The sequence below is a fragment of the Lonchura striata genome, chromosome 6, assembly GCF_046129695.1.
Source record: "Lonchura striata isolate bLonStr1 chromosome 6, bLonStr1.mat, whole genome shotgun sequence".
Taxonomy (NCBI): domain Eukaryota; kingdom Metazoa; phylum Chordata; class Aves; order Passeriformes; family Estrildidae; genus Lonchura; species Lonchura striata.
In genome coordinates, this window is record NC_134608.1 from 13,677,382 (window position 1) to 13,749,470 (window position 72,089).

At 36.3% G+C, this 72,089-nt stretch overlaps 1 long non-coding RNA gene across 1 annotated transcript; it reads right to left on the minus strand.

The window, feature by feature from the left end:
* Positions 1 to 15,389: 15,389 nt before the first annotated feature.
* LOC116183706 (uncharacterized) lies at positions 15,390 to 24,949 on the minus strand. The gene is made up of 3 exons (XR_013340091.1): positions 24,911 to 24,949; positions 20,280 to 20,338; positions 15,390 to 15,761 (listed from the first exon to the last, which is right to left on the minus strand). It is a non-coding gene; the product is annotated as an uncharacterized LOC116183706 (long non-coding RNA).
* Positions 24,950 to 72,089: the final 47,140 nt, after the last annotated feature.

Sequence of the window (72,089 nt, forward strand, 5' to 3'; positions counted from 1 at the left end):
CTGCTGGGATGATGGGAGCTGGACAAATGCTGCTGCTATAGAGGCATTCATATGTGAGTTCAGATGAAAACTGCAGATTGGCTCAAAGGATATTTGCGGGCATTTTTGCCATTTTTCACAAAGAGTGCAACAAGGTTACAAAAGAGCACGCTAAATGGAATGTCTGTAGGGGCTGGACCTGCTAGACCAGTCTGTCACTTGGGCATTGGAAACCACGGATGTTAGCCCTCAGGGAGTTCATAGGGCCTGATTTTGCTAACAGAAAAACTGTTCAGAAAATATTTGCCCTTTGAATTAAGTGCTGGACCAAGGTTTCAAATACCCAGCATACCAGTGCTGTTTTCCAGATTTAGTTCTTACTTATTACTGTATTTTTTTCTGATCTTCAGATTATTGATTCAGTTGCAAACAGTAAAAAATGTGTAAGAAAACCAAACACTTAGGTTAAATAAGAATAATTTTCACCCTAGAAATCAGTAAATAGTGCTATCCCAGGGTCAGCTTTGGGAAGCCTGGGACTTGCAAAAATACTATTTCAATATTTATTGTCACTCACTATATCATACCTATAGAATCAAATGTTCTCAGAATATTTTCCAAATACATATTTTTGATATTTTCTTTTTGTGTGAATAAAAATTGCAAATATGCATAGGCAAAATGGTTTGCCCCTCTAGCTCCCATTTCTAAGTTTATGTGAATATTATGGGTTCATACAAGAAATTATAATTCTTTGCTGCTGCTCTCCTTTTCCTACTTTTTCCAGCAGTGGAGTCAGTACCCATGTAGGATGGTCGGCCATCACAGGACACAGATGCCAAGTGCTGGCAGATATTATTTCAGTGTCAGAATCTTTTTCCTTGTCAAACTCCCTAGGCAGTTGTGTTAATGGCTCTGGAGCTGCCTCTGGGTCTGTCACGTGGGGTAGCAGCTGATGGGTTTTCTGCAGTTTGCTCCTGCATGGCATCTTCCTTTATCTGGTCTTTGGTTCTGACAAATTTGTACATTATTACCTACTTAGAAATAAGATCCTATAAATTTTGCATCAGGGCTATGATTTCTTCACAGATTTGCGTACTTCCCTCAGAGCTCACAGGCGTGCATGTAGCACATCCTCTCAACAGCTTTGAATGTCATGCAGTTAAATTACATCCTGGCAACAAAGAAATATTGGAGCAAATTAAACTATTTACTAATGATTTGTTTCTCCTTGCCCTCATCAACATCCTGTCCTCTCTTGCCCCCAATTTTTTTATGATTAGTGGATCATTCTTTGTTAAGTGAAGCAAATCTCCTCTCTTCCCTACACTCATAAGCCAGAATTCAGCTTTCAGCCTGTAGGTTGTTTACAGACTGGTTATATGGATTATTGGCTGTTCATGCTGCATAAGTTTGCCATTTGAATTTCAGGATCTTAATCCTGAAAAGATTAACTTGAACTCGGATGGGTTGTTCAGAGCACTTGTAAATCACTGCTGCACTGCAGGCTTTGAGGACCAGCTCCTATAAAGTCTTTCAGATAAGGAGCCCCAGACCCGGTCATCTGTGCTCCTATCCATCAGAGAACCCCAAGTGTGAGCGAGCTCTGCTGTAAGAACCAGAGCAGGACGAAAGCACTCAGCAGTTTGCACTGGCGGCAGTGAATAGAGATGAGTCCCTGAGGAGAGCTGCTACGCTTGGCTGCAGTATAAATACTAAATGTAAACAAATTTGTAAAGCTAACCCACGTCATACTATCATTGCTGTTGCTCAACTGAAATATTTTAAGAAGGAAAATAACTATTAGCAAGAGGCAAATTACACACTTTCATGCAAATTTTGAGAAACATCTATTGCAAACTCTGTGAATCTTTCCATCTTTGCAGGCACTTTCAGAAACACAAGGCAGTTGTCCTACACATTCACTGCTAGCAAATCGTATCTCCAACAAAAAAAAAAAAAAATTCAAGTTGCTGCACCATAAACGAAACTTTGGAGACAGATCCAGTGTAAGTGTTGAAGAAAAGGATCTGCCCTGAGGATTTCAGTTGCACCCTGCCCTTTAAAAGAAGTAAGCCTCTTTATATAACTTGTGCAATACAAGCAGGAGATAACCACAACTAACAGACTCAAACCAAAGAAAGGAAAACTATGTTTAGTTACTTTTCGGACTGCTTTAGAGATCTTCCTTGTTGATAGCAGATTCCTATAAACTTTTCAGGCTCCACTTGCCCTTTTAGCTGCATATTCATTCTTCATCTCCTAAAAAGAAATTCTTGCTAAGTTAACGTTTTAAAACACTGCAATGCTCTGGATGAAAAAACACCTGCAGTACAGAGGAAAGACCTGATAAGTCCCCACAAATGAAAGCAACCAGGAAACAGCAGCTCTCACCTCCTAAATGCTACCTGCCTTCAGCAATACAACTCTTCAAACTCATGCATAAAAAGCCAGCTACTCAATTTTCTTTCTTAAGCCACATAGAAAAAGAATGTTTTGAGGAAATATCTACAAAGTCAGCTAAAAAGGCTGAAGGGTCGAGGCCATTCTGCCCTGAGTTCTCTCACTTTTTGTATTTCTATCCCTCCATCCTGATTGAGCTCTGGAGAGTTACATACATCATAGGGTCACTAAGACAAAATTCACATTCAATATGATTTAAAGTCAAAATGCAAGCAATTATAGTACAATATAGATTTATAAATAGATTAAGTGGGTTTTTTTTTATTTTGTATTTGAAATTTTCCTCATACTAAATCAGAAAATTTGGGGTTTTGGGGGTTTTTTTTAAGTTTTATTTCATAACTCAATCTTCCTTGCTATCTTTTGTAATCTGGGAGCAGAGAGACTTGAGCTATGTGTAAGTGGCTAATAAATTTCTCTCCTACACAGGCCAGAGACAGGCTCAGCAGCATCTACTCTCCTGTGCCAAAGCCACTCCTTGATGCAACAAAATAGTCTGTCCTTGAAGGGGTACTTGAGCAGCTTCACCTCCAAATTCTCAGAAAGTTTGGATTTTCCCACACACCTCCCGCAGGCTTAACTGCATATTTTATTCTTATTATATTCTTAACCTAAAAGTATTTGGGCCTGATTCTCATGTATACTCAGGCATGCACAAAGGTGCAACAGCACAGACTTCAGTGGAAGCACTTCTGCTGCGCATCTGCACAAGCAGCAGCACAAGCAGGGCCACTGTCGGCTTTGAGTTTACCTGGCTTTCCTTCATACTGATGAGTCAGTACAGAGTCACAGCTATCTCTTATCCTCCCAGAGTATGGCTCTGTTTCAAAAACCCAAAATAGCAAAGTCTGCTGCACTGCCAAACAGGAGACCCAGATTAAAGAATTTCAGACAGCAGTCTATCACAAGCCCATCAAAACCATGTATATCATGCAAAATAGTGATCGGAGAGACAGATCAGGTGACTGAACCAATATAGCAGCGCAATATGTTCGCTACCTTAATTATCTCAACTTTTTTTTTTTTTTTTTTTTTTTTTTTTTTTTTTTGGTAAGAAACCAAAACTATTTTCTTCTTCCCTCCTTATCAAGATATTTAGTGTTACTATGCCTATGGTTATGGAAATATTTTTTAACATAGGATTAGAAAAGGGGAATGGTTTTTGAAATAGGTCTTTTGTTTAAAAATGTCTGGTGTCATTGAGTTGGTACTCCAAAGTAGACTTTTATGCAAAAATACCCTCTCTCCACTGTTCCTTTTGCTTTACCCTTTCCTTGGAAGCTCATGAGGCTGTCTCCTCATGAGATTCTTTTATTGAAGAATCAGCAACCAAGACAAAGTAGCACACACAAGGGGAAAAACAGCAGAAAGGAAAAAATCTATTATTCTTTGAAAAATTGTCCCAGCACTATTTTTAATCTGGGCACAAACAGAAATTTGTAGGTGAGTGCTGCTTTAGTTTGCTTCAGTTTATAACATGGTCATTAAATCCATATCAAACATTTGTGTTTTAGAGTCAAATCCTCTAAGACAAAGAGATGAAATAAGTAATCATTTGATAGAAGTACTTATAATGAATTAGATTTGAAAATGTTGGAAAGTCATTCAAGGAAAATCCTTCTTTTACCTTACACTGAAAACATATCATTAGCTTTAATTTAAGTCAAGGTGAGGAGAGGAAGGGGGGTGAGAGGAAGGGAGCAGGCATCACAGGAAACCCTTGAGTGAGTATTGTTTAATCCCATTTAGGGACACTTTGAACAATGACATATATATAATGAGATATTTAAAATTCTTTGGTCAATCTCTAGCTAAAGGCTTTTACTGTGGAAAAAAATGAGCAATTCAATACAGACTACACAGTCTTTCACATGCTTTTATTCTTGATTTGTTGGACATGTATAACATAAATTTCAAAACCAATCTATTAATGACTTAAATTGGAAACTGGTTTCCTTTGCTTTACATACAGCGTTTCAGTAACAAGCATAATAACAGGTGGATCAATAGATGCTATTTGGTATAGTATTTGAAGCATGTTAGCATTAGTCCTGTATCTCTATTATTGAACATTGTGTCAACAAATTCCTGTTTCAAGGAGGATGGCAAAAATATTTTCCAGTGTCAAGGTTATTTAACCACATGAAATGGTAAGAGTTTTTTGTTTCCTCCTAACCTTGCCTCTTCCATCTTATTCTTTTAAATAATCCATGTTTTGATCAAATCAGTGGATAAAAACAATTTTTTTGCATCAAATCTGTGTGCTGTCAACTAAGATTATGTTCTTTAGAATGGATAGTGGTTCTGGGAAGAAAATCAATTTTTTTTCTCTTAGAGAAACATAAAAAAAAGAAAGTCACTAATGTAAATACAAATTTAGAAAGCAACAGAAACAAAGTGAGAGAGAACAAAAACAGTTGAATTTACCATTTGAAGAATTTAGCTAGGGAATTATTTCCGACCTATAGTTCTCAAACACAGCATGAAAAGACAGGAAAATGAAATTTTAGTCATTAGAATTTGACAGCTCACAGTCATAATATGCTGACATGTGTAACAGGAATTAAGGAGTTCTGCAGGCAGAATCAGCACTAATATTTTTTTAGGCAAATAGTTTCTTTCAGCTCCATGAATCACACAGCATTGGAGAATTGCTGGACACTTACAAGTGACAGATATAATATAAATGTACTCATCTTTAGATCCTTTATTAAGCAGCTTTAATCCAGAGGTATTCATTACCATCTAACTGGAACAAAGTTTGCATGCCACAAATAAAAAAGGGCTCTATGTGGTGACCACAGCCACAGCAGGGAGCAGCTTGATGGCTGCAGCCAAAACAAATTCTGCAACTTCTTGACACTCACCTGCAAACTGTGAAAAAAAAACCAAAACCACTTCAGTAGTCCACAATGGCTGTGCCATGTTTGACAAAGGCTTGACCTCCAGGGTGTGCCTGCACCAGAATTTCTCATACTTTGAAGGTGTAGCATTGTTGGTTCACCTGATCTTTAAGAAATCCATCAAACATACAGTAGGTTTGCACTCTTAAAATGTCGGGTTTGTGAGGAAAGCAAACACATTTTATCTACTTAGTACTACAGACAAGCCCACTTCAAAAGACTACGAAAATTATTTCCCTTCTTAAAATACTTTTTATAGATGCCAACATGTTTTCTGGATACTTTACAATCCTTTCAGAAGAACTCTTGGCGGTTCTAACCCACAGACTCGTAACTCAAAGACCAATCCCAAACACATATGGCATTTGCGTTAGTTGTATGTTGGACAACTCTATGGATCACATTTATAGGGCCCAGGCAGCTGATGAGAGCTGGCTCCAAGTGGGAAGGTGAGCTCAGTTGGCTGGAGCTGTGTGGTATGGCAGCAGCTGAGCAGCGGGTAACAACGGCAGAGACACAGCATTGCTTTCACACTTCAGCATATGACTCATGCAGAATATGAGTGACTCACATGCAGAATGTCATACCCAACAAAACTGAGCATACTCAGGGAAAACCTGAATATAATATAAGCATCATGCTCATGCCCTAATCACCTTGTAGAATTAGCTGGGATAAATCCCTACTGCCCCCTGCTTTATCATTCTTAGCTACAAAGAATCAAGAATGAACTCAACATGCTGATTTCAGAACATTTCTCTAGTAGAATCACTGGCATTTTATGAGCACTTCATCATAAGGCTTGTTTCCAGCAGGTGTAACTTTATAACATCCAGGTCAGGTGTATTAAGCAACAGGGGATGCATTTCTTTGGCAGTAATCTGCCACTGTGGCACAAACAATCAGGGATGAGTATCTGACTCAACAAACAGCTGTTGAAATTCTCCCTTGCTTTTTGTTTCTAAGCAGATGGCACAACCCACCCAGCCTGTACCCTATGTGCTGTGCAAGTTCAACAAGCTCTTCAGCCGGTGCAGAACCAGTTCCTAACTCAATACCATAAATCTGCCAACTTCTCTTTGCATATCCTTGAATCCTGCAGAGAAGATAAAAATATCTTTGGAGCTGACAGTCTTTATGTTTTTACAGTTCTTTGTTGCATAAACCCTGTGAAGGCAAAAACCTTGGTAGCCAAATGTTTCCAGGTAGTAAGGGATGGGCCAAGGGCAAGCAGTACTACTGGAAATCTTTTTGACAGAGTGAGTGTTATTTGCTGTTGGGGGCTTAGGGACTGTCTTTTAGGGCAACAAGGAGGATTAGTCATACTCTTCCATCATTTTGCTTCTCTCTATATATTCATCTCTGTTGACCATAAATAAAATCCTTTGTCAAGTCCATGAAAATTTCAAAAGGTGACAACAGAAGTAGTTCAGAGAAATTAAATTAAATAGCATACATCTTGCATCCTGAATCAGTTACTCTTGCTTCAACCCTCTGAACTCTCTATGCTTTTCTGAAGCTTTTAGTATTTATCAAGAATTTTTCCTTCTGTCTTTCCTCTTCATTTGTATCCCAGCATTTTTTCTTCCAGTTTGAATTTTTCCTTCTAAAAACCCATCCCCTTCGTCAGAGGAGAATTTGATTTCTCTGCCAAGACCTGAGGAATTGCTGTGCTCCCTTCTAAAACTTTTGTTTCTATTTCCATGAATTCAGTACTAACTCTAGATATGTGAACTTTTGATGTGCTAAATTATCATCTAATGTGTTAAATTATCTGATGTGTTAAATTATCATCTTCTCTCTTTTGCCATGCCCTGTACGCCTTCCTTTCGATTTGCACTTGAAGATGCACTCACCTGAAAACATACTCCAGATTCTGCAGTGAAAGAATGAAAAGAATGAATAAATGAATTCTGCTTGAAGTGACAGTATGTATTATGAAAGAAGTTTTAATTTCAGATAATAAAGACTGAACCCTACTCTCCAGAGGCCTGTGATAATGAGTAGACTAATGGTGGCAAACCCCACCTCTCAGAGATACTGCACTGTGTGCATGGGCTCAGCACTGAACCAGCAGTGCCCTTTATTTCTTCCTCTTTGGATCTGGCATGTGTCAGTTGAGGTATCCAGAGACAGCACAGATGCCCAAACGTGGGCAGAAAGCCAGGTTGCAGGGCTTACAGTATAAATATATATTTTTTTAACTTCATGCATATCCTTTTTCCCAGTAAGTGTGTTTTTTGGGCTTAGAAACTCTGTGTTCTTAGCTATTTTAAGAAACCTGAAGGGTGAGAGATGGAGAAGCAGCAGACATGTTGGCAACAAAGATTGCTCCATGAACAGAATGCCAAGATTAAAAACAGCCAGGGGAAAAAAGAAAAAAAAAAGAAAAAAAAAAAAAAAAGAAAAAAAAAAAAAGGAAAAAGGAGGGATACCTTTGACTTTTTCTTGCTCTTTCATCTCAAAAAATTGGCTCATCTGAAACTGTTGGTTTCTGGCAAAGATTTGATATCAAATGAGAGAAATAGCATGTTCCTGAAGCAAGGTGATTTCCAAAGTGAGGCTAGATGTGCATTCCGCTTCTTTTACTTGGCAGCTATCATGAAGGGCAAAAAGATTTACCATTTCTTCAGAGGGTATATAACAGGGTTGCCCAAATCTGTCAGGAAGTGTTAGAACTCAGTAAGACTTGAAGTGGGATTTAAAAGTTACTGAAGCTCATTTGTTCACAATGTCAGGTGTGGATCCACCCCAATCAAAATAAAAGATAGGAAGAAGGAAATATTACAGGGAATCCTAAAGGGAAGTTCTTCACACAACCAAGTTTGGTGAGAACAGTAAATAAAGAGGGAAAATGCAGAAGTCCTTGCAGCTACTAGTATCAGCTGATCTCTTGGACCATAGGTGCATGAATTCTGTTTGTCCATACCAAACTTAAAAAGGGAGTTATGTATTTTATATATACAGTGTATGTGTGTGAGAGAAAGAGAGAAAGAGAGAGAAGAAAGAAAGACAGAAAGAGAGTGAGAGAGAAAGGAAAGAAAGGAAAGAAAGGAAAGAAAGAAAGGAAAGAAAGGAAAGAAAGAAAGGAAAGAAAGGAAAGAAAGGAAAGAAAGGAAAGAAAGGAAAGAAAGAAAGGAAGAAAGAAAAGAAAAGAAAGGAAGAAAGGAAGAAAGGAAGAAAGAAAGAAAGAAAGAAAGAATATGAAAGAAAGAAAGGAAAGAAAAAAATGAAAAAAAAAGAAAGAAAGAAAATTAGAATGTTATTCATAATGTCAAACTGATTATTGATTATTTTTGGACACTGCCTTACAGTTTGTATGAGGACATAAGGATGGGGTATTAACTAAGGCATAGTGTTTTTTCATTTGTAAGAAAAAGAAAGCTAAAAAATAGCACTGCATAACCTCTACAAAATGGGTCACAACTGGACTAGAAGTAATTGCAGAAGTCTCATTTTGTCTAACAACATTTCTCCAATGGTCTGTCCAGATTTCTGTCTAATCTAATCTATCCATATGCCTATCACTTTGAAAATGACTTGCCATTTTTCACATTTTATTAATCCACCTTTGAAAATTCAAAATATGATTCAGAAGCAGGAAATGGTCTTGTGAAACAGAAATAAGTAAAAGCACATGCTCAAATCTGCACACTGTCTTACTATAGAGAATTAAAATGCATACTGCATCTCAAAGATCTTTTTTATTCTTTCAAAGCAAAAACTAATGGAATAAGGGAAAGAAAAGTTTCCACGGCCCAGATATGTCTTTGCTGAATCACTTTGTAAGGTGTGGACAATTGAGTCATAAACTTTCACACTACAGATGGCTGTGTTTCTTTCATAGTGAATCAAGCTCTAAAAGATCTGTGACACTTTATGTTATATGTTAACTAGAGAGGCATATTATGTAAAAAGCACATAGGGTTTCACATGCACTAGTGCTCTCTGCACAAGAGAGCATCATTTTCAATATTCACTCATAAAACCAGCTTCCATTTTTATTTACTAAATTTCTTGTGCAATTGCTTGAAGTACATGCATAGTGCTATTAGACTTGCTGGAGGTCCTGCTTTGTAGAGCTTCACAAATTCTTTAAACGCATTGTTTTATATACCATCATTTTATTTTTTTTATTTTGAAATAAAAAATTCAACACGTAATATCTTTCTAGATTGGCACTCAAACTAATGCTACTTTAAGAAGTGAAAGAAAAGACAAGCAACTATATGTCTTTTCCCACATGGTAAAAGTGTCCAAATATTTTAGACACATTTTAGAATTTTAGAGTTAATATGACAACGCAAAAATACTTGTTGTCTATCTTAAACCAAATCTCTCTTCATTACAAAGCCTTACAACAGAAATGCTGATACCTGTAACTACAGGTGCACATTGTGCAGTTACAGTGACACGGTAAGGGTTTAAGAGCTCCAGTAAAAATTTCTATTTACATTTTGACTGCAAGTACACTCCTTATAAACATTAATTTTAAAACCTGTAAAAAAAGCTTAAAATCATGCCTCCCCAGCTGACAGGTGGTTCTGTGGTCATGAATTGAAGGGCAGTCACTGAGGAGAATCAATAGATAGAAAAAAAGATTAACACTTTGAGCAAAGAACATTTTGTTCTCATTTTTCTGAACCAATAGAAGATTGTTACACACTGTACAAATTGTTTCTAAGGCAATTGAATAACTGTGTATTTAAAGCAAAGGAAAATGATAGGCAAAAAAAGATTACTACAGTCCACCTCTCAAGATATATACTCTTCTTTGGGCACTACTGCTTCACACAAATCTATAATTTGTTATTGAAGAGGACATAATCTTAATTAGAAAGAGGACTGTATTCTTTACTATGCTACCAGCCAGAAAGGGGCTGATCCTGGGGATTAATCCCTGTATTTTTAAAACTTTTTCTTCAAAAACTGTGTCATCTGAGCTATTCTGGAGATGTAAAAATGTGTCAGGCTGAATTAAAAACTATGCTTTAGATCCAGCTAGATAAACAGCTTGACCCAGCAGATAAAAAGTCCTTGGAGCAACTGAAAGATCACATTTCTGTCACAGGGTATATAAACTAAAGGAAAGAGTAAAAAAAAGTAGTGGATAAAAAGACAGACACAATGAAAACAGAAGTTTTCAACTCTCTTTCACTATCTTCTGAGAAAAAGATTACTTCAAACACACTAAATATTCCACACAGATGATTGGTTTGTTCACTAATCTAAGGTCTTAGGATTCGAAGTTTGTTATTAACACTTTTTATCTTGAGGCAAGAATTATATTTCCTAATATATAACCTATATAAGCACTAATATACTTAATTTGATTTTTTACAGCTTCTATCGTATACCCTCAACCATGTTGTCTGTGCTGTAAGGGTCCCTGCTAAGTCTGTTTCACAGACATCATTATTCCCGTTCATCTGAAATTTCTGACAAAATTCAAACTTGCTGCCACTTGGTTCCCAACTGAAGGCTAAAATTGCAGGTATGGTCTCTGTTTTAGCTTCTCTCAGATCTTAATTCCGTTGTGGTCTTTAAATACCTAGAAGTATTTAGACATAGTAGATGAGTCATCTAAGCCATGGAAAATGTGTTTTATTATGACAATAGAGAATCTGTGGATTGCTCTTGCTCAAACTGTGGCTGTATAATGTTTGCTACCAGTCTTCAAAGACATTTGAGCCCATTTTGCCCAAACGAGTCACTGTGAGCTCTTTCCTTTTTTCTTATCTCCCTTACGTCACTTTGCTGTTTCAGGTGTGCATTAAAACCTCCTGCAGTTTTCTGTTTATTGCACATAAGCTCTTTTACATGTGGCACAACTGGAGTTTCAGACACTCTCTCAAAATAACCTGCTTGTTAACTTACTTCTACACCCACATCTTTAGACAGATTATGAAGGTCTTGAAGACTAATTTGTCCCACATAATTAGGTCCTGAGAGCTTTACAATATACTTTACTATGCTTTAAATTCCAAAAAAAACCTCTTTGGAGGTAATTTGACACATAAAATGTATGCAGTCCTCAGTGTGTTTGCCACATGTTCTGCTGTTTCCTGCTATGTTAATATGCCCTTTCATCATTTCCTCTCACCACATCCTCTTGACTGTGCTTCTTTCACCCCCCCTCCATACACTTTCACTGACTTATCACTACTCCTCAGAGAGTTTCACTTACACTGGGAAATAGCATCTGTAATAGAACCAGTTGGTTACAATTTAGAGAAGAAATTATGGCAAATAATCAACATTTTGAGTTTTAGATCAGAATATTTTCAGGGCAACTTTCAAGTCCTGTTTCTACTCTTTTTGTTCCAGCCACAGCTAATTATCTTCTTGTCTGTGTTCATACCACATTGAACAAGCCCATTGAAGTGTATTTTACTGGCAAGTTCAGAAAGATTGAAAATGAGTGCTAACAAAATGATGCTTTCCTGAGCAAGGGTGGGTTTTGATAGACTTACTCAAGTAGGAAACAATATGATCTCCCAAGGAATAGAGTACCAAAGAGTGGATGTTAAAAATGCTCCCAATAGAATCCTTAACTCCCTTGCCAAAAGACATTTAATGTGCAACCATCTCTACTGTAAAACAAATGCTGAAGAGGTGCAGTCAGTGATATTTGCACAGGTTCATTCTCATTAAAGGCTTTTATAATAGCATTCACTCTGGTGTAAACTTTTTAAAATTGACTTCTAGATCTATTAATCCCCTTCATCTCCTTCTCAGGAGCTTAATGTATGACATTGTAGCTAAAAGGACTAGCTTGGTCCTTAGACGAATGAACGGGAATACAGAGTAAAGGCAGAAAAGTTATGTGTGTTTTTAATGGTAATGGGACCAATCCTAGAAGGGCTGGAAAGACTTTGGAGTAAGAAAGATTTCAGAGATGGAATTGGAGGAGGACTAAGAGTGAAGATGTAAACAACTCTAGTTATTTAGAGTAATGCAAAGGATAACTTGATTATGGTTTAAGCACAAGTCTAGAGATATATAAGGATTTAATACTAGGGGAATCTTGATTCAGAAGGAAAAAAAATTAAATTTTTACAAAATTGCAAATATCAACAGCTAAAGACTAAAGTTGTATTCCAGATGCTAAGTGTTAACAGCATTGAAACCTCTAGGTGAAACCTCTAAGTGAGGTTTAAGGTGGATTATCCCCAATGCAACTATCAAATATATTACTGGATAGTTGAAAAAGGTAATACTTATCTAATGGCAGCTGTTAGATTTGAAACAAGAATCCAGAGAAGGTCTATAGCCTGAGATATGCCTGAGATAATTTTTTAATTTTATCTACTTTGTTTCTAAAAAGAATTGTTAAAGTTCTTCTCACACTTGTGAGAAGTGCCCTTTGGCTGTGACACTCCCAGCCTGGTCACTGCACAGTCAACACCCCCAACAACAGCTTTCTACCTCTCATTAAGTGAAAGAAAGGGAGGGACTCTCAGGAAAGTGTAATTGTTGAATGCCTATGCAGTAAGACCCAGTGTTATCTCTCTTCTGGCAGTGTCAACAATGTCTGTCTCTGGAGTCAGAAAAGCACTGAGTTATAATTCAAAACAGCAGCATTAAAAACCTGTGTCTTTCTGTTGACTATACATGAAGTTTGGGATCCTGATTATACGTAGTGGGATGGCAGGACAGCCATCCAAAACCATTCTCTCTTTGCAGCTCCTACTCCTTCCCTATAACTAGAATGGAGGTTGTATGTGCAAGAATGAGAGCACTGCTGCTTCTCTGTTTTCTCCTCAAAGTCACACATTCTGCTGTGACCTTCCTTTTATGTGTTGTTTCATTTGCCTTGTTTATTTCTATCTCTTCACCTTGTTTGCAGAGTGGAAAGCCAGGCTGTGAGAGGAATTGCTGGGATCCCTGCCTAGTGCAGAGAATTCTGCTCCTGGGGCTATTTTCTACCCTGATGGATCTGCCCACAGCTCTGCCTCTGCAGTGGATGTTTCCCAGGGTCTGCATTGGCTCTGTTTGTTCAGGCTTCATCACTAAACATCATGTTATACGTTGGGAAAATGCTTCTGTGCTGAGTGTATGCATTTGCCTAGCTGTGTGGGCACAACAGGCAGGATTAAAAGTGTTTTCCAAGGTTCAGCACTGAGCATATAATGACTGTCACAGGGGAGAGCCACTTCCCTAAATGATGAAAGAGCAACACGCCATTACACATTATTTAAACACTCTCTGACATCTCCTGCAAATGCGTAGCCACAGTGGAGTGGCAAAGTGTGTCTTGCTGCACAGCTAGAAAAAAATCCAATGTTTACTGCACTGAGGACAAGCATCCTCAGACCATGTCAGGCAGAGCATTACAGAGATTAGGGTCTACGTCCTCATTCACCATGAAACTTGTCTTCCTCACTTCACCGTTAGAGGCCAGAGCAAAACCTGTACTCCAATACTAAAGAGTTGGAAAGATCATCCTTTTCCTCTTTCCTTATCCCTCATCCATGGTTAGCACAGGAGACAGCATTAGTTCAGCACTAAAGGGTATATTTTCACCAAGGGTGGATTAACTTGTGTTTGCCAAAAGCAGAAGACCTGTTGGTGAGTGCTGCAAGAGTCTGATGAAGTGGGATGCACCCTGGCACTGTGATCTAGCACTGAGATATAATTTCAGGACTTTCCTGACCTGGCTGTCACAAAATTATCCTAAGTGAAGATGGAAAATATGAATAAAAATGTATGAGGCTGAAGATACCCTTTTGAATGAAGTTTTTTTCATGATATTATGGAAGTAGGATTTAAGTATGTGCCCCTGATCTGTCTTGTGCATGTATATAAAGAATCACTATGCAAATCCTAGTTTAGAAGAAAAGTGTATCTTGACTCATGCAACAAAACATCCCTGAAAACAGCAGGTACCACAAACAATACCTATTTAACAATAGAAACACTTTGTATTTCACTTCACAGTTACCTCCGAAAATAACTGGGATTTCAGGCTGAACAGGAAGGTTATACCAGCCATATATGAATTGATGTTTAGTCTTAAAAATAATAATTAATCTTTCTAAATATCAATCTATTTATATACAACAGAAATGAGTCACTCTTATTTCACATTAATGAGGAGCCATCTTCTTAATGGTTTATGCTGACACAAATATGCTGCTTTCTTGAAGAACACGGCAATATAGAAAGAAACACTTCTGTTAAAATTCATGCATAATCAAAACAAATTGAATATCCACTTTTATTTCCATAGGGAACAGAGCTATAAAGATTAATGTTAGACAATGATATTTAATTAAAGGTTATTTACTTTATAAGTACTTCCATGTTTTCAAGACTAGTCTCCTCATTTAAGACAGGAAGGTATAATGGATTTCTGAGCCATCTAACAGTCATAGGTGGGGGAGACCAGTTCTGATCACAGCAGAGTGCTTACAGCAATACTGACAAACTGTCTAGAAAAGTTTTTCACATTAAAGAATTCTGGTATTAAAGAATTTAAATGCATTTTAATTGACTTTTCAAAATTCCATTTTTTATTCACAAACACACCTGAAAACAATAACAGGAATTCATTTTTATATGCATTATTCTCTCTGATGGCATCTTGTTATACTGTACATATACTCCTCTATTCATTTTTGAGAAACAAAATAAAAGGTTATCCTCTTCCAAGTAATAACCAAATAAGTTTCTTTTCCTTGGGTACTAGACTGTTGATGTTTTCTGGACTATTTCTTTTTTAATAAATTGTTAACTACTTCAGTGAAATTAGGGGAACTAGTTTGTGTATGAGTGCAGATACTGACATGAGGAATTAAAGGGAGTACAGAAGAAAATTGCACAGTATGTCACTTTCATTTGATTTTGAAGCTAAAATTTACAATTAGACTTTGGAACACCAATTTCTAAGAGAAGATTTATTTTTAGAATGCAAAGATTTTTGGGATATATGTATTTGATGGTTGTTTTTCATCAGCATGAACACACAACCCCCAAAGACAACACTTTCAATAGCAGTTGTATTAGCCATCTACAGCTACAAGACTGTTTAAAATACACAAATAAAATGGCTTTATTTGGATTGTAATTAACATGGAAAATATTGCAATATTCTACAGAAAACAAACATTCCCAATCTATGTATTTTATTTCTTCTGACAACTGGCAAAGTATATTTTACTGCAGAATGCTTTATTGCTTCTTAACTATTCACCCTACACAGTATACATAAAAGCTTAATGAGTATAGCTGCGTAAAAACTAATTTTAATGCTTTTAAAATCAATGGTGAACAAAATGTTGTTTAGATTGTTTTTCAAACAACTATATCACATCTGATCCTTTGAGGAAAAGCAATTACTTCTTCTTGTCATAGCCAATACATTTCTTCATTCTCCCATTTCAGTTGTACCATTCTTAGGGACCTTTACACCAGCTACAATGTAAACAGTTAAACATTTCAGCAAATATAAAAGAATATTGTTATTAAATGTCTAATCAATAAAATGCCACTTCCACTAATAGGCTAGCAGTGAGGAGGGCAAGAGGAGAAAAAATAAAAATATTTTTTTTCCAAACTAACATATCGCATATTTAAGTTTGACTAATTAAATATACCTTTAAGGAAAACTTGCAGAAAAAAATTATATAAAAGGTATTCAAAAATCTCTATAAAACAGATTCTATAATCTAGATTTAGCTCCTGCTTCTTTTAACCACTCTGTGAATAAACATCAGCTTTTTTGTATTTTATAAAGAAACATCAAATGTAATAATTTTTTGTAAGTTTCAACTACTATAAAGCATTGGGAACTTAATGCACACCTAATTTATGCAACTGCATTGGTAGCAAGGAAATCACCATTGTTTAGTGTTTTGTATCTCTGTCATTCTCTCACAGAGAATTTTATTATAGTAGACACCACAATTGTTGAGAGTTTCTTAGCATTTATATTAACAAGATCAATTTTTAAAGTATATAATTCAGTCATAAAAACTGAGATCATAGCCTGAAAGTGTTAGTTTGTGAATTTCCAAACATGCGTGCACATACACACACACACACGCTCACAATGACACACATACACATTTTCTGATTTAAATGCTTCTTTCTCTTTCCCTTAACTGGCACTCCTGAAGTCTAAAAAATATATTCCTCCTTTTTATCAATTTTTGCAAGCCATCAGGTGAGAATACTGACTATTTCTGTGCTACAGTCAAAAAAGCAAATAACAATAACAACAACCAACCAAATGGCTGAGGAATTGAGGTTTAGAAAGAATTCTTAACACACGCATGAAAGTCACTTTTCATATGCAGTTGCCATGCATCCAGTACTATATTTCAGAAATAGAAAAGCATACATGTTATTAAATGTGCACTATTGTTCATAGGTTTTTTTAGACACATACATGAAGTGTGTATTGAATCCATAGTAAGACTTGTGCAGAAACATTACTAAACATGCTTGTGCATAGCCCACATTCTCCTGTCATTGCAACACAGCCTCTGTTGGCAACATTACAAATAGGTGTTTCTTTAGAAAGTCATGTTTCAGAAGTTTTTTGCATGCAAAGGCTGCTGTTTCAAGCTCTGCCTTTACCACAATACTTAAACTGGGTTTTGGGCAAGTTGCTCTTATAACTGTAATTAATTCAGCCATTTGGAAAGAGGGTTTTGGGGAACATTTGCTTAACCTCCTTCTATAGCTGCCTGTCTCAGTAAAAATCTTCTACATCATAGGTTTTGTAATTTCTAAGCAGAGTTATGTAAGTGCTTCTTCTGTAATTATTTTGTTTCTTCCTTCAGAATACAAATAGTTAGACAGCAATATACACAACAAAACAAAAGTACAGGCCCAGCCATTTCAGTAAAAATTGGGGGAAAAAAAAAGTAGAGAGATTAAATTTCAACTTTAAGGTAATAAAAGATGGAGATGGAGGTGCCAATGAAATCTACCGAAACTAAATTTCAGAAGCACGGCTTTCTCATCTTGAAATGTTACACCCATAAAAGCAGCCTATAAAATTAATCTACCTGGAGATTTTCCATGTTAAATCAGCTCAGAAATAACTTTTGAGCACTTATGGCATAATATCTAAAATACATATTCTCCTGTTGTCCATATATCAAAATCCTGTATATTTTGAAAAATAAGCTCTGAGATGCACTGAAATGTTTGTATTATAAGAAAGAACAGTAATAAAGTATATCACTTTCAGAGAGATTTGACATTTGTAAGCGTTCTCTAAAAATTTGCATCGGGTAGCAGTATTGGGTGAGTATGCTGCTTAAAGCTTCCTAAATTCACTTTTTTGAAGAGAAGTATATGGAACAGTGAAAGGCAACCAAAAAAAGGCAAAAAGCATATATTTTCAACCTACATCTGAAAATGAAATTCCTAAAATGCTATTGTTACCCATTAACCAGAGTGAAGTGTAGTCCATTCATATAAACTCTTTCATTCTGTTTGCTCAAGGGAAGGGGACATTCAGTATGAGAAAGTATATCAGTGGAGTAATTTCCAAAGAAAATAAACATTTACTTCTCATAGGAAAATAATGTGCCTTTTCAATTTGTCAGAACTGAAAATAAAGAGCAGTTAGATAACAATGTTCCTATGCTAATCAATTTGCCCAAATTAGGTTCTTGTAAAAATTAACATGAGGTATGTAATAATTTGTGCAAATTCAAATTTGTGCATTTTTTTTCCTGCCTAGGAAGCTGTAATAGGCAAAGTGGCTGATACAAGTAGAGAAGGAAAAAAAAGATGAGAAAAAGATTCCATACATTTGGGTCCTTTCCAAGAACTTTACCACATTTTGCAGATTCTCAGTTTTCAAATAAAGGTGTCTTAGCCCTTTGAATTGTGGAGATATTCCTGCTTCTGTAAATCAATGTGTTGTTTCTAGCCAGCCTTGCAGAAATCTGTCTACAACCAGTCAGACAGAAACAATAGGAGTGGCAATTATATGTACTCTTTTCTCTCCCTCCAAAATTATTTTGGTTTTACCTTAAAATTGCAAGGCAATTTTATTAAAGGATGTGTTAGTGTTCAAAACACTAAGTTAGAATTGAGCAGAGGTTGCTCTGTAAAAGCACATATAACTAAAGTTTACAGCCTCCTTTTTTGCTTGTACAATGTCAGTTTGTGTTACTTTTATCAACTGAGCATTGCAGATTAGGCAAGGAGACGAACTCTGTAAGGAAATAAATTGGGGATGAGCATTTGGATTTTATCTGGTCTGGATGTTTAGTCAATTATGATGTTTCAGGCAAAGTTATTGAAAAAGGGGAGAAAAAAGCCAGTTGAAGACTGAATTGTACCAGATTGAACCACTGTTAAAGCACTGCATTCCATGCAGGAAGCAGCTTCAGAAAATCTTGATTAATGTGATAAAAAATGTATTGGTGAAATATATCAGCATTTTAAGTGACATGGCTGAGTTCAGCACTTGGTCCAATCTGTTTTTTTCACTTGCTCACCTGAAACTCCCATTAAAATCTATTTTGCCTTCCTGTTCCAGCTGTTTATAAATTACCTTAATTTACTTCTCCAAAAATCCACCTGAACTTCAGTGAAACATTTGGTTTCACAATTTATCAAGAGTACAAAGGTGGTGTGGTACAGCATGTTGTTAATGTGCTTTATATTTCTGAATCTGGAAGCTCTCAGTGAGTTAAACATGTTCTCTCACGTTTCTGACACATTTATCCGCAGAACGGGTTCAGAGGTGGACATTCTTTGATGTGAAATCAAGGTGCTACAGAATTCTGCAGAATCTATAGAAATACCTCCACAGATTTTGCCAAAAAACCTCAGCAGATTTATATTGGCCCTGCCAATGACTTTCTGTTTAACTTGTAATCAAAACAACTCAAACCCAGTTACTGTTTGCATATCTGCCAAGCCTCTCAATTTCAGCAGTAGGCAGCAGACTCTCAGTATGACAGCCTGTCTTTCAGATTCAAGCTGAATCTGCCAAGGCTCCACTACAGAGGCAACTGGTAAATTAAATGCCAACAAGCAAGGACATTCATGTACCTTTACACTCTGCACATGAAGAGACATCACAGGCCTCTTCATTCTAATGGGTGCTTTGTGTGTTTTGGGCTGCAAAGTAAAGAGTGCCTGCTCTTATGCATAATGAAACCATTGCATATATATTAGTTTAGCTGTATTGCACTAATTCTATGGTCACAAATTACCTAAGAGGTTTTCTTGTTACAGAAAACCAGAAAATCCTTTTGTTAGTGAAATTAACCCACTGAAATCGAGCAGAGAAAGAAAAAATCAACTTTTAAGCCCTCTTCTACCTAAAGACAGCAGATAACATTATGTAGCCAGGTTACAGAAGAGTCATTATCAAGGGTAACCAAAAAAATAAACAGTCAAAATCATGCTGTCAAATCTTTAATTCTCTTGTTCGTAATATGGGCACTCTCTCTGATTCTGAAGAAGAGGATCTTTTCAAAACCATCAGTACTACTGATTATTCTTTATAGCAAGCAGAAGATGTTAATTACATTTATGTAATATTGACTCTTATTAATATCTACAACTTGCATGAGACTTTTTGATTATTGATAGCTGATGCAGTCTCTATTGCGAAGCTTAGATTGTATTAGAGATTTTGAGTGCACAACCATAATACAACCAGAGATATTAATACCACTGAGCATAAATAACAGCACTTGACAGACTCAAGTAGGGGGAAAAGCACTAACACTGGTTACTCTAATGGATAGAATAAATGATAGAATCATATAATGAGTTTACAGCAGCCAGGTTCAGTGAAATCTATTTCTGAAGTAGGAAGCGGGGCGGGGTGGGGGGGAAGGTAGCAGTTTTGGTAACAGAATGAGGGTATGAACACATTAAAAATTAACAGGGTGTCTTCAGATAATTGAAAGAAAAAGCACCAGCATGGGAAATTTAGCTGTTGTAACTCACATGGCTCTACAGTGAGCATTATCACTGTTTCCTGTCATGGATTTAATCTGCCATCAGACCTGTAAATGAAAGAAAGAAGTATGAGCTTCCCAAGAGTTCCTACAATAACATGAGAGAATTTTCTTTTTCTTTTTCTTTTCCTTTTTTTTTTTTTCATAGAGTGGGGGAGAGAAATCTTCAGTTACTGTTGTGCAAGTGTCTTTTTTATTTACTGTAATTTGGCAGATGCATCTCTGCAAGACTTCAGAGCTAAGAAAGTGGAAAACTTTGACGTTTCTTTGACTTGAGCTGGTGGAGATGCATCTTCTTAGCAATTGTAGAGAAATATTATATTGTTGCAGCTGCCTGGTGATAGCAGTGAACTATGCTTCATTTTACAGTGCCAGTTCTTTCTTTCTCCACTTCCATCCAGCATCTGCAGTACTTACCTTTGTCACACCAAGATTTACTTTAACTGGAACTTTGTCAGATATCTCCAGAAAAATGACAAACTAAAATTAACCTATAATTCGAATATGAGCCTGAAAGCATGCACTTGTTGGAAAATAATTCACCTTCTATGGACACACACACGGGGGAATATTACAGGGATATTTGCAATTCCAGACGCACAACTTCATTAATGAAAGAGTAAATCTGTTAGCACCCAGTCATGCTCTCTTGCTGTGTGACCTATTCTTTAGCTTGAACTCATAATTTCCTGATTTTATGTAAGTTCTAGGTCCTTATGGAGTGGTCTCAAGCAAAACTCTTGTGAATCATAGGGGCTGCAGCATCAGGTGCCTGAATCAGTCCTTCTCCTTCCATTTATAACAGTATTTTGTAATTATGTAAGTGAAACCTGTCAATAATAATATGTACTTAACAGTAGAAATTATGGCATGTGTCCTTCAAGATTAAAAAAACAGAGCTCCAGAAATCCTTGTGGTTCTAAAGTTCCCTTTTTCTCTACTCCTTTATTTCAGCCACCTGTCTGTAGGCTGGAAGTTAGCTGCTGGCAAGCCTGAGACAGGGATGGTGCAGCCAGTAGGACCAGCAGCTAAAAATCTCATGTATCTCTGGTATATAAAGACACACTATCCCCTCCCTGAGGCCTACCTAAGTTAGAACATAAAGTGCAAGTTAAAAATAATGAAACTTCTCCAGTCTCCAGGAGCTACTGAATTTGACTTCTGTGAACAGATATTTTGATGTAAATATTCTCCCAAACCTAAATTTAAACAATCCAGTTCTGTCTATCTCTGCTAAATGTGTTTTGTTAATGCCTATTTTTTTTTTTTTTTTGCAGTAAAAAATTCTCATTGAAAAAATGATTAATAGATGCAGTTTATGGAACAAAAAAAAATCAATACTAAAAAAACTAAAACCAACAAAAAAAACCCAAAACAGAACAAAACACACACATACATAGGTTTCACTAATAATAGGGTAATCATTTCCTAGTTTCCATTCTGACCCACCCGAGGGCCACTGGCTTGGGGCTGGGGGAGGGGAGCAGAGCTGGGTGATTAAAGGGTTAATATTCAAATGAGAAATTTGCAAGGCCTGCATAATGGAACTGCCACCCTGATAACAATAGGAATTTTTAACAATATCGAGCCTTGTTAGCAAGAGAGTTACAAGCATTGAGGGCAATCAGTGTGTCTTGTCAGTTTCTTTTTATCTACCATCTCCAACCGCCAAGGAACCGAAATGAAGCACTTTGGAATTATCAATTTCAGCCACATTTGCATAACAAAGCCCCCGAGGAAGAGGCATGATAAATGTGAAGGACCCCTCTTGGAAAAGGAACTGTCAACCGCGCCCCGAAAGATTCTCCGACCGAGCGCATTCTCGGGGATTGTAGTCAGCGAAAATAAAATGAAAGCATTAAAGAAAGTCATTCTCTCAGAGAGAAAAATCTCCCCCTCTGCACAGAGAGAACTGGATGAAATGACATTATGCATATGAAAATGTCCAGAAAGATGTTTGATTTATGTATGCATTAGATGCAAATTCCATTACCGCACGCGCGCTGTTGTGTGATTTGGCTCTGAACACATCACTGCCCTGATCAAATCTGATCTCATTAATTCCGACAAGGAGAGAGAGAGGGAATTGAGAAGAATTTATGGCCTGGACACTTGAAAGAAGTAAATTGTAATTCTGTTTAAAGCTGAAGTGAACCTTTTAAACACCTTTTATTATAGAAAAAAGCACTTACTTTTATAACACTGTTAGAACTTACTTAATCTTGTACTTGGAACTTCTAGTCCTCATTTAAAAAAATCTATGACCTTGTTTGGTGGGGGGGTGGGAGGGGAGAGAGAGATAGACAGAGAGAGAGAGAGCAAAAAATATGCCTGTCTTAGACTGAAATCCAGCAGAAGCATCATAATAATATGATCAAAGAGGACCTATTGACTATCTGAATAATCGTGTGAAAATTTTGCTCTGCTGGTGTATGTTTATTTTTAAACAATCTTTTAATATCCTCAAATCAAATGTCAAATACTTTACAAGTGTTTCTATGAGAGATAGACATTGCATGCTTAAAAATGTTATTAATTGTGATCTAGATAAAAAAATGAGTCATGTTTTATAACAATATTCTCAAGCACTGCAATGGTGTCAGCTAAAACTGATATGTGTTCCATTCTGAGATATAGACAATTTAAAGACAAAAAAATTCCATATCTTTGCTAAAAAGGAAGTATATTACTGTAGGGGGAAAAAAATGTTTCTTACATTAATAAAGATTCTTATCCTTGTTTTGCTCCTGAGAAAGACCTTAATAACTCATTTCCTCCCTTCATGAAAGATAATCACCCTTCATGGGTGAGATATCCTGTATTTACTTGATACCAAGTGTAAAACTGAAATAGTGTCTCAATATGTTATTGCATTGTATAATCAGTGTTCCTCCCCCAACATTCATGAACCCCTAGGGTGCTTCATAGCCTAGAATAGTTTCATTTCTGTTATGCATCTTCCGTTTTAGTGAGATATGATGAAGTACCTCCCCAGCAAAGGAGAGGAAGATAGTGAAAGAAAAAAAAAAACAAGTGCCCCTTGATTCCGAAATTCTTAGTTGCCTATTACAATTCATTTAAAAATAAATGAATGATTTCTGCAGTCTCCCCAATGAAGCCTGAATCTTTCTTTGATAATCTGATCCAATTGAAGTAACTGTTGTGCAAATGTTACCCAGAGAGAGACGGAAAACTTATAATTTATTGTATATATAAACACAAAACAATAACTTGTAAGTAAACCACGTGAACACAAAACTTGCAGGTAAACCATGAGAATGTCTTTTAAGCATCATTCATATTTTCAATGGTTAATATTGATTTCTTGCAGAGGTTTGTTTTTTTTTTTTTCAGTCTTTCCACATGCAGAAACTATGTGTTTACATATCCAAACGCAGAAAAATATTACCCTTTGAAATGTTATTTTAGTATTTTTGGCTACCAAATTCAATCATTAGCTTATAAAAAAGGGAACACAGACCTGATTTATGTAGAAATTTCAATGGAATCCTAAGTATGCATTCAAAAACCACTTTGCAGAAACATGCAGACATTATAATATATAAATGAGTACAGATATATCCTGTCATTTTATTATTGTGTCCTCACTATGTACACATTTCTGTAGAAGTATTTGAAAGTGCTTGTGTACACATGAAAAATAGCAGAGAAATATATTTTGTAAGCTTATAATAAAGTGGGCATTTGTTAAGGTGAATATGAATGCTGCTTTTCGACTGTACTAAATCGAGTACACTGAAACATGCAGTGTGCATTGTGCTGAGAGCATGAAACAACTTAGCAATTTGTATATCTAAAATATAATTATGTACAATGCAATATTTATCTGACTGAGAATTCTAAAGAATTATTTCTCCTAAATAAGCACTCTTTCCATTATTAACTGGAGTGTGGATTACTTTACGTTATGTTTAAGGGAAAAAAAAAATCACTCAGAATATTCCTTGAGTGTTGACTTTCAGAAAATTATAACAGTGTGAGAGAAACTGTAATTGCAAAATTTGGTTTGGTGTTTTACATAAGGTTATCTCGCTCCTCCTGCATACCCTTTAGCATATCACTGAATGCATTTTATTAAAATATTCAAGCCACCTGTCCATTTGAAGCTGTTTCAGTTATCATCCAAAAATAAAAGCAATTTGTACTTCAGAACACAGGAACCCAGAAATAAGTTTCCACTACTGGCGGCTAATTAAGCAGACTGGGCTTGCTGTCCCTTTAAAAAAAAAAGAAGTAGTAAAAAAAAAGCCCAAGCCAAACCACAACAACAACAAAAGAAACCACATCCTTTTTGCCGCCCTAACCCCTCCTCCTGGTCCCCCCAAATACACACAGAGACACACAGACTACCCTTCAATGAGTGGTTCAGGCTCCCTGATTAAGGTCATGCCGTTTGTTCATTACTGGCCTGGCTAATGTGATTGAATTGGAACAATACCTTTGAACTCCTTGGCTCTGATCTGCATACTAATTGACTCTCTTGTCCTTGGTAGTGACCTTGACAGGCTTTCCACCACTCTCAGAATGGCTGACCAGTTTCTTATCAAAAGTTCCTAGTAAAAAAAAGCCCCAACCCCAAAATACGAATTAGTCACTTACACTACTTCTCTCTGTATTCATATTTCCTTATATACCATTAGAAAAGCAAATTTTTTACTCCCTAGCTCCCCCTGGATGCTTATTAATACTTGAAAATCACAGTGTCACTTTAAAGTACTGAAACAGTGACAGCATTGTTTTGAAAGAGTTCATTGTTGCAGCTCAAAACACATTTTGCACATATTTTCAGGTGGCTTTTTTCCTTATTACACAAAGAGTTGCAGTTTAACTCATGGACCTTAACATCATCGAAATTTTTTTTTTTTTTTTTAATACAAAAAAAATCTTGGTTGTAGCCTAAGAAAACAGTACAAATTAGTTTCCTTTTGAGAATTTACATTAGCATGCTAACAGTCTGCATTTCAACAGGTTCTATAGTAATAGAAATACTATGGTTTCAAACAAAACAAAATCAAGCCATGCAGAACACTGCATCTAGAAAATGCCAGGTTTAAGGTAGTGAGCTAAGGATTTTACTTTTCTATCTCTGAGGCTCTTAAAGCAATGTATTTCTCCAGAGAGACAGGATTTCTATACAGAAGACATTATTAAGCACTGCACCAATATTTATGAAAGAAGCAGTACAGGAGAATATTCTTCTGACTGAAAAGGAGGGGTTTACTTCACTTTTACTAGAGTGGAAGTCTACCTTGTGAGGCAAGTGTCAGCCTCAGTGAACTTTTATTCTTAAGGTAACGAAGTAATAGTTAAATCAAACTAAAATTACATATCACTAAGAAAAACAGATAGAAAGCATGCCAATGAATGTTCTTTGTCAGGTGGCCCATGAAGATTCACTTTAGGAAAATCTATATGTTTTCTTTAATATTCATTCTTTCTTAAGATGAAATCTATTGCAGGAAAACAGCTGGAATTTTAAAGTCATTTAATAACACTTTGCACTTCTCTAGGTTCTCAAAGGGCTTTAGAAATATGAAGGAATTAATATGTATTATTACCAGGTGAAGTATTGTTATGGAAGTTTAACTATAAACTGCAAATATACAAATAATAAACCAAACTCCAAAAATTTTAGCACACATTTTTCATGTAATTTCCATTTTTATTCTGCTTGGGTAACCAGATCAGCTGTTTTGACAAAGGCTCAAAACAGAGACTTTCACTACTGAGAAATTCTTTTTTTTTTTAGTTTTTAAGGGAATAATATCCAAGTACTTAGATAGGGAGCTCACAGATTTGGCATCCAGTTCAAAACCATTATAGAAATAAGCCATAAAATTCAGACCTTGGTCCAAACTTTCCTAAAAAAATTCAAGAATGGCCTGAATCAAAAATTCCGGTATGAACCTCAGAATGTTGCTACAAAGGAACGCGTGGGGCTTGGTTTGGTCCCTATGACTGCTTCTGCTGAGCACGGAGGAGACAGGCTTCTCATCGCCCCACTGGAGTCTGCACACGTTATCTGCAATGTCCCTGCACTGCTGGGCAAAGCCTCGGGGCTGTCAGGACCCCAGAAGTGCTGAGACAGGAAAGGCAGAGAGGGAGAGGTGCAGAGTCCAGCATCTGCAGACACCTGCAGCAGCAGCAGCAGCAGCAGCAGCAGCAGCAGTGCAGGGAAAACCTGCCAGCAGGACCCTGCCACATCACCAGGGCTGAGGAGAGAGGCACGTGCAGGTAGCTGGATCTGTGAGCAAATTAAATCTCCCCAGCACCACACAAGTGGCACAGGACAGAAGAACATATTTTTGAAGGTATTTTTGTGCCTAAAACACATACAGACATTTATAGGTGCTTTCAAATGCATTTGGGCCAAATTCTTATTGACTTCAATTTGCCTTGAGACCCTAAAAACAGCAGCTGAACAGGTATATAAATTTATATATATTTATATAAATTACCAATCAATTTTTGTCACCAAAAATAGCACTGATTATACAAAAATTTAGCATTTCTGGTATTCTGAGACCTTCCTAAAGTATACTGTACACTAAAATATACCTGGTGTCCCTGAAGCAAGAAAGCATGCAGAGGAGTTTTTTTTAGCAAGAGTACTTAAAAGTGAAACTGCAAAGGAAAGGTTAGCTAGAAAGGATGCACCCTATGAAACAAGGCTCTGCTCTCTCATTGATTTTACTTTTTTTTCTCCTCACAATTTGTCCATCCTTGGTTTTAGGATACAACAAAAAACTGGCATGGCCATCACTGTCACTATTTAATTTTATTTAAGCAGTGAGCACCACCTACTGCAGGGGAAGATTGCAACCTATTTAGTCACTACATCAATCACTTCCTATAATAATTTGTTTTCCTAAAGCTGTTACTGCTGAAGTTCTGACCAGACTTATTTATAGATTTCATATGAGATAGGAGCTGATCACTGCTCAAAATGGAGTTTTTGTGAGCTATCTGTAACACATCTAGGCCTAGATACTAACCAGCTAGTGGTAAATGAAAAAGATCTAATAAATTAACCTAGTATATAAAGCCAGATTTCAAACAAAGGCAGCTAGCAGGAGAAATTACTTTGTTCTACTCTCAATACTTGATCTGTGACTAAAACATTATGGAAACTGCTCACTGACTGAGGTTCAACTTCTTAAAATAATAAATAAGTAAGTTTTAGCACTGAGTTTGTTATGCTTTTATATGACAGATAGACTTGGTTTAGGAAAAAGGCAGGAAGGGCACAAAAAGTATCTCCCCTTTCCCATATCAGAAGACAGGCAGGGATTCTGACATCACTTATGTGGTGCTCAGGCACCCTCTTCTCATTGCAGATGAAACCCCCTCACCTGCTCACCTCTTATCCATTTTCTCACAGCTGCCACTTCCTGCTCACCTAGTTGCTCCCTAACCTGATTCAATAAAAGCTATTTCTTTAACCTGCATCAGTTTGGCTGCTTTGGACTGGAAGGCCATTCTGTGACTCTTGCCAGTAGCCCTGAGGAGGCAGTAACTTTCAGCAGGAGCCTGGGTGTGAGCTGAGGGGATGCTTAAGCAGGAGAAATCAGGGTACCATCTGCAGCCAGAACAGGCTGTCTGACTGCAGCACAGAGCTGTTGCCAAGCTGTGCTAAGTTACACTGGTCATAGAAGTTCCTCAACAGCTTCTGTCTGTAATGGAAAGATAGAGGAAATCTGAGCTCTCTGTCCTGGTCCTGTCATCACACCAGGATAAAAGTAAAGATCCTCCATACTTCTGAGGATGAGACAAATAAAATGCTCAGTTGAACACCCTGCTGGGCATTTACAGTAAGACTGCACATGCCTGCAGAATGCAACTGCAAAGTATGATTGTTGATATGTCAGAGGACTATTAAAAGAAAAATGTCAATATAACCAAAACACCTGCAAAACAATATAGACTTCTTCTTCTAGCACTTGTTTTTTACTTGCAGCCGACATGATGTTGGCAGGGTAAGGCAGAGAAAAACCATGCCCTCCAATTTCATCATTTCATCATAATGACCATTATCTTGATTTCTTTCAGAACATTTAGCAATATATATATATATATATATATATATATATATATATATATATATATTTAGAGACATACTGATTATAAAAGTTATTCCAAAATTTTCTGTATGCCTTTCTGTCCAAGAAAAGCAAAAGAAAACTAACACATGACAGCTGTGGAAATGCATAGAACAAGATACACAGCAAGTGTGGTGATGAACAAGGTGTAGTAACTGGAAGGAAAAGAACATAATAAAAGTGAAAAGTATTAATTATTGATAAGATAAGGGACAGGTAATTACCACACTTCATATCTGCCTACCTGCTATAAGGATAGAGAAGACATTTTTTAGCTAATAGGTAGAGTGGTGGGTGTTTGCTCTTTTGGCTCTGTAGGCAGGTTCCCTTCTTCCTTGCTGGCTGGCACTGTCATAAACAGACTATATTATTCCAGGTAATTGTCAGAAGTCTATTGAAATCACTTAAATAACAATAATAATAATAAGGATAACTATTACAGTCAGATCTGATCAGAATACAGGTTAAAGCAGAAGTCCAAGACTAAAACACATCCCTCAACTTGTATTTACTATAAGGAGGACAGATAATAACATGAAAAGAGTCCATTATTTTACTTCACATAAAAGCTATAGTGAGAGATTTATAGCCAGCAGCAAACTTTAAAACAATTGAAACTAATGAGAGAGTAAATACCAAACATAATAGGTGCAAACACTCACATGCAGAATTTAGGATATACATTACATGTACCATGCAGATTGGGAAAAAAAACTTAAGTAAATTCTAAACATTTACCTTCTAAACAGAGAGCTGAAGCATGCCTCAGTATTGCTTTTGCCCTTTTCTAGTTTTATTCCATCCCTTGCTGTACTGCTTTTGTCCACTCATGCAGTAATTTCTTAAGAGGATAATATTTCTCACCATTTTATTTCAATAACCATCCCTTAATGACTACTTCTTTGTTAATTGAATAAAGACTTCTATATTTACCATTTAATCTAAAAGATTAGCATAAAATCATGTGACAGCAATATAACAACAGCAAAGCTGAACCTCAAGGCACAAACTCTATGCTGTTAGTTATCCCTGACACACTGTAATGAGAACATTCATAACAAAATCCTTCTTAATGGTAATGCACCTGTCTTCAGGCTTACAACATATTTGTTGTCTCCAAGCTATCTTGATAAATGTCAAGTTGGTTTTCATTCCTTTTTGTTTAAATGTGGTGTTAAGTTGGTAGGTTGGTGGAGAAAGCATCAACATAGTTTCGTGCACTCTTTTTTTCTGATATGGCAGGAGATGAGCTATCAGTTGGTTAGTCACCAAGAGATTCTGAACTTCTGACAGTCCTCTGACTTGTCAGCCTCTGGTCAGATATTAATCTGCTGATGTTCACACACATGAGAAATGCCATGTTCATGCCCAAGAAACCAGTGAGCCACTGAGCTGCATAACAAAAGCCCAGGTGCTAAAGCAGTTCAGGGATGCTGTCCTCCAAAGCTCTTCCTGCCACTGTGAACTCAGATAACACAGCAGGGCTCCTGCCAGTTGCACGAGAGGACTCTGCCATTGGGACCATGCATTCACTTACTCTGACTTCTCTCAAGAGCCACAGCTTGGCTACACTCTCCTCCTGCAAACAGCTGAGCAGCACTGAGCCTGCATTTGGACTGAAGGACAAGCCAGACCACCATTCTGGAAATGTATTGACTTGCTTCAGAAAGTCCCCCTCTCTTTTAGTATATTTGTGTTGCCCTTTCACCAAGTGGAGGCACTAGTTTAGCAGTACAAGACAATCCTCAACCTTACAGGTTAAAAAAGGTGTCATTTTTCTAACATTTCTTGTTCCTGTTAGTTCTCAAAGCAGAAGACTTAAAGGGCCTTGTGCCATGAGGATATTCACAAGTTCAGTGATTCCCAGACAAGGGATTGTGACCTCTGGTGACATGAAAGAGATTCAAAAATGTAAAATGCAGCAGCTTTCATCTGACAGGCTGCAGCTGAACAGAGAAGTAGACTATGATGTTTGCCAACATGTAGGTGCCAGAAAATGGGTGCTGGCAGCTAAATCACTTGCCTACCTGAAACAAATTTGTTTTCCCTGAAGTACCTACTGTGAGCATAACTGCCTAAATATATATATTATAGGCTGAAAGACTGACCTTTTAGTCACTTATTTACAATTTGGAGGAAAAATAACCCACCTCAAAAACAGCAGCATGGGGACAATGAAAATAGCACACAGAGAAACAGCTATCAGATGGGGGCATCTCCGTGACAATCTAAACTGGTTCCTTTGAAGATTATGCATCTCTGCTCCTTCAACAAAATTCTTTTTCTAGGGATCATCAACCTTCAGCTTGGTTGGCCAGGATGGTCCACAGGCAGTCTCTTTTAACACAACAGCTCAGGAGCTGGGAGACAAAGCACATCTTTAGAGAGGCACCTCTGAAAGGCAGAGGCTCCCACACCTTCCACACTCAACAGGGGCTGAGAAACTACAGCTTTGTGCAAAGAGATGATACCTCCAAAAAGGTGACTGGCAGCATCTTGCTTCTGTGAAAGGCAATATCTCCCAGCTCTTGCTGAGTTTCAAACAGCATGCTTAACTTCTAATTTGGGAAAGAAAAATACCATCTGGCACCTCAACTTTGAAAGGTTGCCAAACCTTGACTTACTCTCTGAATCTTCCCCAGGAAATCATGGGAACTACCTACCAAGAAAATCATTACAAAGTGTGAACAAGGCTCACACGAGCTAGCTACATGTAATCTATCACAATGTGTCTTTAAACAGAAAAAAACCTGATTTTTGGGGCAGTTTAGTCAAGCAGTTACCTTAAGAACTTGCTTGAGTCTCCAGTTCTGACTCCAGCTGGAAGCTAATGAATCACAACTGCAAATTCTTGGTGGATTTTCATAAAAAGGGGAAAAATATTGTCTTTTCTAAATTAAGAAATTGAAGGTCACAGTTTTAGAAGGCAGGCTAACAATGAGCACTGCAGGATCATGCTGGATAGCACTGGACAACACAAGCATTTGATTCATATTTGTACTCATTAAAGACTTATTTATGTATTGTTAAGAATACTATTCTTGGGATATAAAATTGTTTTAAAATAAAAAACAACAAAATAGTCAGTTTGTCAGAGGAAAATGCATTCTCATCAGTAAAAAGATTTTTAAATTGAAGTCAATAAAGACTGAAGACAAATCTAAGAAAAGGGAAGATCTAAGAAGAGAAATACAATTGTTCTTCACTACCTCATTATTTGTAACCAGTGATATGTAAACTTCATGTTATAATACAGGATCAATTGAGATGCAAATATCTGAGCCTTAATTGTATACATAGAAGAAAGAAAACAGCAAAAATATTCAAGTAGGCTTTATTTTGTTATTTCTATGTCCTCCAAGATGTATATTCAAAGTTTAAGCAGCGACACTTCACTTGGGTAGATTTATATGGAAAAAAGTGAATAAACGCCATTACAAATATTATGTGCAAATTGAAAACCATAGAAATATGCATTGTACTATAGTCAGACTGTAGCAAATCTGTAATATTATTAGTTCAAATTATTTTAGATTAGATGTGTTCTATAGCAATCGTATATATCAAAGTCACTAAGGCATTGAACTCATTTCTACATTGTTTTACTCAAGTAAAACTTCTTTTGAATTCAAGCATATAAATTCAAGACATTTATGGTTTTAAGTCTCATACACGTATCTGCACAGAGATGAAGAATGTATCTATTTATTCTTTAACAATATGCTGAATAAAGCTCAAGTGAACCAATTTTAGAACAGTCTATTTCTTTAGTCTAATTGTTAAGTCACTTTTCCATGGGGACAGACCTTCTCCTGCTCAAGCCTCTCTCTGTGATTCAATATATGCACAGTTCTCATTATGCTAACTGGGGCTGTGTGTGTAGCTGGGTGCAAAATTCACATCCCTCATGCAAAGCCAGATATCACTGAGTCCTGACACGAGGTTTTGCAGATATGGAATGCCCTTCCACAATCTGCCTAAGTACCAAAATCCTTGGGTCTCAGTTCATTGTATTCCCATCCCTTTTGTTTTTTCAATCAAACCATATAGTTTGCTATTATAATAAGGACTCAGGCCAAAGCTTTCCTGAAGTCAAAGGAAAGATTCCCTATGTCTTTGACAGGCCCTGGAACACACGGTATTTTCCTTAGCCATTCACAGCTCACATTCCTGCAATGCCATGGGAGACTTGTTATGAAAATTGACCCCACAGTGTAAACATGTTACAGAATTTTCTCCTGTAAAGTTTTTCCTTTCTTTGCCTTCTGTGCAATTATGTGAATTTCAGCACCATTTCAGCATCTGTATAGCATGGAGGGCTCAGTTTCACCCAGATATTATCCATGGCAAAGGAAAATCTGTCACTTAAGCTGTACTTCATTCCCTAAATTCAGTTTCATTAAGAGACATGGTATATATGAGTAACACATGCATACTCAAGATATTTATACAGTTTGGAAAAAGGTTGTACACTTTAAAGGCCGGGCTATATGCAGACATGCATGTGTATGTCCTAACTTCAACAAGGAAGTCTTTGTTGGGGACAGCACGTACAAAGTGGGTCAATCTTCTGGCTATGGATCAAAGGTCAGGAACTTTTTATCTGGGCTGGTAAGTACAGAGGAAGTTAGGATGATGATTTCAATCCATCACATCCTCCTTCAGTAGAATATTTCTGCTGTGAGAAGGAACTTGACGCTCGCTCCATGCACAAGTGAACTGGAATAGCGCTTGACCATGGAGGTGAAGAAGTCAAAGCCAGGCCTACTCCTGGCTACATCATCTCTGGAAAATCACTTCTGTGTTTTCACAATGCTCTAGCAGTGCTCAGCTAGCCAGCACATTTGCTGAAATACATCACTAAACTGACATGTATCCAACACGGACAGAAAAATTGTAGCTAAAAGCCTGTAAGAACATATTGTATCCTGCAGCAGCATTATGAAATGTAACATACATCCAAATGTGCAAAACATAGCATAACTGAACTCCCCACATGTATAGGATGCTTTTATCAAGGCAAAAAATAGGATGGAAGAAAAAAAATGTTAAAAGTTTCTGACTTTCGTTAACCTTCTCTTGTAGTTCAGGTTATTTCTTTAATGCATTTATCTGCTTTAAAATTGTCTCCTTAGCCTCTCAAGGGAAACCAATATAATACACCATCACATTTCTCACAGGAGAAAAAAGAACACTTACTCTTAATAGGTGGCAATTTTGCCAGATGTTATTGACATAGTAAGTGCGAAATTTCAGTGATACTAAATGCAAAGTGCAGAAGATTAAAGAACAATGGAACAAAGTGCAAAATGAAGTTTAAAAAGCAGCAGTGTCAAAGTCAGAGAAAGTGTGAAAAAATTACATTTTAACAACACTATTAAGAACAAGTTTACTAATTACTGTAACTGGCACAAATTTAAAAGTGCCTTCCTTAGACTCAGTAAAGTTTTTCAAAGTGTGATATTTCTTTTCTTGTCAGCATTTTTTTCTTTTCTTTATGCACTGTAGCAGAGACATAACATTATTGTTACTAAAACAATGACACTTGGAGCTATTTATCTTTCACTTTTTAACCCTTTCTTACCAAGTAATATTTCTACAAATCCTTCTATGTGAGAAGGGTAGTGAACTACAGAAGATGTTTTGATTACTAATAAAAAACAGCTTAAAATAAACACTATGGAATTTAATTAGTCATGCTTTACACATCCTCTGGCAATAACGAAATTTACACACTAAAAACGACTTTTCATTAGAAGTTTGGTAAAATCCTATTTTGCTGTTACAAATTACAAAAAAGAAAAAATCTATACAATGTGCACAGTTTCCTCATATTCAATTACCCACTAAAATACAATAATAAAATATTACAGTTGAGGTGCTGCTCTTCTACGAATCAGAGAAGCTCCATTGCTATCACTGGCATCATACCAAGATTGAAGAACCCCATTTCATTTGTATTCATGCTGCATTGACAAACAGGACACATCTCTCACCTGGCAGCTGTACATGGACCTGTCCTGAATCTGTTGCAACTACTCTGTTTATCCATCAGCCCTTGGTGCTGTGGCCCATGCAGTCTTCTGTGGTACTATAACCAGCAGTAGCAGAGCTAAGACCTGAATATAGAATCATAAATACAAAACTGAATTATTTCAAGCACATGAAAGACTGGGGCTGCTTTGGTGTTGTAGAAGGGACTGCTCATTTGTAGCAGTGCTTCAAGAAGTTCAGAAGTCATTGCCCTGAATAGTGACACAGCCATTCACAGCCATCTCTAGAGTGGGAGATAATATCCTCACTAGAAAGGAATCTCTAGAGTGGGAAAAACCTCACTGAAAGGTGTTCTGGATTTTTTTTTTTTTAATTTTTGAAAACTGTAAATGCCTTAGATTTTAAATTCTTAGGCCAAAATCTAACACAAAAATGGTCTGATATGACTGAGAGTAAAAAAAAAAAAAATACAGAATAAATCCTTTGCATCACTAGTTCTCTATATTTTTTCTCTGTGGTTTCATTATTCAGTGGGTACATCCAGACTGTAATTGGTAAAGTGATATCAGTGTGAAATTCCCATGATACTTTGATGCACATAATTCAGACAGAAGCAGCACTTGAACCTGTAGTCCATGGTAATACCTTCCCAAGCCAGGGTCCTTAAACAACCTACATCACTGGATACCAAAACTTCATTTCAGCATCTCACAAGTGACATATACAGCAAGAAAATTTCAAATACAGCTGTAGTAGGCAATCCCAATCCCCAATTATTTTTCATCTGAGAAAGGTTTTGATTTAAAGTGTATTTGAAAATGCAAGTAGGAAAGCATCAAGATTTACTAAAATACTACTACTCTCTTATCTGTGACAAGGGAGAGTTAACTTTGCACAGGATACAAGTAGCTTGCACTAATTATGGTTCCATTAGTGGGAGTGTTTCTAGTGTATCAATGGCTACCCTTTTCATGGAAATCTGATATTATGCAGCTGAATACATCTGCACAACCTTCTTGAGGCACTTTTCTTCAAAGTGCATTTATCATACTCATCTATCACCACTTTTCCACCTCATGACTGCACTTGACTCAATCAAATAATTTGCAAATTAGAAATAAATTCCAACAACTTAAAAAATGGTGTACTGTACAATTTGATACAAAGCCTATGGCTCTACCCTCTTGAGGAAGAAAAGATGGGGCATGGTAGATGATTCACTTGCCATAAGATCTAATTCTCCATAACAAATAAAACTCAGTGTATATGAAGCTGTACAGAAAGAAAGCTACTGGGATTTTTTTTTTCTGTTGTTGGGAGGAGGAGGCTAAAGTGGCATCATTTCCCATAAATGTACTTTTTCAAGCCACAGAAAATAAGTATAGATCTTGCACACTGATGTTCAGCTAATACCATGCAGTTTAATATTGTGAGCACTGAAAAATTGTCTATAGCATATTTAAAAGGAAACATGTTTTTCTTCTTGTATTGTAGGTGTAGTTTACTCATTTCTTCCTTGAGCTGAGTGCAGTTGATGGTGTTCACCTTTTTCATTGCAGTTTGACAGAGCTTTTCAGCATTGGCCTGTAGCAATGATGTGTGTTGTCTTCCCCTCAGATGTAAGCTTACAGGGAGTCAGGTATGTCAGGTCTGCAGTGACCAGTAGCTCTTGTCTTCACTTTATCAAACAGTAAATAAATGCTGACCCAGACAGCTACAAAACCCTCAGTGGGCCCTGGTTGTCCTTGTTCGCTGGTTAGTTGCCTCAGCTGCTACTTCCAAATTTTAAAGCAATTATTTGCTATAATAGTTATTTTATTTATTTTTCTGTCCTTTCCTGCTTTTTTTTTTGCCATGTCAAAACCATGCTCTGTAATTGCTATCTCTTATGTGCAAATCCACAGGCATTCTCAGCCATGGACCAGAAACTAAATGTGCTGAGATCCTGGAGGAAAGTATGCAGTGTGAGGGGTGCAGAGAAGGCAGTTCAGCTATCAAGACTTGAGCAACAAAACAGAAATTGTTTTAAAGCACACTCAGAATTTCAGTATGACTCGAGGTGAGTTTCTTTGGCTTCTCAGTACTCTTTATTTCCTTTCACCTTCAGACAAAGAGAATGACCAGTTTCTTTGCCCTATTTCAAAATGTTTTCAGATTTCATTAGCAACAAACATGAAAGGCAAAATATATTAATTTTGAACTATTTCTACATTACATTTTAGCATGGTACTTTGTAGTGTTTAGGTGTTAATCTCTGGCCTCAGCTAGACTTTTTACCTACACTCTCCATATAGTTTCCGGATTTTAGAACTATGGTAATGTTATCTCTTCACTTTTCCATTAAAGAGTAACAAAAACAGTGGACCTCCAGAAGTCCTTCCCACCACAACTATTTGGGAATAGGTGATAGTTTTTTTCCATTTTCCCATTATGGAATTTTTTGTTTAAATTTTGTTTTGGTAAGTTTGCAAACCATGACTAATGTTGAACCATGATGTCAAGAAGGGGGTGGAGGGTCTTTACATGACTTGATATTTTTGTCTTGACATGTTTGTGCTAAAAGAAAGTTCACTGTCTAGGATTTTATCACATTCAATTATTACTATCAGCTTGTGCATTCAAGATGTATTCCTAAAAACTGCCATTAGAATAATTTGTTCTGCTTCCTCCTTCTAGACTGGCAATAATTTCCCACCCCTCTCCCCCCCTCTTATCTCCTTCTCACCTATTGAGTCTCTTCCAGCTCCCTAGGGGAGTCTCATCAGAGCTATATAAACCTTTGCTATATATATATATTTTTTGCCTCCTACTGCACTATTAATGGAACTCCTTGATCTCTTGCCAAACTATAGTGGACTTCTCTGAGATAATATTTAATCTTTGCTGGACTTACAGGTATCCTGCAAGTCAATAAAACTGCCTTTTAAAGGTACAACTCTATAAAGAGTGATCTCTCTATTCATCATTGTGTATGAAGGACAGTATACAGTTTCTTTCCAGACTCTATATGGAGGTTGTAGTACATCCCCTCATTCTTCTGGGGGTGCTTTCCACACTACTGTGGGGATAGCTGAGGTCACACGTTTTGACCGTGCCTTTTTTCCTTTTTTTTTTTTTTTTTTTTTTTTTTTTTTTTTTTTTTTGTGACTCCAGAGAAGATTCTTTAAGAATGCCATAAAGATTCTCCTAATTTGTGGCTATTTTAAGAAACTTATAATCCAACTGACACAGAGAGATTAATCATCAGCAAATATAGATTATGGAACTTCAACAACAAATTTCAAAGGAAGAAAGATACTATATCAGATGTGGTAAACATCTTTCATTCTGTAATTCTATTGTTTTGATTTTATACAAATCAACATGTCTCATTCTAGTTCAGCATAGCTAATAAAATGCAACATCATTTATTCTTACGCAATTGCTTCTCAAGATGACAAACATCATAAATAAGACTTTAGAAATTTTAATAGTTTGGTGCTGACACCACAGATCTGAATATTTCTCAGATCTGGACTGTGGGACTAAAATGGTTGCCAAAGCATACCAGAAATCCAACCATTGTTCCAGAGGTTAAACTGCAAAGGGTGGTTAAGTGCTCAAACCACATATGAACAGCTATCATTACATGCATTGTGAAAATTATATCAAGTTCTCTATATTATTTTGATAACTTCAATCTGGCTATTAGCATTCTCCACTAGAAGCAGACAATACTTAATGAGAAAGATTGAAAGAAATTTTAAAAATAGACAAACACAAATTCCACACTTTTTAATCTTTTGAAGGACATATCTTTCACCTCTCCCACTGATAGCATTATAGCAGATAAGTAAATCACTAAAAATCTAAATAATCATGGAACTGATTTTTTCTCACCTTTTATTCTACATTCATTTCAAATTCAACAGTAAACTTTTACCACTACTGGCTGTATGTTCTGCTTTCATACAATGTGTTCTGCCCATGCCCTCAGAAACCTCAGAGTAAAAGAAGTGGAGCAATAACAGAAGGCTCAGTCTCATATAACCTATTCAAATAATCAACCACACTTGTTTAGTCACATGGGTATGACATCTAAACTTGAGATGACCTTGATACGACTCAGCTTCAGTAGGAGGAAAAGCTATTTGAGCCCCCAGAGAACTCCACGAGACATTGATTTAAGGATCCACTTTTAGAACAGTTTGGAAAGTAGTGTAAAGATGGATTTCATCATATGTGTGGTAAAACATCACATTTCTACATATAGCCAGCATGATATGAGGCGATTAATATACACTAGTAAAAGAATGGTGCTTTCATGATTATTAGGTTTGTATATCTTTTACAATCATTACAGCTTTTATACCTCCCAAGAAAAATGTTACAATCTACCTTTCCCCCCTGAATTAGCATTAAATTGGCACCTTTTTTTTCCTAGAAATCCCTATGAAATTAACACTTTTCCCAGAAGACCAAAAAAAGTTTTATAATACTGTTTTTGCTGCAGCATTGTTTACTGCAACAAGTCAATCTGAATGCCTCTTTCTATACATTATCGAGGACTATTTCCAGTATGATGTGGAAGTGATAGTCTACAGTAATAGTTGAAATTTGCCTTCACTTATGTGCCTGATTTGACATCTTCTTAGAAATCTACCAACAGGTCACTTCTATATTGATTTCTCTGTGATGTCTTGGAGAGGGTAAGAACAATTTTGAGACAGGAAAGAAAATGATCAGAAAATTTTTCAAGATGTATTGAAAATGCATTTGACCTGTATTTAAAACTGTATCTAAATTAATGGTCAGAGTGTAAACACTGATGAAGAACATGGATAAAAGTCATTTCTCTAAGTCCTCATCATAGTGATTTACAGGAATATAAAGAGGGCAAAACAAGTGACATTATTTTCCAAAAGAAAGAGTTAATTGTGTTTAGAATCCTGGAGTGTGTTTTTCTGCAATTTCAAATATAAACTTAACTTCTAATTTTTATTTTGATAATTACAGAATGTTATCCAGTGATAAAAATTTTTGCATGCTTTTATCTTCAGTCCTGATGAAAAAATGGTTTTTAGTTAAGTGTTTGCATAGCAGATTGGAACGGTATGAGAGACAAGTCACTGGGACTGGGTTATTTCTGTGAATTCCTTGTTTCATAATGAAATGTTCTCTGAATGACTGGGATAAAAAAAATTATATATACTTCAGCATTTACCTACCTGAATGATTTTTGCTCTCTAAAAATCTTAAAAGTACTTTTGCCTCTAAATTGCTAGACAAAATACTCTCAGGTCAAACTTCTTCTGACTGTCATTTTTGTCAAAACAAATCTTACTCTTGCTAGCTTTTCTGAGTCTGTCCTGCAATGCTGCTTTTCATAATAACAGGCTGCTACTAGGAGAATCCTGAAGCCTTCAAAAGCAAAGATTAATAGATCAAAAAATACAAAGCCTTATAGGTGTGAAAGGCAACTCAGGCCAAGAGAGTATAAGAGGCATAGCCAGAAATCTAATTTTTAAATGTGTTTTATGTTCTGTTTTTCAAAATTAGACAGGGCAACAGATATAGGAAATAAATGTACATAAAGAGATGATAGAAGGAAAAAATAGGAAAAGGAGGAAAAATCATAAAACTGAAAAGGAAAGAGTTGCATTTAAAGGTAATTGAGGGAAAAGCACAGTGCAATGAGCAATGGACTAGAGGCAGGGTTAGTACAGAGGGTAATAGAATTTGTTAAACCAACTGACTTAGTTAAAAAAGAACAGACAAGCTTTCAGGCATGCAAGTCCTTCTTCAGATATGAAACAGCAGGGAACACAATGAAACTTTTCAGGTACTGGATCCCACCCACAGACAATGTCAGAACCCTGACTGGCAGAGGTGGCATAGATTAATGATAGGTGACACCATCTGAATTATTCAAAATACTGGCACACAGAAAGTATTAAGATACCACCAAGTTTAAGAGATGCTACTAAACCTCTTGGGCAAGGACTCCGTTAGATTAAAAGAAGGTAAATTTGGGGGCCTGTTCTCATCTAATTCTTAAATTCTTGCTTTTCTTTTGAACTTTGGGCGTTAGCACCAATTCCAGGATTCTCCTGGAGTACTGCTAATGCAGCACAACTTGCTGCTAGATCCACAGTTGAGCCCATAGTCAGGGCAGCACTCTTTTGTTCTCTCATTTTGGTGGGATAAAGAGAAGTGCCCTTAGGTGGATTGTGGAGAGCAGCTCCAGCTCCCACATCAACCAAACACAATCAGGGTGCAGTGCCCAATTCTGTAAAGAACATCTGAAAAGAGGCACAGCAAGACATTCATTATGAGTTGGATCTATTCCAAGGGGGTAGAACACGAGGCTGCATGGAGAAGCACTGCACAACATTTAGTGTGCCAGGAGAGTCTCAGTTTCAATTTGGTATTACTGTTTAGCCATTGACCTTCTTGAGAGTGATGGCATCATCCCAGTTCAGGTTTTCCACAGATTTGTTCTCACAGATGAACAGATGATCAAGTTTTGTGCCCAATATACATTAGGGGCATGTGTGCATGAATGCATTTGAATAGGGGTTGATGGTGAAGGATGAAAACCACCTGGAGAACACCTGCATTCATTAGAAATTTAGAGTTTTCAGCAACTGCCACTGTCAGGGATTGACATAGTATCCTTTGTTGAACTCACTGTGACAAAGACATTAACTACCACCAAAGACCAGGACTTGTAATGCTGTCAAGATGAGCCTTCCATTTCACTTTAAACTACAACAAGAACAGCAATGTGTTACAATGACAGTTTCCAAACTACTATTATTTATCAGAGCAGCTCCTGGAAGACCAGCAGGTCAAGACCCTCTTGTACTTGGTGTTGTTCATGATAAACAGTAAGGCATAGTCCCTGTCCCCAAAGCTCCAAAACTATTAAGCTGACACACACTCTAAATCTTTAATACACTTTCTGTACCAACATAAATACCTTATTTACATCAAGATGCTACAAGATACAAACTAATGTCTCATACTGTAGTAACCTAAAGAATAGTCTGAATATAGTCTAATATTTCTCACAGCTTTCCTTTCATTTTTAAGAGGACTGGATATTGAGGGGCTGAGAGAAGAAACTGCTGAATGTGTCTCTATTGCTAACACAAAAGGTTGTAACAAATGGCAAACATACTATCGGCGAAGCAAACAAGCCTATTGACACACAGGGAGAAATTCTGTACTTGCATATACCCATTCAAAAGATGTGTGTTGACTTTTAGAGACTTTTAGAGAATGGAAGACTATTCTTCCAGAGAATAGAAATGCTATGCCTGAAAGAGTCATTCCTAAAGAATTCTGTAGGAGCAAGGATGGTACATCTGGGACAATAGCTATTTCTGTCATCTAGATAAGTCCGTCTTCTTTCAGAAAAAAAAAATGGGCCAACTTCTCTGAGTCACACAGCTGCAAACCCATTAGCACTGTCACATTTCAGAAATGCTATTATGAATGCCTCTCACACTGACATCCTTCACTGTGTATAATAAAATCATCACCTGTTCTACTGGTCGTCCCCACAGCTCAATAGGTTCTTTGGTTTCTTTCCTTTAATTTTTCCCCCCTATAAGCAGCTTGTACCCAAATTCTGCCCTTTCTTGTGTCTTCAATAGCCAGGTGGTTTTTATCTGACCATATCTCTGAAACACCTGGCCAGGCCTTTGTTTCCTTTTACCCTAAATATTCCATCCACTACAGCTCTTCCTTTCTAGCCTCCCACATATACACATCACCTTGTTCCCTCCACAATCGCCTACAACTAAGGAACATCTGCCTTGCCTTTCAGTCTGACCTGATGTATCTTTTCCACACTTTGAATCCGTCAATCCCCTGATTATGACATTTAAGCTCCTTGCCCCCTTTTCAGAGCTTTGCTCTGCTTATTTACTCAAGTTGACCCTTATTGAACCTCCTCCCCACCACTCTGGCACCAATTCCTGGTTTGACAGCCGACTCCCTATTTTTCTGTCAAACTAATAATGGTCTCTTCTTTGCTACTCTTTTTTTAGCCAAACAGCAAGTCCCAATTTTCTTTTAAATTCCTTGTCAGTACATTCTTCTAATGAAATGCCCAACATGAAAAAGTGCAGTGAAGGTGGGTAAAAACGCTAGGGTAGGAATTGAGACTGGGAGACTATTTTTGCCTGAAGCATTCAGAGCAAAATCTGCATGTGCTTCCCCTCATTTCTGCTCACTCAGGGTTTGCAAACCAAAGTCTGTGATTGACCACTGTCCCATTCCAACCAAGCTCATTGCCCACAGCTTTATAAAATCTATCAGCCAGGACAAATGTCAGTTCAGTCTCCATCTCCACATTGCCTGTCAAATTTGAAGTTGAATGGGGTTTAAGTGAGGGAAGAATTTGGCCTGTTTCCTTAATTAAATATGGTCCTGTCAGAAAGCTCTTACATTAGCTGTGGACAAAAAGAAAAGGAGAAGAAAAATTAAATTATGGAGAAAGGGTTTAAATCAGAAAAAGTCATTAAAAAAGACACCATTAAATATATGGGAATTTAAGCAGCTTTTAACAAAGAATGCAGCAGGAAAGAAAGCCCAGCTGTGTTTTAAAATCTGACAATTATGTTCTCCTTTATAAATCCTAATCTTTAAAGGACTATACTACTGTACATTGAGGAAAGCTAGGGAGAATTTTTCATGCAAAGTCAAAAACAATCCTAAAATTCAAGGATGAATCAGAGGTATGGTTCAGTCATATGTTTATAAAGTTCTATCCATCCACACTTGCATAATATATATTTGCAGAATCCTAAATCATCTTATGGTGTGATAAAATGCATATTGGCTCAAGAGCCAGCATCAGAATGTTACAATAAATTAAGTTCTAATATGGAAACATAGCTGTATTTACCTATGCACAAATACACATTTGCTCTCATACAGGAAAAATGTGACCAAAGTCTCAAACAAATTTGATTCTATGTCTGTATGATAACAAAACTTCCAGCCATGTAAATGAAAAGTGAACCACATAGTGCGAAACCCCAGTCACACATAACCTCATACTACATTCTGCAATATTCCCCCTGAGTTCAATTAGAATAGGTATTCTAGCGCTAAATGAATATCACATGAAAATTAGATTAATATCCAGATTCAGAAATTGACTATTACTGGTTTTACCTAAATATTGACATGAAAAAGTTGAAATTATATGGACCTTATATATATATATCATCAGATTTTCTAACCATTCACACACTGTTAGAGTGGTCATCATTAAAAACGTTAAAGCTAATTTTTCTGAATACCTAGCATTACTCTCTTTTATGGTATTTTCTACAGTTAGTGTATAGAATACCTAAGGAATTTTAAGATAAAGTTACTAACTTGCAATATTACGTATAAGAGTTTTAATGGAAGTTTCTGTATTCTGTCTGTTGCAAAATGTAGAGTGTAGAAACTTAACTTGTTTTTTTTTATTAAATAGGCTGCTCTGAGAGTTTCCATATACCACCAGTACTTGTAAAGAAACTATTACTGTGAAAAGTGAATAGCACCTCACTGTACTCTAGATCTAACAGCAATGTATGCTTTTATATCAAAAAATAGCTGGCTAAGGCCAGCACTTTTCCCTCATTTACTTTATATTGATATATGACAATCCTGATAAGAAAGAGATAGACCTGCCATATTTATAATGAATAGTTTTATAATCAAATAGTGTATATTAACCTGGTCTCTGGCCAATCTAGCACCTGGCTGCCAAGTTCATAATTGCACTGTTCTACAGTGAAGGGTATGAAATAAATTAATTTCATGCTATTTCTGGTCTCATGCTAAAATACATTTATTAGCTGGCTAGTGTCGACAACAATTAAAGTTTGCTAATTCAGGTCTTGATTTTCCCTATTTAAATTCTTTTTGATGTTTCTTTGCTCCATGTTCTCAGGTCTGATCCATTTTTTAATACTTATTTTACATGTTCATTCTTTGCTTAGTGATTTTATACTTTACAGGCTTGTTCCAACTTGTTCTCTACTGAGAACCTCAAGATATATAAATATATATGTATTTACACCAAATCCAACAAGTATAAAGGTAAAATCAAGAACATGTTTAATATAAAATTACATTTGGATTGCTGATTTCTATGGCACATCCAGCTGTAATGATACTTTACTTATCAATCCCTCATTTTTAATGTCAGACGTGTTATGTTAAGCTAGCATGTTCTCGTAATGGATTTACTGATTAGTTCCTGTTTTGGTCTATAATTGTTCAATGATTTCCTCAATATTAGCTTAACCAAAAAGCTTATATATAATTCTTTGCAATGTGCTTAACAGAAATACAGAAACATTCATGAGAGAATCACAGTTTAAGTTAATCAATAAAGGCTTTATCAAGAGTTTTTATTTATAGATAATGCAAATGTTAAAAAAATGTTACAGCCATTAATTATTAGCAGTTTTTTTAAAGCACAAAGTAAGAGTTGAATAAATGTACTTTAAGACACTTAAAGCCCAGGCATTCTTTTTAAAATGACTAGCTAAAGAGCCCCTTGGGCTGTCTTTTTACTGCTTTTCAAAGCTCTAATAGCACTTTTTCACCAAGGACACACCCCTTGAATCCTCCGAGAGATACAATAGCATAATTGTTCTTTTAGGTTTTAAGGCCTTGACATATCTGTCACTGAAAGAACAGTGAATAATAATACCAGAACTATTTTATGCAAATTCCACTTAGAGGTTTCAAGATTTTTGTGAGACGCATTTTGCCTCCTTGTTGACAGTTTTATTGTCACATTAGCTCTACGTGAGAAAGTGGGAAAGTTTTCCTCTTTGTTAAATAATACCCCATTTTAAAATCTTTTAGATAAAGTTAAAAACAAATACAAAAACAATGAGATGGAAACATCAATTTGGAAGGGTATCAAAGGAGAAAATAGTAGTCACTTGTAAGATTTTTTTCCCACTAGCTTTCATTTTTCAAATTATAAATCACACTCATTATAATGTGTAATATGTACAAAATGAATATTTACTTGCATATATGTGTATATTTACACACACATATAGGGTTATGAATAAAACATACCAGGATGTGTATTCTTAGGCTAGTCAATGAGGAATGGCTCATATCTCAAGGTCACAAAGCTACCAAATACTTTCTGTGTATATATGTTCATAGGCAGCTGATTGTATACAAACCAAATGCATACTAATATATTGCAACTCCTACATTCAGTTGGCAGAGAGGAGATGAGAGAAGTATATGCATACATCATAGAAGATGTTTTTAGTTTTGCAAAAAGGTTTTTGCAAAAATTTCCTGAGATGCAGAGGTATGATGAAGGTGCAATAGTGACAAGTTAACCCTCCTCTGCAACAAAACACCAAACAGCCCCTCACTCACTCCTTCCAGGTGGGATGGGAGAGAGGATCAAAAGAGTAAAAGGAGAAAAACACATGTTGAGGCAACAGCAGCACTGCTCAGCGGTGCCTAGAATGTGTTATCAACATTATTCTTACCCCAAATCCAAAACACAGCACTGTACCCAGCACTAGGAAGAAAATTAACTCTTTCTCAGCTAAAACCATGACAATATCTAAGACATATTCATAAATACTCATAAATACAGTAGATGCATCCTACACCCTGCCTACTGCAGTAGCAAACTGTATAGTATAGGTCTCTACAGAATTTACAAAGAAATCATTCTGCTAAAAGGTTTTACTTTTCTGCCACACTGAAAACAATTGTGCATTTTTCCTGACTGTCCTGTTCAATACAGAATAACTTTAATCTGAACCAGAAGAATGTTTGTTATTTACATGTAAAAGTATCCTTAGAATTCTTCAGACCATGGCTCTAGAACCAGTCTAGTCTAGACTCAATCATTGTGACCCACTGTTCTCTTCTTAAATTGCACTAAAACAAGAACAGCAAAAATGACTATAGAAACAAAGGTTTAAAGAAGAGATGAAGCATGAGCCACACCCTTCTTTTTTGTCAATGCCTGTAGAAGAGAGGAAAGTAAGCCTATTTTCCTTTCCTACAGTGTGACCTCAGGCATATTTGCTTATATAGTTCAGAAGTTTAGCCAGCTGAAAGAATGGGGCTCCCTGTTAGCCTGGCTTTTAAGGAAAACAACCCCAGAATAAAACCAAAAGGAATGGAAGAATATGCCAACACAATCCCAGTATTTAACCCTCAGATTCACTATAATGGAACCACAGAGGCACAGATAATCCTTCCTGGGAATGTGAGAGGAGGAGAAGGAATTGTGTGATATAGTTGTATAACCTGTTCATGAGCAGGGATGTGTCCAAGGATACAGAACTCCTCTGCATACAAATAGCAGGGAGAGAGGACTTGGAATCCAAGAAATTTATGCTGTGCAACTGTTTTTGCAATGGATTTTCCACTCTTCAAATATACTCTTGTACATATATCATGCTTCTAATTTGACTGTTTTCAAAGCTTTTCTCAACTTATAGACACTCATTTGATTGCACAGGCTTGAGGAACTACCCAGTCCTGATGGAAAGATAACTCTGCTCAAGGGCATGCTATGAATCTGTATGATTATGAAAATAATCCTGGGATATTTAATATTCATGGGGAGCAAACATGACCTCCAATTTTAAGTTCTTACCTCTGAAAACACTATTACAGAGTAAACTACATAGAACTGTAGTATAATGAAAAGTTATTTTGCATAAAGCTGTGCAAAAACTTCTACATGCAATGTAAAATGGATTCATACTATTTTTATACTGAATCCAGCTGCATACATTCTTAGTTCAAGCACCATGTTCAAGTATACTTAGTTTTCCCTTGAGTTAAACTCATTAGACAAAAATCAGATTCAAATTTACCAACTTACAGCTCATTTGCAAAAAATGTGGACATTCACAGGACTCTTCACTCTCAGTACTGAGTTAAATACCTCTGATGTGCAAACCTCCATGTTTTCATTTCTAAAGGATAGCTGTTGGCCAGACTGAGTACCTCTTAGTCCTGGTGCTGAATAGTACCTTTACTGAGAACCTGTAGTATAACCAAGAGAATTATGTGCAAGAGTCATTGATCAGCACTGTGTGAGGAATTCAACAGAGTTCTCAGTGGATTCAAAACACACAATGCTAATGAGACAGCTCCCACTAAGTCACAGAATTACAACCCAAACAAAAAGGACAAAGTCGACCATGTCTAGGTAATGCGGACAAATGCAAATATGGCTGGAAATTTCTCTTTCTGTCCTCACTACGTTGTTTTATAAGCAGTTAATATAATTCAGATTACAAGTATTTTGCCAAACTCCACAATGATACAATCCAGCCCAGCCTGTACTGCTGGATGCTACATGGCAGAGAGCCTTTTTCATAGGAACTGTGGGGAAAGAAAAGCCCTTAGAGAAGAAATCTACCCAAAACAAATTTAGGAAGTGGTATTCCATGGTATGGAACCACAACAACACAAGGTGTTTGGTGATGTGTATTAAACCATGGATAGCTGCTATTTACATTGGTTATTAACTGCAAACTACAGGTTACAGTCAACTTCCTTGAACTGGAATTTGTTTCGAAAGTCACCAGGTGAGAAGTGGCTGGATACCAAAACACTGCAGATGCAGTAAAGCAGAACATCTTTTTCATAATGAGAAGTAGAAGCAAGGAGAGAACATGCATTTGCTGGGTGCAGTGGCACCAGAGGGCAGGATAGAAAGCACCAGGTGGGTGATTTCTGTCTGATGTTAGAAACAACGAGGTATTTTTAAATGAAGTGGGGAAAAAAACTGGGGATAGGACCCAATTTCAAGTCTTACAATGTCATCCTTCCCACCCTGATTTTGCCCATGTGGACATTTCACCCACTGAAACCACAGCCAAATGATGTGGGAAAGAGGAAATTGGTTTCTGAATGACTTCTGTGTGAGCTATGGCAATCCTAAAATAAGGACTATCTCTATCACAAGGAGACAGATGGAACAAAGCCCTCACTGATATCTTGCCAAAGGACAAAGTACTAATTGTGCATTTTATCACTTCTTTCAAAACAGAAAGTTCCCCAGAAATGGTGGGTATGGGAGACAGAGCAAAAGCCCGTTGATCCCCCAGATCATGGAGATCATCTTACTGCCTCAGGCAGGAGCAGGGCAGCTGAGGGGGCACAGGGGGCAGCACCAGCACCCAGTATTTGGCATCTCCTCAGAGACAGACTAAATCTGGGTAGGAATGTGGCACACAATGGTTTGGTAGGAACTGTGACTGGGACAGGACATGGCTGTGGGGAGCTGGGGATCAGCACTGCTGTGGCAGGGCTGGTAAAGGACTGGCCCCAGGGGGTTTAAATGGGGTCCTGGGCTAAGGGAAGAGTGGAGTAGTCCTGGGGGGAAGAGCTCTTCAGTCTCTGATAAGAGGAAAATATTTTGATTGACTTACTTGGAGGTTTCAAGTGGGAGCAACCGATTGTTCAGCAACGCACATGGTCTGGATCTTAGACCCTGGCAGGGATGCAGACAAGAGTGCAGTAGGTGACTTTCATTTCAAGTGTTACATCTATATGAACCATAAAACAGTTCTATTAAACTGCTACAAATTCTGCATTCAGACAAATAGTAATATCATAACCCATACTTCAGGGCTTTGGCTGGTCAGGAAAGATTTATTTCTTCTAAATGCACAAGTGCTCAGCAACAGGAGAAAACTGCCTTGCTCTGAATCAACACAGACTGGCTATGACAGGAGACAAGCACACTAGATAATATATATCTAAGGTGAATTTTCATTTACAGATGCCTGATTGATATAGCCTTCTTGAATAACTCAGACTTGTAAGGATACCCAGACTTTTTTCCTTTTCATGCAGCTGAAGTAGGTGCAATTTCCTTCATTTTTTCTCCCTTTCCAGGAGCTTAGGTTCTGGTGCACAGGGGCCTTTCAGTTTCTGTGCCTTTTGATGATACTAGCTCCTATGGGCTGAGGTGCTTGGTTTTAAAGGAAATTTCTGAGGTAATCATGACCATTCCAAATAATAAACACCTAACACTGTATGACACTCCAGTGAAAACAGACCTTATTCTGAACCCTTTAGCTCTTTGAGTTGAATTTGGATACAAATCTAATACCTAATGTATTAATATCTAACATATCTAATTAATTCAAAAATAACTGAAATTCTAAGAAATTATAAATTCATAGTTGATCTAATATCAATTGTAGTCAATCATAATAATTGTAGTCAATCATAAGTATACTATGTATAAATATTTTAAATAGCTTAATCTTGTTAGTGTGTTCCCTGAACTAAAACTGGTATCCTAGAGATGCAGACAGCTCAGGAATTTGTTCATGATGAGGTTGTATTGCAATTTAAAAATTCCAAATATAAATGAAAATATTTGGTTTTAGTATAACCTGAAAAATTAAAGATTTTCTCTTTTTTTAAGTCAGCATGGTACATGAAAGAGAAAATGAATTTTTAAATATAAGCAAGGTTGTTTGCTTTTTTCTGCTTTGCCTGTTAGTCTAGTCATCTCTTCATTTTGTGGATTCTGTCCTTAATTCCCAATATAATCTCAAGCATCAACCCTAAACTGAGATAATTCCTTCTTTACATCTTCATGTATGCAGATTCTCTGCCTGCACAAGTTTATTTCCTGCTGGTTTAGGATGTACAATTAGATGTCTACATCCAAAACACACCTTTCTATAAATCCTACCCACTGAATAAAACTCATTATCTTAAGATGTTTCTACAGACAAAGGTTATGCTTTTCTGAGCCATATTAATCTCTTTGTCTAAACATCAGTAGCTTAATTGGTTTAGATCAGAGCTATACTGTTTTCAGTAAAAGGATGTGATTAATGTGAAGTAAATACGACTGGATCAGCTCAGCATCACTCTGCAGTATACACAAATCTATTATCACTGGAATCACAAGAGTGCTTGGTAAAAGCCCAGCCTTAAGATGGGCAATTCCTTGGAAAAACCACGAGAGAAGATGAGGAGATGAAAAGCACCTTAACTGTGCCAAGGACTTTCTGTCAAAAAGGTGTATTGTGAGCCAAGAACATTTTCACCAGTCAGGAAGGCAAGTTATGACATGAAGGTTTATGTTTCACATTTAGTATGAAATAAAACAAACCAAATAAATAAATAAGAACAATATCCAGGAGCTGCAGGAGCAGTCCTTTCACTTCCAAGCACACTTGGACTACTGCTGTGAAACTGAGGAGGGCTGGCCAAAGTTGGGGGAGCTCAGGAGAATGAAGGACTGGAGAAGTCCTGCCCTGCAGAAGTGCTTCAGCTGCCTCAAAGGGCAGAAGTCACTCTCTCAGTTGACATAAAGGCAGAAAATGCCCTGCTCTGGTAGAACCTGATATGTTTTTCAATTGTTGAGAGAGCAGTAGCCACAGCCATTGAGGCAAATGAGAAAACAAGGAAGAGGAAAGTTGAACAATCTCAAAATAGACAGAAAATGGCACAAAGATACTACTGAAGAATTCATCTTAGGACAATAAATAGACAATAAAAACAGTAACAAAAGACTCCATGGAGAGTCCATGGAGGTAGAAGGGGAATGGGGAAAGGAGCACCAAATGGAGAATGTGAGTCACAAGCACAATTGTGCAGATCAGTTTCACAGCTTCTCCACAGGAGAAAGCAGGGGTACCTCGGCAAGCCTGAAGGTGAGCTCCCTCCCACAAGATTTCCAAGCATGGCTCTCTCAGCCCCCTCCCTTTCCATAATTAGAGAGAAAATGTCATAAATATCAATCTCCCCTCCACGTAAGAGGCACATAGCAAGTTAGGCCTCATCCAAAAACTTTGTCCTGCTCTACAACTCTCCCTTGAAGTGGCATTCCTGGAAGGCACTAAAGAATTTCACACATCACCTCTAATACAATGAAGTTTCATTCTTTAACTGCTAATACTCCAATTCCCATAGTAATCCAGTCATCTTTTACTTATTTTATCTGGTTTTAGGAAATAAAAACAATTGAGTTTCTGCACTTATAACACTGGATTTTTTGCAGCCACCCAACAGTGTCCATTCACAGCTGAGCTGCAAGGTCTTATGCATCCCCCTGATACAAGTCTGTTCAATGTAAAATCTTTCTCACACATTTCTTTGCAGATATAAAATAGCTAGAGCTTAATGTGGAGAAAAAGAGCTGTTTTCTCCCATTCTTCCCAGTCACTGGGAATGTGGACAATATCCACTTTCCACCACACAGGCCCATAAAGTCAGAACTCTCTTCTGTACAGGGCCCTCTGTCTATGAGCTTTAAGTGAAATTTGCAAGCGTATCCAGACTCCCACCTCTCATTTGAATCGCTGCAACATCCTCTTCTCAAATCTTAACAAGAACAGCCAGGCCATGTTCAAATCCACTCACAATTGTGCTGAAAATATCATTATCTCAGGCTTTTAATTTACCACATAATTCTGGTTTCTACGTCCTCTAGTTTGGCTCCATGTTATTTTTATGTTAAACATAAACATCCTTGCGTGGACTAGCAAAGTCAATGCTCAGTCTGTCATTTCTCAGTCATCAGCTCTCACCTGTGACTGATTCATGATGCTGGCTTCCTTCTCAAGCTTATCAGGTGGCCTAGCATGAACAATTAATATTAGCATGCTGATAGTATCCTCAGAGAGTTTTTGGTTTGGTTTTTTGGTTGGTTGGTTGGTTAATTGGTTGGTTTGGGAGTTTTTATTTCATTTTGGTTTTGTTAGATATTTACAAAAGCCAATTACTTACCTGTTGTACTAGTTCTGATTCTCTTCTGCTTAAAGATCCTCTTGGGAAAGGATAAACATTTTTTTTATCAGGGAATAGGTGACATCTCCCAAATTATCCTGAGCTACCTGTACTGATACAGCAATTGATTTTGAAACAAGCTTCTTTAGGGATGCATTTACTTACAACTGCTAAGAGTAGATGCTTTCAAGGCAAATATCACTCAAGAGTTAATAGAAAAAAATTCACTTATCTAGCCTTTCTCTCAAACTCCTAAACCATGAAGGCTCTTCTAGAAGGTAGAGTTGAGCAAGATGCAAGAAGTCCCTCAACTTTCCCTTATTAGTGAGCGTCATTTAAGTTTGTCAAGGCTACTGGTCATTTCGGTGCTTTATATTTCTTAAGCACTTAAAAGAAATGGAGAAGGGAAGAACTCTTCTGCCTTTTGTCCACTTCTTCCAAGAAATACTACCGGTGTTCTGTTCCAGCTCCTGCTGTTGTTCTGCCTTTTCATCCCTTAGCTTTTGTCATTTTTGGAAGACTTCCAGCTAGCACCTTTTCTTCTAAATTCCATGTGATACAAGCACTTTTGGTTATGATCAGAGCTCAACCTATATTTCCACTACTTTTCTTTGGACCCATCCTAACATATTGATAAATTGTGTAGTGCTGCTTACTTACCTTTCTTATTTGATATTCTCTTCCAATAGAGTTTCAACTGATTCTGTTCAATGTCTGGGGTGTGCTAGGAGCTATAATTCTAGTCTCCATTTCACCAGTGCTATATAGTGCAAGGTAAAGCTTTCTCTGGGTTATTCAGATTTTTAGCAGCTAAAACAATAAAAAAGTATAGCTGCCTAATTCAACATGAAATCCAAATAAAATTAATTTGGTGGACATTATCTACTAATATGAGTCAGTTGTCCTAAAGTGGGGCAGTGCTTAAAAATGAAAGCTCCCACTAATTTGGATTCTGGGAAAAGTGCTAGCATTTAAATTTCTGCAGTGTCTAGTGTTCTGTGCCTATTACTTTCCTCATGTTGGTCTGTTCATTGCTTGAGGGCCAAAATACAACTTTAAGAAAAATAATCTAAGAAAATAATCACACAAACACATAGAAAAGTACATAAAAGCATCTTTGACACAAAAAATGTAAATCACAACACTTATAACTTATTTCATTTTTTTCTCCTCCCCTTCTTTTTCTAAGGCATAAAAAGAATAATAATAATAATAAAAAGTAAAACAAACAACAACAAAAATGGAAGCCTAGCATAGTTATCATTCATGTTGATGTCAACAGCCCTGCATAGACAGGTTACAGGAAAATACCACCCCAGGGATCCTATTCATGGTACACAGCAGGGCCCTGTCTGTAATTACTGTGGCCTAGTTATTTCTCAGGGAAAGAAGTCCACCACCAGATCCTTTTTTTTTTCCTTAATAGGTGAAGTTGAACCTAAAGCACTGTAATTTTAATCAAATCTTTCCCATCTGCGTGTAGTGTCTCTAAGAAGTTGAAGATTTAAGTGTATGTTGTAGGGTTTGCTGAATAGTCCCAGAGGGGGGAGAAAGGGCAGAGAGATTGCAATTATGTTACACTTAAAGGTATTTCTGTTGCCAAGAAAGGGATGGGAGGGGGGTGGGTGGGGGGTGAGCCTTGTGAGGGTTTTTTCCCTTTCTCTCTCTGTCTCTTTTTCCCTTCCCTCTAGTGAGAGTTAAGATGATGTCATGGATGGAAAGGAAATACTGCAATGGAATAGAACAGAAAGCCAGAGTGAGAAGAAGGAACAATAAAGCAGCAGTTTATAATATGTCCATGAATTGTTTTAAGAATAAAAAATTTCAAGAAAGATTATTAAATTGTTTTACAGCATTTTCTGCATTGCTTCTTTTCCCCAGGGAAGTTTCATACTCAGAAACCATAAGCAAGACGTTATACTGAATGTAACCTTTAATATTTTGATTTCTAATCTCTCATCCCTCTTTGTGAGATTCCATAGTTTACATGAAAAATCTGCTGTTTGTGCCTTTTGAATTGGAAAACACAGTGTTGCAATTATGGCAGAATTTATACTAGAGAAGGATCAGTTTCCTGTATCAGATGTTTCAGTCTAGCAACTCCTTGGCCATAAAAGATTATTAAGGATGCATGTCCATTAGTACTTTTTGGAAATGAACAGAAGTCACAGAACTGACAGGTAATACAAAAATCTTGTCCAGAGAAAGGCTCATTCAGCTGTTACAGTTTTAAAACAACAACACACTGAAAAATTAAGCTGCTATGTACTTGCATTCTTAAAACAAGAGCTATCAAAATAACATGTTGTTTCTTCAAGTTACGGTTTTCTGTTTTGATCGGTTGCCACTCTGGTTTCTAGACAATACCAGCATAACAAGGGTGATGCTTAGTATTCAACTGTTGCTTACAAATGATTTTTTTCTTCTCACTAGTTAAGTTATGTGTATTTTTGTGCAGCCAGCCTGCAGGTCTAGAGCCTGTCAAATGCCATTTCCCATTCCTAAGGCACATCCTATGAACAAGAAGGTAGATGCATTTATGTAGGTGTTAATAATAATGCAAGTAACTGGATATCTCAAAAGTGCAGTATACACAATGGAAAGTGCAGCTGTGGCACCTGCCTTAATAAATTCACTACCAAGGAAAGTGTGATAAGATTCTTTATTTACTGAAAGTGAATTAGTCATCAAACTATTGGCTGATTTACTCCAGATTCATTCATGTGGGTTTATTGTCCCATCTCTCTGAGAGGCTGCAATGTGAAATACTGGTACCAATTTGTGTCCACAGCTTTCAAATTTCCTTACGTACCTGCCTGGGCATGTTTTCATTAATGTTAGACCAAAATAAATTGTGGGGCAGAAATAGTAACATGAACCAAGTTATACATCCTGAAGCAATTGTTTCTTCCAGTCTACAATTTACCAGGATATTCAGGAAGGTCACCTAGATTCTTCCTTGCTCATGTGTCACTGAATTGAGAGAAAGTGTCAAAGTTCAAAAGCATAGACCAAATATGTGGTCAATACTTCTCAACTCCAGAGACGATGGGAGAAATAAATAATTTTTTTTAAAAAAAATCATAAAACTATGAAGTGTAGGGACATTTAGAGACCTTTTGAACAAAAAAGTCTTCCTTTTACTGAAGTCACATTAATTGGGCCTCATTATTTTCTCAAAATAAAACAAGTATCATTTACAATTTAGCTATTAGGAAATAAAAAGGAATGGAGGAACACGAGAAAGCTTTCATTTTTCAGTGAAAATTTCAGATAATTTAAACAGTTTTCTGTTCTGACTCACAATTACCGTATGACACATTTCACTTCACACTAACCTTTCTGTTCTTTGTATAGGTATACAAAGTGTTGTTAATTTATTTTTTTTAATTCAAACACAATAACACAGCAAAATTACATAACACATATGTGCATTTGTATATAAAAAGCATACAACCATAATATTTTCAAAATGTATTCTTCTGGATAAAGTCTTCTAAAACAGTTACTTATTGTCCAAGACAACTTCAGATAGAAAAAATGCATAATAATACAATATTAAGACTGTCAATATCAGAATGAAAGAACAAAAGCAACAGTTGAAAGTAGTGGATGTTCAATGTCAAAATTTTCTCATTTTATGTTATCCATAAATAATAACTATGATAAGTAACATGTCTAATAAGAACAGTAAAGAGAAAATTTTCACAGAAAGAAAAATTAGTAGAATTATGTTGGAAGGCGTTTAGTTTAAGATAAGGTTAGGTTTGGTTTTGGCTTGTCTACTTGGTTGCTCTTAATAACAAAATCTCTGTCAGCCTAGATTACTACAATTTAAGAGCCAGAAGAAAGAAAGAATAATTGAAATGAAACAATTGTTGCTGGCATTGGTAATCAAACATGGATTTTTTAGATTTATCTTGTTGATGATAAGTTAATCCCTTTCTAGAAATTCAGAGATGATAAGGGCTGAAATGTTTAATTTAATGCTTTCTAAGTGAAAGTAGCCATTTCTTTTTGTATATTAGTTAAAGACTGGTTTTATTTTCCCACAGACCCTCATAATTATATTAGGACTCCTATCCTGCTGAATCATTTTACAATTAATACAGTGGCAACCTGCTCCATAGCTTAATATGTATCTCACTCTTCTGAACAAATATGAGTGAACATATGTGGGTCTCAGATTCAGTCAAAGAAAGAAACTGAGAGTTTCTAGCCAGGCAGAAAGCCTGGAAAAGTGCTGGGAAAGAAGGTAAATAATTCTTTATCTCTCTTTTTTTTCACATTGTGTATAGTTAAGTTCTATCACTGTGCGTCAAGTACTCTGCACCAATGGTGTGGGTTGTTTTCACTTCAGAATCAATGGATTTGGTCCTTGCAGAGCTCTGTATAAAGAGCAGTGCATTTTGAATAAATGGAAGTTTACTCTCAACAGCCTTCAGAATCAGAGCCTCTTCATTCCCATCCTGCCTCGACAGCGACATCCATATACGAATGTCTGAAGGAACAAAATTTCCAGACTGCATTTTAATGCAATAGATTTCTTTACGGAAACTTGCAGACAACCTGGAAAAAAGTTATAGGATGAAAGCAAATATGCATCAAATATATTATTCACCATTCCCTAAGTTGTATTTCCTGCCCTGTGAGTACCAGCAGTCCTATCTCCCACCCTCTGAGTTCCTGTCAGCAATCAACACCATTTACAACACATGCTGCATAAAGGAAAATTGCATTACAATGATAGTTGATCTCTGTTATGACACATATCTTCATGGCTACAGAGGGGAAAGATAACTCATCACTGAAATAACCATGAATGATATATCTGTCTTTCCTGGTAAGAAGTGTCATAATAGATATTGGCCCTCATGTGCTGCCTATTTACAAAATCATTGTTCTTCAGGAAATAAAGATATTTATAAATACTAAGAAAGCTAAAGCTCAGAAATATAGCTAGAAAACGAATTTTTCAATCCTATATGACTTAAAGAAGTCTGAATTTTGTCATTACATGACATACCTTGACCCAACCTCCATATAAACATTAACATCTGACAGCATATTGTTACATTCATATTTAGAAGTAAGTGCACTTGCTATGTGTAATATACACCAAAATGTTGTCCTTGAAAAAATTTCATTATAGTTAGTCTGTTAATGGTTGAAGCAAGAATATGTTGTCTTCAAAAATTGCATACAAGCTCCAATTAAGCCTTTATAACTTTGTGATCTGTCACATGTACTACAAAATTACTGTCTTCAAAATGGTTGGAAAGGATTGCTTCTGGCTGCTTTCTTATGGAATAAGACAAACATCTCCCACATACCTGTTGGTCTCTCTCTGTACCTTTTCAAACAAAACCTTTTTGGTTTTGTTTGAAAAGGTGCAGGGAGTAAACTGTAGTTACAGTTGAAAGAGTAAAACTTTTAAAGATCATTAAATTCCTAGATGTTTTGTGAAATTCAGTAGCTGAAGAAAAGATGTTTCTCATGACTTTCAATCTAGGAATAGCAGGGGGAACTTGGCTATTTCATGTGCACTGGGGTTTGCCACAGATGTGATCTGAATTCTTCAGGAGTGATACAAGAGAGAACCTGGAGCATCACTAGGGCCTAGAAACATCCAGCAGGTGCCGTGGGAAACCTGGCCTTACATGTTCTACTCTCACAGACACTTCAACTTTAAAAAATGAAAACATCTTCTCTGTCACTCCAGTTGTACAGTCAGGCCTTCTCCAAAACCTGCCTCTGTCTTGGGCAAATTTCTTATTAAGTACTTCAATGTACTTTAAGTAACTTTAAGAGTTGTATGGTCAGAAGGGAATTTCTAAAAACTTTGAGCTCCTAGCTTGACCTGAATAACAAAAGCCACATAGTTTTATCTCCTAGTTCCTGCAGGATTATTCTCCTTTCCCAGGAAAATGAAGTATATTGAATTTGATAAATCTACAGAGCAAAAAGATTTAGAGACGAAAGATTATTTTCTTCTCCTGGCTAAGACCCTTTCCAGAGAAGAGCTCAGGAACTGGAAAAGTCATATGCACTGGGTAATAGTATGTGTCAAATTAAACATGTATTTGTGTTTTTCAGTGGATCTGACCTAACCTTATGGATTCCTATGAGATTAGGCAACGGAATTCCTTTCTGATCTATAAAGCTGCAGTCTTCTAAAATGCAATGTCTTTAGTCATCAGTCTGAAAAAGTCAACTCATGACATGGCTGTAAAAATGCAGCTTTTCAAACTCTCCAGAAAGTTATTGATAGACCAGGTAACTGCTACGTAAGATTGTGAAACACTTTCTAAAGAGACAGATAAGACTGTATTTCTCAAAATACACTTCTTATATACACTGGGTTTGATTTTGATTAAGAATAATGGCATACTATGCTATTTTATTTCACTTGTACCCTGACATATTGTTTTCAGCATAAGATAAAAACTACAATAAACTGAAATATATACTTTTCAAGCTGTAAACCTAGAGAAACTATTACAAGGTAAATTAAAAACAAATTAATATATTTATGATATAAATATATATAATAAATATGTATGATTTGTTAAGTAGAAGCATTGTTCCCTGATAAAATATCCATAAACCTTAAGTGTGATCTACTCTATTTCCCCTTAAATCTACAGAAGATTTATAGTTTAATATTATATATACACGTGCAAATCTTTAAACTTTACCTTGCAGTTTAATATATAAGTAACTAGCCACTTTTGAGCGCACCTAAATTTTTGATTTTTCCTAAACAGAAGAGATATTAAGAGAACACAACATAAAAGTAACTTTTACCAATGTATGGAGGCTTCATTTTGCACAAGAAAAAAAATTATGAAGTGCTAACCACACATATAGTGAAAATAATAAGTCTTAATTTGTCCTCTGCAAAACCCAAGCCAAGTCACTGAGTTTTTCAGAATTTTTGGGAGTTTTGCTTCTCACCTCAGCAACAGTTCAAGAAAAACATGCCACACTGAACCCACAGAGACACTTTCTTTCACAATCTCTTAAAATTTTTTTGGAATGTTGATGGCACCCTGTATCATCCATGCACCTGTGCATTAATGTGCTATACAAAGCCACAGTTTATGGAGATAATGAAATGTTTGGGTTAGGAGGCACACAGAACACCCTTGTGATATTACAGTATGTCAGAATGATTCTTAGGCTCTGATGTGTATTATCGGTTAATTAAGGCATGGGAAATAATGTATATAAAAAGATATATCTTCTTTACTTCCAATGAAATAAAAATTTCAAATCAAAAACATCTGTCTTTTTTCATTTATATGTCAAAATATAATTGGTTATGGTTGGATTTTGTTGCCTTTATTACTTTTAATAGCTGTGCAGCCACTGATTGCCCAAGCTGATGGTTAATTTAATTTCTGTCAATACAATATTGGGGCTGTCTGCATATTCAGGCCATGATTAACTGCAGCAGAGTCCATAACAGTAGTGTTATTATTACTGCATTTAACTACCTCTCGGGAGAAGACAAATTAAATTATGTTGAAAATGCTGTTGATTATCATTACAGACTTATTTGTAGAGCACAATTACTGATCTGTTGTAAAATAAATCAAATTTTTTATCATCGTGGTATAAATTAAATGTAATGTAGGCGAAAGGAGAGTGGTTACTGAAGGAGTTCAGGCAGCTTTGTATAAGTCAACCAAGCACTGAATTAAAATAATAATCACAGATGAACATGATATTATATTTTAATAACAAGCTACTTCATGACCAAGTGTTCATAGATTATGGGACTTTAACAATAAAAAAGCAAACTTAAAATGCTTTATGTGCTGTTGACTTAAACAAAAGGCTGAGACCTTCATATATAAATTATTTTTTACTGCTGCCTCTATACAAACTGGAAACTCTCTTCAAGTAACCAATTTGAGGCACCACTTTAAAAATATAATTACACTAATAGCTTACATATGATAATACTTTAGCTCTCCTCCTTCCTCTATGATATACTAATCTCTGCCATACTGTATTAGTGCTTTATGAAATATGGGCCTTTACTGATAACTCTAGTGAAAACAAAATATGTGCAACATACTAGCAGATATTTAATTACACTGAATGTTCACTAATTAAATGCCCCTTAACCCTACATCTTCACAAAGGCCAGGCAGTTACTCACTGATTCATGAAGACAAAATGAGAACAGGTATAAATGGTTCTTACCCTGCTTTCTCCATAGATAAGTGATCCAGCTTCAGGCACATTTCTTTTGACCATCAACCATCTCAGGAATCCAAGAAGTAATGCAAGGGAGACACAAATAGAAACAGCCCTCATTTTTTTTCCAGCCCCATTAGCAGAATTCAGACTGAATCTTTCTCATGGGGGTAGTTCCTCAGCTGGCATGTACATTCCATGTCCATCAGCTTTTCCAAAATTCTGACAATTTATATCAACAAAGGATCTGTTTATCAGGTGCTTGTACCACTTATGAGTGTCCTTAGAAATTGTACTTGCCCATCAAAATTATTCCTCAGCAATCTCTGATGCAGAACTGTTATTAACTACAATGTATTCCAGCATTCTTTACACAGAAAAAAATCCCACTGACATTCATGGATATTTTGCCCACAAAGTAATCACATACAATCTCAAAATAAGTTGTTTCAGTAGATGTCCATCAACTCATAGAATTCAGTATTTTTATTTTTACTTTTGCCAGACATTATTACTTTGGTCTACAATCCTCCAGTAACTGTCCCAGGGGAGCCCCTTCTCTATCCTTACTACATTTTCAGCAGGAGTCAGTCATTCCCATGAATGAACTACATTGGCACACGGGGTACTTGAGCCCCACATTTCCTGGCACACCAACTGAGGTTTTGTTCCTGGCACACTGAAGCTCCTAACTGCATTAGGCATGCCTGGAGCTCCATGGCACTCCTTATATGTTAATCACATCCATTATACTCCATGCCTTGCAAAAATTTATATAGAAATCCAGAGTCTACAAGCAAATTACATCTGTAAAGCACCCTTTGGCCTAGCAAAAATATGATGGGCAGTGAGCCACAAGTTCTAGTTACAGCTCTTCATCTGACGTTAATAATTCCGTGCACTACAGAACCCTTATTATGCAGCAAGGCCTCATTAAGAAAGAGACAAGTATCATTTGCCATATTTTGCAGAAGGATTAACTCAGGAGTTGTCATTTGTTGTGCAGCAGGACTCAAACCCCAGGTTTTTAAGAGAGCAAACCCATGTTGTACACAAATAGCCAAGATGCATTTCAAATCTATGTGTTTGTCTAGGCTTTCCAGAGTTACCAAGCTACATTTCCATATGTAGCCAGAGGATGAACTAAGAATTTTTACACTGCTGATAAATGGATAAACATTAGCATTATTTTACATGACAGCAGTTTTCTTTCTTCATTTTCTATTGTTTAAAGACATAAAAAATATCATACAAATTTCTGCCTTTCAGAAAAAAAGCAATTGAAATAATTTGTAGAAGTATCTTAAAAGATCAGAGGATTCAAAGAGTGAAACCCTTGTACAAAACAGAAGAGCAGAGAATAAGGCACAAAGAATTAAAGTTTTTATCTTAGTTGAAATTGAGGAGTTGAGATCTATTCCTCGCTCTGCTATCATCATGGAGTTCTCTTGCCTCCCAGCTTAAGCCATAGCCACCAGTGGGTGCTATGATAGTTGCATCCATCATACTCTGAACATGGTAGCCAAGGGCTGTCTGGGATGGTGACCCAGACGTCTTGCTGGCATGCAAATATGCCCATAAGTCACTCATTTTTCCCTAGAAATAGCAGACAGCCCAGGGCCCGTGGAGCTCTCCCGTACGGCAGCGGGCTGCACGCCAGGATCTCTCCTTGAGCAGGGACACCTCTCAAGGTGACTCCCCAGGCTGAAAGATCCCGTCCCACAACAAATCCTCACTAAGTGGTTATGGCATGATAAACTTTGATTTCTTAGCTAAGCAGTCTGAAGGATTCACAGTGCAGGATTCACTTTAGCCATAGACTCTTGACCAAATCTGAGGCTAGAAGTAGATTCAGATGCACCTAGACACCTCTCTGAGGGAAGCAAGATTATCAGTTCTGAAACTCATGACTCAACAGGAGATAAAACTCTCTCCCTAACAGTGTTGTCTGACCCTATCCTCTATGCAGTAAAAAAAGTGTACCTTGCCAAGGAATCTTATTAAACCCCTATCACATTACTATAGATTTGTTAAATCACTTGTTTATATCAATAAACACATTGTTGCTTCTTTGCAGGAGTGAAGCATGTCGCTCCATCAGCAAAGTAACACTATCATAATTCAAACTTGTTGTGCTATTATTTATATTAAAAATATATCATTTCATTCCTACTTTCTTTTGGCTTGTTATATTGGCCTAAAAAGCTCACTTTTAGGATTATTTAAAATGTGAATATGTCACACAGCCTGTTCATTTAAACCATGCTTTTCAGGATCAAAGCCATCCACTGAATTGCATATAACCAAAAGATTGTTTTAAAAGTCTTTATCCATTTATCACCTCTATGCAACATGAAATTCTTCTTGGCACTCTAGACTACCATAAGAAGGAATAGGCCCTGCCACATGGAATTTATAATGCAATTTTAAGTGTGAGACAAAATAAGGGTTAGCAAAACTAGAAGGGCAAGATTTAGCTCTACTTTGAGAAAGAAAAGATGCATCACAGAAGGAAATATAAAATGTGCAGATATAATCTGTTCTTAAAATATTCTCAGAATCCGTTATGGAAAAGCGTGATAGACTCTGAATGAAAGGAAGATGTTAGTGAGCTTTCCATACTATGTGGGGAAGGTTTTTGTTCATTTTATGCTACCAGCCAAATGATTTTCATTTTTCAGTGTAGGACTCACTACTTAGTCTTCCTGCTTTAAAAATAAGAACTTGTAGAAAACTAGTTCTGGAAAATCTTAACAGATCATGTGTCTAAAAAACAGCATATATCAGTATCCTATGTCCACATTTATGCAGAAGAGGAAAATCACTCATAAACAGTGTTTAACTATTGTTTCTATTCACACACTACTTCCCTCATCCTAAAATGGTGTTCTATATTACAAATTAGGTCAACTAAGTTACACCAAAGTCAAGGGGTTTAAAAAAAGTAGTGTGTAGATATGTTTCCACCAGCTCCCACTGTAAACATCCTAAAGTTCACTTCCAATACTGTAAATTAACACAAATTTTACCCAAATCTACTCATATGACATTGACAGAAAAATGTGTGAAATCATACATGCAAAAGAAAATTAACTCAATACAGCTATTTTTTTTTTTTTTTAAAGGTAAACAGTGTAAGATTTGCAAACACGGGACTATAAAAGAATGCAATGCTATTAATATTCCACTTGATTAAAGATTACATATACCCATAAAAATCACATCAGCCTGCAGTAAATGATACCAATATGTACTCTTAACAATGACCGTTTTAACTGAAACAACACAACTGTGCTCAATACAGGTGAAATGCAGTCCATAAAGGTGGAACTATGAAAGGATCCCAATACCGTAGTGCCGGGCACTGAGCTTATTTGATGTGACACACTCCATTCATCTTCATGAAAGTTTCAAACTCATGAGATAGATACAAACTGATGTCTATTGTCATTTACCGGGAAACTATGAGGTGTAAACACTTCACACAACTCCCTCACAAACATGAAGCAGAATGATAGCTTTGATGGCACTGATGGATGGATCCTTACAGCCAGGGGAAGCAGACTTACATCAGCACTGACACTGTGGGATCTATCAGCTGTCTTTAAAACAAAGTGGATCACAAGAGAATACCAGAGCACAACCATATAACAGTGTTAAGACTTGGTTTCCTCCTCAGGAACAAAGCACATATAATTTGATGACTGTTCACAGAATGCCAGCTGTAAGGTTCAGAGATGAACCTTCATTATATGATTATGCCTTATAATTATGTCTTCCCTACATGATTAATATATTCCACACAACATAAATCATCCCGTGGAATGATTATGAACTGACCATATATGACCATGATACAGTAGGTAGACCAGTCCCTGTCCACACATGGGGGAAAAACTACAGTCCTTGAAAAAATAGTTGCACACTTCCATAGAACACATACCCAACATCTTCAGGCATCAGAAATCCTTATGGATGAGAAATAGGAGGCTTTAGCTTAACTTGGGCAAGAGAGGTAATACAGCTGGGTAGGTTAAAACTACTTCAGTAATCAGCCAAGTTATTACTCTCATTAATTGTCAAAGCCATCTCCTTGCTCTTTTCAAAGCAAAGCCATCTAGGAATCTTCCCCGAGCTTGTTCAGCCTCAGGACAGACTTTCAGCTTGAACTCTAGAAATGTTTAGACAATACTTTTATCTATCTGCAAAAGTCTTCACTCAGACCTTTGCATACTCAGACACCACTTCCTTAATTATAGCCTAATAACTTGCTTAATAATTCCAAGTTCTAAGGAATAACATTATAAAATAGTAGTGGATGATAATATAATATGTGGCACACTGACAGAACTCAAAGCAACTGTTCAGGAAGGGTGTAATTATCCATATTTAACAGATCTTTAAAATGAGGTTCAGAGGGGTGGCATCTTTCCCTGGACACAGGGAAACTGTGGTAGAGACAGAAGCAGTCATGTAGCCTTTATTCCTATACTATCCTACTGTGTTTTGAAATGTGGAGTAAATGAGACATTATCATAAAATATGCTGTAATCATAGTTTTGATTAAACCCCAGATCACGTTAAAATACTGGATTAAGCTCAGTATTTTAAAAACAATTACATCCAGTGCAGTAATAGAGGGACATGTTGAGCAGGTTTTTTTATTGACTCTTAATTAGAAATATATGCTTCGTTTATCATAGCACTCTCTGTAGGAGATCAAGGTGCAAAAGGTTTCAGTCTGATTTCACCATATGAGCATGTTGGGAACAAGTACATTTCTTTAAATTAAAATTAGTGCTTTAATAGGGCCTAAAAGAATTTTTAATTGTCTAGAGGGATGAGTAAATAATTGCTTTGTCAATACACTTCTCTCTTGGTCTGGGAGTTTTTAGAATTTAACTTTACTTTTTAAGAAATATTTTCACCCAGCTCTTAGACAATATTTTCATCTTCCTTCAGTTTTTTCCAGGTCCCATGTTAGAATGAAAATTCTGCTTTTCCTGGAATATCCTGTATAAGTCACCCAAATATCTTTGTTTGTTAAGTCAATAATAAGACTTCTACAATTCCTTGTCACACCAATAGCTCTAGATTCAGTTATATGTGACAGATAAGTTACTAATGCGTGTAAAACTTCTTGTCCAAACAGTATGCCATGCTACTTTTAGAAACCAAACATTTTACCACTTAGATGATGAAAATGTATCTGATCTATCTTGTAAAATAATTAGATACATTTACATCACATTTTGTGCACTATGCAGCTAATTAAGACAACAGTCTGCAAAACAAATTATTGGACCTGAAGGGTACTCTTACAACTACAATACTTCAGGCCAACAAAACAAACCACTAACAAAGGAAGGAACAGCCTTTTCTCATTGTAGCCTGGAAAAAAATTCCTAGATTATTTTTAAACCTATACATGCATCATATTTCTTATGAAACCACAACATCAAGAACCAAAACACTTAGAATGTCCATAAGACTACAGCCCAAGATAACTTTTTTTCCTTAAAAAAAAATAATTATGTGCACAAGTTACAATTTATTGAAAGGTTCTGTGGTCATTCTAGGCTCAATGTGAAGTAAAAATAGAGAGCATGAATGCTGTTTGCAATCATTACATACAAAATAATTCATATTACCTCTTTTCAGATTTAAAAGGTATAATTAGACAATGTTAATATAGCACTTCATTTGAAACATGGACCAGTTCTAGCTGAAATTTTTACTAGTCTGCAGCAACAGGTTTTTGGCTTACATTACACTCATTTTATAAACATGACTGAAATTTCCCTCAGAAACCTCTCCCATCCTCTCTCACAAAGAAAGCATACATGATGCATGTTTTCAAAAAGCACTAGATAACTAACAAAAGTATTTTTTGCCAGATATATTTGATAGTTTGTCTACCTATCAGCATTAAAAAAATAAGGAGAAAAAACTTTGAGACACAAGAAAATAAGAAAATATAATTGCAGAAGCCAGATTAAGAGAACAATTTAAGATGTTAATTTAAGATGTTTCTCTTCATATGTTTTAATGTTATTGTTCTTGTTGATGTTACTGTTTTTATTCTTTATTTGCCCACTGATATTTTGAGTTAAATTATGATGAGTTAAATTACGATGAAGAGATCCAGTCCATGAGTATCTCTAGTGTGTACAAAAATACATCCTTGGAATAATTTTTGTCCTTTAAGGCTATGCTGAAGAAAATATATGTTCACCAAAACATACACCAGAGTTTGATTCCCTTGTACTTAATACATAAGAAACAGACCTGAGAGAAAAATGTTCACATCTCTGATCCAGATCACCAGACCCTATGTTCGGTTTTCTCCTTGATCTATCCCAGAGAATCAGTATTCAAAATATTCCTACATTTTGTTTGTTCTTATTTCCAATTACAACTATTTGGAATATTTTCTTCCATATTACTCAGAGTACCAAAACCCAAGGGAAAATATCTGTCTCTCTAACACAGAAAAATAACTGTATTTTCTGACTAAAACTGAATGGTGATTTTCTGGTCAGTTCCACTGCAAGAGGCATCTCTATTGCTTTCAGCTTTTCCAAGATTTACCTGAAAGACATAAAAATCCACAAAAATCTGAGCAGGGTGAAAAAACATTACAAGAGACAAAGAAAGAGGAAAGTAGAAGGAAGCTGCAAGAGTAGCTTGGTTCCTAGAGAGGTGAAGAAGTTGACTTTCTTGGCAGCAAGTTCATGGGCCTGACTTGTGATACCATCTGAGGATCCCCTTGACATGAGCATACCCTGTGCTACAGGGATTTTATTATTTTGAAACTCATTTTCTTAGGACAATTTTGAACATGAAACCCTAAGTGATAGAGTACCCTGAAATCAATTGATGAAAAATGTTAAAGATAGAAATTTTATTATCAAATGCATTTAAAATGAAGTTTAGCTGTTTTAAATGCAGGTATGTGTCCCCAGCTAGTCTAATTGATCCCATATAATACATGTAATTGCAACTTTATATTTTATTATTGTTTCCACAGGGGTTTTGTGAAAACAAGATGCTACACATTACACATCCCTATGATAACACACAAACATTAAACTATGTTTTTAAAGAACACAAACATGGACGTCTTAGTGAAAAGTAGGCAGCTTTCCTTTTTACAGGAAATCTTATTTGTAGGGTTGCAGACCAAGGACTCTTCCACCAAAACAGAACAGAAAAATGTCCAACTTCCTTTGATAAAAGAAAAAATCCACCTTGTAGTCATCCCTATTAAGCAGAAAAGTATGGAAGTTAGTGAATGGACTAAATTAGAAGAACTAATTAGATGGACTAAATTAGACAACCAGGCTGAGAAAGGACTCAAACCCAGGAATGTATTTTGGCAAAATTAATTCTTAGTTTAAAAGGACACATCAAAAAAGAAAAACTTCCAAAATCTGTTAGGCTTTTTTAAGCACCTTGCTTAAAAGTTCATCAAGGAGCTCAAGGAACGAATAATTGTTAAGACACTCAGGAAATTCAGCAGGGTTCAGGAAAAGGATTTGAAGGAGTTTAGGTGCTGCAACACCTAATTGTGGAAGCTAGGTGTAAATGGTTTCAAGAAACTGTTGGTTCTTAGTTAAAATCCAGGAATTTTTCCAAGATACAGAACAAATATAAGAATTTTGTTTCTCATAATATCTGTGCCCCTGTAAATAATTAAAATTATTATTCACTATACATTTCTGCTCATTTGTTTATCCAGATATTCTGGCACCAATATAAAAACATTAAAAACACAAGCTGAGCATGGATTTTACTGGTTTGATAAATCAGTAAAATCAGCCCGTACAAACAGAAACTACACTGTGTTCATTAACATAGGTTTCAGTATTTCACTAATGATATGTGACTCGCTTTGGCATTATAGGCAGTAATTTAATATCTTCAAGAAAAGAAAATAATAATCTTCAAAGGCTACAGGCTACTCTATGATATTGGTTGTGGTAATCACCTCAGCTTCAGAATTTTTCCAATTTTAGAAAAAATTATTTTTTATAGTATTGCATTTTTAATATTCAGTTCTACTTTAGGTACATAGCTGCTGATCTAGATTCACAGATAATCTTTAGACAAAATATTTCTCCTTGGTTTATTGTCTTCCATATTGAAAATTATTTTGTGATTGAGTGCCTTTACTGCTGAAGAGTACACAAATCCTTGTCATCTTCTGTTCAGCATCAACTATTAACAACTACAGAGGTTTTTTTTTCTAGTTGTACCCTATAGATCAAGAATTCCTGTCATATTCCCCAAACAGGTATCTAAACCAATCTGAAATACTTCAAGTTTACTTTCTGTAGGAAGTGTCTTTCATTAAGTTAACCAATTCTGTAGTGGTTTTTATCTCAAGCTCACCATATATCAGTATTCTTTCTAATCATTAATATCTGGAGTGGACACATTATTTCAGGAGCTATTTCTTCTGTGTCAAATGTAAAATGAATGTTTTCAATTATTCTAAAAAAAAAAATCTTCTACATTGGCCCCTGAAGGTACCACTAACCTGTTAAACCATGGTACTTCACTAAGAGCAGAGCACATAAGAATATTCACATATAAATCCTCGCTGAAGTTGTTTCTCACACAACTTTGTCCTACACCTCTTTGTTCCTAATTGCACAAAACTACCTTTGGCCAATGAAATGGCCACTGCATGTAACTTTTACACCTTTTTATTTTTCCTTCTGAAGCATATTTCATCAGTAATCTGTCACTCTGCAGATTTCACCAACTTGAATGATTTTTCTCACTTCCATGTCATAAACCATGCTAAAAATGGTATTATATGTTCAGCTATGTTCCTCAGGGCCTTCTTCATGCACACCCAAATTACAAAACTGAAATATGCAATTACAAAATTTTATACTTTACCTTCTCATCATAGGTAGCTGGCTAGCATCTTACAATAGTAGAAGAAAGATAGTTTCTTTTTTTTTCTGGGCCCAAAATCATATTCAGACTTATCTAACAACCTGAAAATAGCTGTATGTATTTCTCCCTCCTGAATTCATTTTCTGCTACATCATACATGAAACTAGTTTATTAGCTCTTTAAAGAGCAGGACAATAATTCAACTCTGCCATGTCTGGGCACACAGATTTTCTGGAAAATATCATGTAGGTTGTAATGTTATTGTTGCAAGAGTGAAAAAGGGGAAAAAAAGGTATCTATTTCCCTGAAATAAACATAATAGTTGTGTAGCTACTGTGCTTTATTTTCAACAGTTTGATACAACATGAGCTATACTTTCTTGTATACAAAGAATACTCTCTCCTCTCTCAGATCTTTGGACAATAGGGATTTATTGGTCAGAACATTACAGAACTCAACAGAGGTTCATCTGACAAAAACTTTTCAAGGAAAAAGCAAAAGATCAAGTCAGTAGTACATATAGGAGATATAACTTTTAGTCAAATATTGTTCCTCTTCCCACCACAAAGCATATACTGTAAACAAGGATAAAAAGGCAACTGCCAGCTTTATTTGCACCAAAGAATAGCATTGTCTTCTCAGACCTTCTGACATCACATCACTATTGACTGCAATGGCTATCATATGAATAGCAATGTCTATCATGTGCTGAAGTCTAATTGTGGAGGGTCTGTCACAAATTCCTTAAATATTTATTATATGTTTAGCGCATCACTGTGAGGCTTCCGGAAAAAGGCAAGGTCTGAAAAGATTTCGATCTTTGAAACATCCATAACCCACTTTATTTTTCAGAAAAAATCTTAGACAAATTTCTTAGAAAATTCTTAGTAAAATTTCTTAGACAGCAGTTTTGGTTTTTTGCCACTGCAATCTCTTCATAAGAACATGTATTTTGTGAAGATTTCAGTGATGTATGTTTCAGGATTAGCTTTAATTGTCATGGTTACAAATTGTCTCTTGGGTCATCTCTTAGAATATACCCTTTTGCATGCCTTCTTCACATAGTTACGGATAGACTTTTGTGAGCTGAATAGCTGTAAAGCACATTGCTGGCAATAAAAGAATTTGAAAATAGTCAGAAGCCACAAAGATTATTTCTCTTGTCTTTGGAATATTTCCTTCAATTTGCCAGCCACTAGAAAGAGAGCATCTGTGTTAGTGGAGCCACAAAATTTTCCAGAAGCTTACTTATTATCAGTTATGTTCCACGAAGAGCAAACTGTGCTTCATTAAGTCTCGACAAATAGAAATAGAGATGGTGTACCATGTAAAGAATAATGCATAGGTAGCTAAAATGGCTCATTGCTGAAGTTACTAAAAATTTTTACATCAGTATAGTTATTGTCACTGAGTAACTGCTGATGACTTAATTTTAAGTAGTGTTATCCTTTCAACAATCAACCAGAGCTTAAAATAAACTCTGGACTATCTACACTTTCAGCAAAAGATGTGAAATATATGCTATGATATCATGTGTTTTCTTCCTTTTAGAGGTGATCAGAAGAACAAGAAAAAAGGAAAAAACTTATTCCTTAATGTTTAAATGGAGATCAGTTGTTTTGACTTGCAATTAGAAAGAAAATAATTCACAGATTTAAGTGTTAAGTCAAAAGTAAACTGCTGAGGAAATATAGCTAAAGCTGCAGGATCAGCTCACACTTCAGAACAGAGTAGTTATCTAAATTCAGATAGTAATAGCCACAAGAAACAAATTACTTTATATTATGCAATGTATATCAGGAAATTGTAAATGTTAAACAAGGATTATCTATGAAACAGAAATAGACAAGAAACTAATCTATAGAGGATAAAGAACAAAAATTCCTCAGGAAGGACCCTTTCCAACATGACAGCTCATGGAAGATTAAAGGTGCTCTCAAAAGGCGGCTATAGGTCATAGCTATAACATGTACCCCAAGAATTTCCTTTTGTATTTATCAAGCAAGGGAAAATAAAGCAAGTATAGAGCAGCACACAAGAGATCATTAAGCAGATGATGAAGACAGACTTTAACTTACCATAGTAGATCTTTTCTTGGGAAAAATTAATTTGGTTGACTCTGTTGCCAGGAGATGTTTGGGAGAGAGCCAAGAGACTTATGGCAATAAATCAATGAGAAATAAAATAAACACAAATTAGAGATATTGTCACAAAGTTAATGTCTCGCTATCTTGCTTTTCATAAAACAAGATAAGATAATTTCTTATAAAAGATATTTTTGCAAAGGAATACTTTCTTTAAAAATGGCACTGATCCTAATGACATTTGAGAGGACTTCAGTCAGAAGAAGCAGAAAAAGGCAACTAAATCTTCTTTCTGCTCCATACAGTTTTTTAAGAAAAATCAAATAAAACCAGACAAAATCAAACAAACTGAAGGCAAGCAGCAAACTACCAAAAACCTGAATTGAGTGGTAATGGGAAGGCTACAATGTATAGTTCTCTCCATGGCCAGCTGATGTTTACATTGCATTGAGCTCTATCAGAAACTGATCTGGGCTGACGTCAGTCAGTTATCAGAAGTCCAGAAAAACACAGGTACTACAAAGTGTACTCATTAATGATATCAGTACAATTTGCATTGTCCTTGAAAAATCATGATATTGGGAGGCAGAAAAACCATTAAAGTCAGGTTTCAAATCAAATTTGGAAAAGTACTCCAGTACATGCAGACATCAACAAGTAATGACACTTCACTGTATAGTAGGTATGTATCCAGGAATGCAAGTAATTACATTCTGTCTTGTC